A 72089-nucleotide genomic window follows, 5' to 3' on the forward strand; every position below is an offset into this window, starting at 1 on the left:
GGATGTTAGACCTGGCGTCCTTGGCATGTTTTCCCCTGTCTTTTTCTCTCTGCTTCCTGTATTTTGTACTGTGTGTTGTACATTGTTTTTGCTGCACATAGTTTTCTGGGCACTTCACCACTGCTGACCAGTGCTAAAGTGCAAGTGCTTCCTGTGTAAAGTGTGATTGTGATTGGTTATCCCTGATTGGCATCTTTTATTTACTAGTATATCCCTGGTAGAGGGCACTAGAGGTACCCAGGACCTGTGAATCAAATGCCACTAGTGGGCCTACAGAACTGATTGTGCTACCCACATAAGTAGCACTGTAATGTGTCTCTCTCCGACCAGCCACTATAGTGTCTGTGTGTGTGCAGTTTTGCCCTGTCAATTTGACCTGGCAAGTGTAGCCACTTGCCAGGTGTTAGAAATGGGGTCTTTGGTTGGCAGTCAGATTACCCCCTGTCCAAGCAAGGACCCTCACTCTAGTCAGGGTAAAAGACAATCACCTTCAGATAACCCCCGCTCACCCCCCTGGTAGCTTGGCACGAGCAGACAGGCTTAACTTCTGAGTGCTAGGTGCAAAGTATTTGTACCAAAACACACAGTAATTCAATGAAAACACTACAAAATGACACAACACAGGTTTAGAAAAATAGAAAATGTATATCTAAACAAAACAAGACCAAAACGGGAAAAATCTACCATACACAAATCATGTTATTAGTTAAACTGCAAAGAGTCTTTGTGTTCTTCTAAACACAACACTAAGGTGGTTAGCATAAAAATGTACCTGGGTCACCTCAAAATAACCCGCACGGGTGAGTGTGCATCGAAAAAGGTAAGCGGTGCGTCAATTTCTCACCCACAAGTGAGGTCGTGTCGTGTGTTGTTTCTCCTTCTCCGGTCTGATCGGCATGCGTTGTTTCTTTCCCCACAGGAGAGAGATGCGTAGATCCGGACAAAGCACCTTGGGTCCAGGCAGGCTTGCATTGTTTTCCTGCACCCAGCCATGTTGCGTCATTGCAGCCTCCGTCAGCAATGCCGAGGTAGGAGACTGCACTGTGTGAGGGCAGGCACAGCCCTTTCAGGTGTGAGTGACCACTCCTCCCCTCCCTCCTAGCACAGATGGCTCATCAGGGTATGCAGGCTACACCCCAGCGCCCTTTGTGTCATTGTCTAGAGAGAAGTGCAAACAGTGCAACTGTCAAACTGACCCAGACACGGAATCCACAAACAGGTAGAGTCACAGAATGGTTTAAGCAAGAAGATGCTCACTTTCTAAAAGTGACCTTTTCAAACACACAATCTTAAAATCAACTTTACTAAAAGATGTATTTTTAAATTGTGAGCTCAGAGACCACAAACTCCACGTCTATCTGCTCCCAAAGGGATTGTACACTTTAATCATATTTAAAGGCAGCCCCCATGTTAACTTATGAGAGGGATAGGCCTTGCAACAGTGAAAACTGAATTAAGCAGTATTTCACTGTTAGGATACATAAAACAGCTTAGTAAATTTCCTACCTTAAACATAACTGCACATTGCCCACGGGGCTACCGAGGGTCTACCTTAAGGGTGTTTTACATGTAAGAAAAGGGAAGGTTTAGGCCTGGCTCGTGGGTACACTTGCCAAGTCGAATTGGCAGTTTTAAAACTGTGTACACAGACACTGCAGTGGCAGGTCTGGGCCATTTTTACAGAGCTACTATTGTGGATGGCACAAACAGTGCTGCAGGCCCACTAGTAGCATTTGATTTACAGGCCCTGGGCACCTCTAGTGCACTGTACTAGGTACTTACCAGTAAATAAAATATGCCAACCATGGATGAACCAATTACATACACATTTTGTAGAGGAGCACTTGCACGTTAGTACTGGTTAGCAGTGGTAAAGTGCCCAGAGTAACAAAAACAGCAAAAACAGAGTCCAGCACACATCAGCAACCTGGGAAACAGAGGCAAGAAGTTAAGGGAGACCATGCCAAGGATGAAAAGTCTAACACCAGGCCCAAACCTTTCCTTTTACTACATGCAAATCCCCCCTAAGGTAGGCCCTAGTTAGCCACATGGGCAGAGTGTAGTGCATTTAAAAAGTAGGACATGTGCTGGTGTGTTTTACATGTCCTGATAGTGAAATACTGCCAAATTCAGTTTTGACTATTTCACGGCCTATCTCTCCCATAGGTTAACTCACAATTTAAAAATACATCTTTTGGTAGAGTTGATTTTTAGATTGTCTGTTTGAAAATGCCAGCATTTTCTTGCTTTAGCATTCTGATCCTCTGCTTTGCTGTGGAATCCACATCTAGGCAGACTGACAGTTGGAATGTGTGTGTTTCTGTCAGTGAAACAAAGGGAGCTGAGGAGTGTCCTGCAGATCATGATGAGTCTCCTGGGCTAGAGTGTGGAGGGAGAAGCGTACATTTAAACCTGAAAGGGCTGTGCCTTTCCTTACGCAATGCAGTCTCCAACCCCCTGGTGTGTGTCTGGGGGCAGGCCTGGGCAAGGTAGGATCTTGTGAACAACAGAGACTTTCCTTTGAAGTTTGCCTACTTCAAAGGCAGAAATGAGTATAAGTAGTGGACCCAAAGCACCAGTCTTTTAGAATACTTCTGGATCAAGAAGAACCTCTGCTAAGGAGAAGAGCTGGAGAAGGTGTACTGCCCCTTTGCCTGTGACTGTGCTTTGGTGGGTTGTCCTACAGCTGCTGCTTCTGCCCTAAAGAAGACAAAGGGGGTGATTCCAACCCTGGCGGTCGGTGTTAAAGCGGTGGCCAACCCGCCAAAAGGCTGGCGGTCCAAAAAATGGAATTCTGACCCTGGCGGGAACCGCCAACACAGCCCGCCACCTTAACACTCCGACCGCCACGGCGGGACACACAAACAGCGCGGCGGTCACCGCCAACAGGCAGGCGGCAGACAATGTACCGCCCACACTATCACAACTCACCAATCCGCCACCTTTTCCGGGGCGGGAGCCCCGCCGATAAAAACACGGCGGAAACAGACTACGAACGGGAAAACGCTCACCTATACACACTCCAAGAGGACGGAGAACAGCATGGAACCCGAATTAAACATCCTACCAGCTATTGTCTACCTGCTCATCTACCACGAGTACGAACGCCGGCGCAGACGACAACGGTGAGTACTGCACCTACGACACAGGGGAGGGGGGAGGAGGAAAGCTTACGGGCACACACACATATGCGACCCCCCCCCCCCAACTATCTACACACCAATGCAGAGCACCAAGTCACAGTGACACCACCCAAACCCCCCGGAATAATGCAAAGACATAATTAAAGTGAGAAACAAAATTTATGTATAAAATAGGTTCTTTGAAGTCATAGTAAAATAGCAATATGAATTGTAAAAAATCAAGTAAGAACATTGCAAAACCGATAAACATAGGCAATAAGTCCTGCACAGTCACTTAAATTTCCACTGTCCGTGGGCCAAAGTGTATCAACACATGGGCAAAGCCCACACAGGAGACCTGAGTCCGTTGGAGAGAACACTGCTGGGGCATCAGATGACAAAACTACAGGCACCTCAGGGGGAAGCGAAGGGGGGGCACCTCAGCCACATGAGTCCACGACGGCAGATCCACGAAGGGTCCACCATGCCCACTGTGCCATCCTGGGGAGTGCAAAGCCACAGTCTCACAAGTCTCTACAGTGGGTGGTCTGCCCACTGTGCCATCCTGGGGAGTGCAAAGCCACAGTCTCACAAGTCTCTACAGTGGGTGGTCTGCCCACTGTGCCATCCTGGGGAGTGCAGAGACACAGGCCATCAGGTGGATTACAGACTTCACAGGTAATGGAGGAGGCAGGGTGCCCCGAATGCAGCATGAACACTAGCTCGACACAGAACCGGCACTGTCAATGGGCCAGCGGTGCTTGACAGGAAGGGCCCAGCGGAGCGGTGCTTGACAGGAAGGGCCCAGCGGAGCGGTGCTTGCCAGGAAGGGCCCAGCGGAGTGGTGCTTGAGACGGCGGGGCCCAGCGGAGCGGTGCTTGACAGGAAGGGCCCAGCGGAGCGGTGCTTGACAGGAAGGGCCCAGCGGAGCGGTGCTTGAGACGGCGGGGCCCAGCGGATCGGTGCTTGAGACGGCGGGGCCCAGCGGAGCGGTGCTTGACAGGAAGGGCCCAGCGGAGCGGTGCTTGAGACGGCGGGGCCCAGCGGAGCGGTGCTTGACAGGAAGGGCCCAGCGGAGCGGTGCTTGAGACGGCGGGGCCCAGCGGAGCGGTGCTTAAGACGGCGGGGCCCAGCGGAGCGTGCTTGACAGGAAGGGCCCAGCGGAGCGGTGCTTGAGACGGCGGGGCCCAGCGGAGCGGTGCTTGAGACGGCGGGGCCCAGTAGAGTGGTGCTTGACAGGAAGGGCCCAGCGGAGCGGTGCCTGAGACGGCGGGGCCCAGCGGAGCGGTGCTTGAGACGGCGGGGCCCAGCGGAGCGGTGCTTGACAGGAAGGGCCCAGCGGAGCGGTGCTTGACAGGAAGGGCCCAGCAGAGCGGTGCTTGAGACGGCGGGCCCTCTTCAGCGGTGCCTTTCTGCACGGCGGGGCCCTCTTCAGTGGTGCCTTTCTGCACGGCGGGGCCCTATTCAGCGGTGCCTTTCTGCACGGCGGGGCCCTCTTCAGCGGTGCCTTTCTGCACGGCGGGGCCCTATTCAGCGGTGCCTTTCTTCACGGCGGGGCTCTCTTCAGCGGTGCTTGTCGAGTCATTCAAGGGAGCCAGACCTGGCCAGGACTCCCTGCTTAGTCGCCCTCCGACCGTGCAGTTGCTGGACCCTTCTGTGACGGAGTCCTGGGCCCGTGGGTGTCCTCCCTCACACCCGGGATGGGGCTTGTGGGGCCCTCCTGGTCCGCGCCCCTGCTGGCTGACTTCTCCGCCCTGCTGCCCTTGCCCTCCTTCGATGAGGCTCTCTGGCCCTTGCCTCACCTGGATGTTGTGGCAGGTGACGAACCAGGACTTTGCTCCTTGGGGGCAGCCGTGTCAGTCTTCTCGCGGCGGCCCTTGATTTTATGGGTCCTCTTTCCAGGGGGGGGCTGGCTGTCCCCTTGCTGCTGGCCGATGTATCAGTGCTGGGAAAGGGTGGACTCCAAAACCCGTGCACAATGGTGACACTTGAAGCAGGGCTGGTGGTGGATGAGGTGCTCTTGGGACTCTTAGCAGATGGAGGGGGTGGGTCAGGTGGGGCAAAGAGGTTAAGTTTGGAGAGGTAAAGTTTTTTAGGACCAATGTAAAGGGTAGGTGTAGTGGGTATGGGAGTGGAGGAAGAGGATGTGGTTGTAGGAGAGTCAGGTGTGCTGTCTTAGAGTGCAGGTGCTTGTGACGTAGGCTGTCGTGAGGTGGTTGGCTGTTGGGTGGGTGGCTGCCTGCGTTTATGTGTCTCGGAAGAGGGGGTGACAGACACAGTGGGAGAGGACACAGGGGACGTGTAAATAGCAGTAGGGGTGGTGACTGCACGTGTGCGGACTGTACTGGAGGGTGTGCTGGTGATGGAAGTACTGGCTGATGGTGGTGTGCATGCAGGTGTGAGTGGAGACGTCACAGGGAGGGATGAGGGAGACGAGGAGGAGGGGGACACAGAGGTGGTAGTGACTGTTGGCATGTCTGCATCTGGGTGTTGCTTGGGTGAATGCTTGTGTGATCTGTGGTGCTTAAGTCTGGATGAGCTGCCCTTGGGTGTTGAGGTGTGTGCAGGCTGGTCTGATGGTGTGGATGGGATAGGCTGAGGAACAGGAGACAGAGACAGGGTGGAGGCAGTTAGAAGAGGGAAGCTGGAAACAGGGACAATGACTGCGGTCAGTGCTGAGGCCAGAGCATTGAACGATTGTTGATGGGCAGCCTGACCCGAATGAATGCCCTCCAGGTATGCATTGCTCCGATGCACCTCCCTCTCTACCCCCTAGATGGCATTCAAAAGGGTAGACTGCCCAACAATGATGGTCTGTAGGAGGTCAATGACCTCCTCACTGAGGGCAGCAGGGGTAACAGGGGCAGGGCCTGAGGTGCCTGGGGCGAAGGCGATGCCCGCCTTCTTGGGCGAGCGGGCACGGAGCGAAGGCTGAGGGGCTGCTGGGAGGGCGGAGCTGGTGCGCTGGGTGGCGGCTGTACCTGTAGAGGCGGGGGGCCCGGATGTTGCCGCCACCGCTAGGGAGCTCCCTTCCAAGGACGTGTCGGTGTCGCTGGTGTCACCACGGGTCCCGTTGTGGTGCTCCCCTCGCCCTCCATATCACTGGTGACCTCGGTGTCTGTACCATGGCCTACCGGGGCCTTGTGAGTTGCAGCTCCTTCGTGCTCTGAAGCCAATTCTCCTCCGCCTGATGATGCTAATGCACACATGCACAAGAAGATAAAGAAAAAGGGTGGGGGGAGAAATAAAAACAGGTTGAGTGCATGCATTGTCAACACCGTTGGCAGAGAGGACAGACACAGGAGCCTCATGCACTACGCCGCGCAATCAGGGTACACTACTCAGTACTTGTGACTAGGCCAACAGGTCTATGGACAACAAATGCGCACATGGGTGATGCTGGACCATCGATTGCTGTACTTGGCACCCTACAGAGGTGGGGGGCGGGGGCACAGGGCCATGCCTAAAGGAGGGGACTACACTACAGAAAGCGCCCTGGCCTAATGTCACCCACAGCCCTCCTCCCCCACCCAGACGCCTCCACTGCGTGTAAAGATAGCAGAATGTGCTGGTACTCACCCCCTTGTGTCTGCTGTGATGTCCTCACGCGCCCATCCAAATCGGGGTAGGCCACCGCCACGATCCGGGACATCAGGGGGGTCAAGGTACGACTGGCACCCCTCCTACGTTGGAAGGCCATCCCCAGCAGTGACTCGGCGGTCTTCCGGGTCCCGCGGCGGATGTCCTCCCACCTCTTTCAGCAGTGGGTGCCCCGTCTGTTGTGGACCCCCAGGGCCCGGACTTCCTTGGCGATGGCACGCCAAATGTCGACTTTCTGATGGGCGCTGACCTATTTGACATGTACAGGGTGGAATAAGAAATATCATAATTTTTCTGCATGTTAGATGTGATTGCCCCCCCCTCCCCAACCTTGCCATGTGGCACATGCTCTCATCTGTCGTGCCTTGCACTACTCATTCTCTCCCCACCCCACCATCTTACATCCACCATACACAACCCAGGCATAGCCCATTCAACGTGCACCCAGTGTACTTACCTGTTGGTCTGGAGGACAGTAGACTAGCGCATCCTGGGGGAGGACCCCATCCACAAGTTTCTCCAACTCTTCAGAAGTGAAGGCAGAGGCCCTTTCCCCAGTCGCAGCAGCCATTGTCTCTTCCAGACCGAGGTCACAGCAGCACTTGCAGTATAGGTCCTCTCCTGTGGATGATCAGGTCTCGAGTGATTAATCAGATAGAAAATGGCGGTCACGCCCGCGGCGGTGCGTGCCGCCGCGGTGCGTACCGCGACTGCCGGCGCACCTCGTCATTGGCTGCTGAAACTCATAGGGTTCAATGTTAACCAATGCGGCTTCGCACAGCGGTCTTCGACCGCCTACCCCCACGGTGTGCCACGCCAGCGCATTGACCTCACATCCCACTGTCACACTTCTCAGGTCAGGCAGCCGCCATTTCAAGGGCCCACATGGCTTAATTTTTACTGCGTTACACAGGCCTAAGCCTTGCATTGCCACTCATACAAGCCATTCAATGCATAGCGATTCATGTACTGTGCAAGCTGTGGTTACGTACCTGTGGGTTGCTTGACTCTGTACTCCATGTTGTCCTTCCTAGGCACCGTCCGCTGGGACTTGCGGGGGGAAGGAGGAATCCTCCCGTGTACCGACCGCTGGTGGACCTGTCGACAATGGAAGAACGACATATTATACTTCGATACCGACTTGACCGAGCCACTATACATGAACTGTGTGCCCAGCTGGAGCCAGCCCTGATGTCCCCCATCTGCCAACCCACAGGAATTCCCCCTCTGGTGCAGGTTCTGTCAGTCCTCCATTTTTTGGCAAGTGGGTCTTTTCAGACAACAGTGGCCATGTCATCAGGGATGTCTCAGCCTATGTTTTCTAAGATTTTGTCCAGAGTGTTGTCTGCCCTGATGAAATACATGCGGAGCTACATTGTTTTCCCTGAGGAGGGTGATTTGACCACTGTGAAGGGTGATTTCTATGCCCTTGGACATATCCCCAACATCATTGGTGCCATTGATGGGACCCATGTGGCTTTAGTACCCCCAAAAGACAATGAGCAGGTGTACAGAAACAGAAAAAATGACCATTCGTTGAATGTGCAGGTGGTCTGTTTGGCTGACCAGTACATCTCCCATGTAAATGCCAAGTTCCCTGGGTCAGTGCATGACGCGTATGTTATGCGAAATAGCAGCATCCCTTATGTGATGGAACAGCTACAGAGACAACGTGTGTGGCCAATAGGTGACTCTGGTTACCCCAACCTGCCTTGGCTATTGACCCCAGTGAGGAATCCCCGGACCAGGGCAGAGGAACGGTACAATGAGGCCCATGGGCGAACTAGGAGGATCATAGAAAGGACCTTCGGGGTCCTGAAGGCCAGGTTCAGGTGCCTGCATATGACAGGTGGATCCCTAATGTACTCACCAAAGAAGGTGTGCCAGATCATCGTGGTCTGCTGTATGCTTCACAATCTTGCATTGCGACGCCAGGTGCCTTTCCTGCAGGAGGATGCTCCAGATGGTGGTGTTGTAGCAGCTGTGGAGCCTGTGGAGAGTGAAGAGGAGGAAGACGACGGGGACGACACGGACAACAGGGACACAGTTATACAACAGTACTTTCAGGAGCACACAGGTAAGAATCACCCACGCCATTTTACATTTACCTCAGACCTCCTGCATCTCTACTTTCTGTGTTTCCCCCCAGTTCCTTTTAACAGATTTTTGACTTTCCCTTCCCTTTTCAGAGCTGTATGACCCACTGCGTGACTTCTGCTTTGTTTGCCCATGGACAAAAGCTCATTGACATTGGTATGTTGTCATCACAATGTAACTGAACATTATTGAACCGTTATGTGTAATACATTTGTTAAGAATACAAGCAGACTCCAGATTTTTGAAGTGCAATTAGTGATTTATTTTTAGTGCTACATATAGGTCCATGATAGTAAAACGGTGATGGGTGGGGGTGGAGTAATGTCCATGGCAGAGTCCAGTTCTCAGTTTCACAGGTGCATTGTCCATATGCCTGTGGAAGGATGGAGCAGGGGCTGTTTAAGGTTGGACAGGGTGACAATGTGGAACAGTGGGATGACATCAGGGGGTATCTTATTCTGGCGGGGGTCTTGGCATCCTACTCTGTCTTCTTTTGTGATCTCAGGTTCCTCTTGCGGGGTGGTTGTTCTTCAGCAGGAGGTGGGGTTCTGGTGGCCTGTCATTGTGTGGGGGCCTCCTGTCCACTAGCGCCGGCGGAGGTGGTAGGCTGTTCCTGGTCCAGGCTAGTGACAGGGGCCCTTTGGGGTGCCACATGGTCCCGCAATGTGGTGACTATCTGGTTGAGGGCCAGAGCTATGGTTCCCATTGCGGAACCGATGTTCCTGAGTTCGTCTCTGAACCCCATGTAACGTTCCTCCTGCTGTGCCTGGATCTCCTGGAACCTGGCCAGTACCGTCGCCATCGTCTCCTGGGAGTGGTGGTATGCTCCCATGATGGTGGTGAGGGCCTCTTGGAGAGTGGGTTCCCTGGGCCTGTCCTCCCCCCCCTGTCGCACTGCAGCCCTCCCAGTTCCCCTGTTTCCCCGGGCCTCTGTCCCCTGGACGGTGTGCCCACTACCACTGCCCCCAGGTCCCTGTTGTTGTTGGGGTGGTGGGTCAGCCTGGATGCCCTGTAGTGGCGGACACACCGCTGATTGATGCGTCCAGGAGACAGAGGCATGGGCCCGCTGGGTGGGAGCTGTGCTGATATTCCCAGAGGGGGTTAGGTCTGCTGTGGCCTGTGTCTGTGTGTGGGGAACCGACTGTCCAGAGGTCCCCGATGGTCCGGGCTGGTCATCAGGTTCTAGGTCGACAGAGCTGCTGTCATCACTGGGGGCCTGTTTTGGGGGTGGGATGGACAAATCTGGACCCTCTGGACCTTCCTGGCCGGTGTATTGGCGTTCGGGCCCTTCAGGGGTAAAAGAGTATGGTTATTGCTTCTGTGTGTGCCATGGCGTGCGATTTGTGGGTGGCCTTGTCCCCCAGTGCTGGCATTCCCTTGTGGGAGGAGATGTGAGGGTGGTTTGTGGGGGGGGGATGGGTATGTGCAGTGGTCATGCATAGGTGATGGGTGTCCATGGTTTGTGTTGGCATTCAGGGTTTGGTGTTGGGTTGGGTGGGTTGTGCTGGTGAGACATTGGCAGGGAGGATGTGTGCTGGGGGGTTGGTGGTGAGGGTGGGGGTGTGGGTTGGCATGCTGGTGGTTGGGGGGGGTGAAGTAGTTGAGATTAGACTTACCAGAGTCCATTCCTCCGGCTACTCCAGTGAGGCCGTCAGGATGCAGGATGTTCAAGACCTCTTGCTCCCATGCTGTGAATTCGGGTGGAGTGGGTGGGGGTCCGCCGCCAGTCTTCTGCACAGCGATGTTGTGTCTTGACACCATCGAGCGCACCTTCCCCCGTAGGTCGTTCCAGCGCTTTCGGATGTCTTCCCGATTTCTGGGATGCTGTCCCACAGCGTTGACCCTGTCGACGATCCTTTGCCATAGCTCCGCCTTCCTGGCTATTGTGGTGTGCTGCACCTGTGTGCCGAAGAGCTGGGGCTCTACCCTTATTATTTCCTCCACCATGACCCTGAGTTCTTGGTCCGAGAACCTGGGGTGTCTTTGGGGTGCCATGGGGTGGTGTGGATGAGGTGTGGGGTGCTGTTTGTGGTGATGTGAGTGGTGGTGTGTGGTGATGTGTGCGTAGATGTAGTGTGGGTGATGATGTTGGGTTCCTGTGTGTGTTGTGGTTTGCGTTCCCTGTGCTCTCTCTCTGTGTATTGCGCCTTGTCTCTGAATTTCGATTTGTGGGGGTTTGTGGGTGATGTGGGTGTGTGTTTTATATGATGATGGGTGTGTGGGAGTGGTTTGTGGATGTGTATCAGGTGTGTGTATTTTGAATTGTCCAATGTGGCTGTGTTTTGTATGTGTGTGTGTATTTTGACCGCGGCGGTGTGTACCGCCAATAGAATACCACGGTTGAAAGACCGCCGCGTGGATTCGTGGGTCGTAATGGCATGGGCGTGTTTGTGTTGGCGTGACGGTGGAGGTTTGGTCATCTCCAGTTTATCGCTGCCCGCTGATGAGGCGGCCTTCCGTGGATGTCGGGTTTTTGGCGGTTTGCCAGTTGGAGGTCAGAATGACCGTGGCGGTTTACCGCGGCCGCGGCGGTATAATGGCGGACTTCTGACCGGCGGTAAGGGCCTTTTACTGCAGAGGTCAGAATGACCCCCAAAGACTGGACTTTGCTGTATATCCTGCTTGTGAAAATTCTCCAAGGGCGTGTACTGAGCTTGCCCCCGGTTCTAAAGTCTCAGTAAAGACAAGCTACTATCAATTAGAGACCTGACCTGCTGTTTGTGTTGCTTCTTTGGTGTTCCATGTAGTGAGAAATAAATGTCACTTAATAGGCTGGTGTTATATGAAATAGCTGCACTACAATGTAACTGCGATGTAAACAGGCAGACGAGTACCAGCCTCTTCAAAAAGGATTTAAATGCATAGACACACTAGGTGCTGTGCAATCCCAGACTCAGTGCTGCACCTGGTTAAAACGTTGAGGGCTACCAGTGCAAAGGTACATGCATTTTCCCATCTAGCATTACTCATCCTACTTCAAGAAACATACAGTTGCCCAGTAGCAGTATGCATACATTGTTGAAAAGTCATATAAACAGCCTGCCCCAAAGATACTGCCACACACAACTTCCCCAACTGTATTATACACAGGAGTGCAGACCTTTTTCTGATACATACAGTATATCAAAATACCCACTTTTTTCTATAGACATTTACAAACTCAGCACAGTTACATGAATCCCCTCCCCCCTCCAGCAGCAGCAGCTGCACATCTTTAAAAATAAAACAATAATAAATGATGTATGTTATTGTTTTAGTTTTAGGGATGGGGCCATGGGAAGATTAAAGCCATGTAGGGACAGTGTGCATGTATGTTTGGCTGGCCATCTTGGGCCAGCCAAACACACCTGCGAACAGGACTCTCTCCAATGCGACACTGTGTTGCTGGGTGGAGAGAGCATGCAGAGACTTCCACTCTGCCTCAGAGCACCCAGCCAGAGTGCTCCAGCCAATCATAATACTGCTCTGAGCAGCATCAGGATTGGCCACAGGGCAGGATGGGAGCCTGTGCCTGCAGTGCAGCAAAATGCGGCGGTGTGGTCAAGGTAAGTATTTTTTTAAAAATGTTTTTGTTTTTGTTTTGTTCCCCCTGCCCTGCCCTGCCACTTTGCCCTGTTGCCAGCCATGACTGATGAACACACCTCCTCATTTTCCCAACTACAGTACACACACTGCCTCCTACAGGCGTGCCAAACCTTTCCTCTATTACGAGAAGTACAGTGTATCCTGAAGCAGAACACTCACTATCACCTGTAGAGCCATACAAACTAGATGCAGTTACATGACGCAATCCACACTCCTCCTCTCCCTCCCATCTCTATCAGCTATCTTTACAATACCTAACCTTAGATAGCGGAGCTGAGGTAGCAATCCTCCAACCTATCACTTCTAAGTCAGACGCAACAGCCCTCAGTAACCTCCACGCTCAGCTGTGTCTCCAGCAGTTTTTACAGATCTGCACAGCGTGTGCATTATTCCATAGGTCCTAAGTACTTCTATATTGGGTGGCACCAGCCACCACTTCTGGCAACAGACCCATGCCTCTACCACATCTTCAACCCAGAGAGGCCCAATATAGGCACGCACTCAAAACTGTTGTCAGCACTTCTATCACTAAAGCCACCTTCCCGGGCACATGGAAGCACGCCAAAGTCACCCCTCCTCCTCCAGAAACCACCCTCAAAATCTGAAATTCTCAGCAACTACTGACCAATCTCCCTGCTCCCCTTTCTTGCCAAAGTCATAGGAAAGACAATCATCCATCAGCTCTCCCACTACCTGGAACACTATGAACTTATGGGCAGCTTGCAAATAGGCTTCCACAGCAACCACAGCAAAAAGACTGCACTCATCACAGCAGCAGACATAATTTTCACTATAATAGTCCAAGGCCAGACTGCTGCTCTGATCCTCCTGGACTTTTTAACCTCCTTCGACACAGTCTCCCACCAGACAGTCATCTCCTGGCTCCAAGAAACTGGAATACTAGAAACAGCTCTCAAGTGGATAGCCTCCATCCTGACCATAAGAAATCAATAGATCAAGCTTCCTCTGTTCACCTCAGAACCCAAGGACTTCATCTGAGGAATCCCACAAGTCTTCAGTCAGTCTCACTCTCTTCAATGTGTACATGACTGCTCTAGCAAGCATCATTCGGACCCATGGACTCAACATCATGTCTTACGTCGACAACACCAAACTCATCCTACCCTTCTCAAAAGACACAAACACTACCGAACATAACTGTGTCTTTTCTGTGGTCCTGGCAGCTAGGCTCCTCTGCTGCTGAAATAGTGTTCACACAGAAAGCATCCCTTGTGGCTCTTCTCTCCTGCCACCTGGACACGGCTCACACAATGACCAACCCTAGCTGCTCTTCTACCCAGCTGCTGGGGTCCAGCTAGGGCAGTTGCCTTCTTTCTGGGCACATTGCACCTCTGTTATAATCCTTGCCGGACAGCTCCCTTCCCTTGCCACTGTGATACTGCATACACTATAAGTGCACATTTAGGATCATTTTTATGAGCCCCTTTGCATTGCTCTTCCACCACGCAATGAAGTACAAGAGTGACACAAATGAAAAATGCATTGGTGCTAGGCAGCCCATTGTGCTACAGCGTAGGGGAATGGACAGAAATGCGCTGTACAGCCTTAAATAAGACACATTCCTGCTCTTTCCCTGTCACACAGTGCAGCACAGTAGATTACGTGCTGTGCTGCCCTGTGTGGCGTGGCCATAAATATTGCCCTTAGTGACTTTGTTCAGGTTCACACAAACATTGGCAATGCAAATGGGTACGGCTTGTAAATCACAAAGGGAGTCTGATCTGTTGCTTTTGCCAATGTTGGTTATTTTTGTTTCAGGGGTCCTCTCCGAATTCTATCTCTACATTTTTTGCAGCATACAGTAAACAAGACCATTTGTTAACCTTTTCTTCCTAAGGTTTATTGAGCACAAAGCGAGTTTGACTTTGCTAACTGTGTTGCAGTGTTATCTGTTTGTGCCACTTACATTTTCATCAGGGATTTGGACTGTATAGTAGGGATGCTGCAGGAAGACAATCTTGTGTACGCTAAGTAAGGGATGGTATTAGGAAAGGTTCTCCAACAGAGAAGGCAGGGCCGCCATGATGTACATGAACAATTGAGGGGCACATTATAATGGGTCTTACCCAAATTTTCTCCTCAGAGTCACATCAATGGTATAGAAACAGTAGGGAAACAGGACATAATAACTATTCACACGTATTCACCCAAAATAAAGAAAGACAAAACACCTTCATTTTATATTTTCGTTGACATGGTTTGGTGAAAATCTTTTTTTTCTTTTATAGTTTTTACTCAATTCAGTTGCTGGCACATCTGATATTAAAAAAAGAATTGCATTTTTTTTAGATGAAAAAATATACATATGTTTGCTTGGGTGGTCTCTGAAAGTGGTGTGAGCAAGGAAGCGAAACTAGAAATCCCTTATGAAAGTCTTCACTTTTACTACAATAGACTAGAATGATGTTTTGAAAAATTCTTAGTCTCTCTAGTAGAAAGGTGCATTAATTTAAAATACATCAGCCAAACAGTGATATCAGAATATTGCTTAGTGGTTATCTGGGGATACCAGAACAACCCTATTTGAACTTGGGCACAAGCACTGTGCTTAAACATGGATCTCAATGGGGATACATTATTCTTGTTACTAAAACAAATTGCTAGGAGAGCCAGTGGCTATTGAGATGCAATTTATTATGTAACATCCTTAATATGGACTTTTCACACTATTGCCTATGCATTCCTGCTCGTTTTTCGCACCATAAGCAGTACTGTTGGATAACTCATTCTCCAGTTTATTCACATCATTTCACCATATTGTGCATACAAATATATTAATCGCCTGTAGGAGTCCTTGTATTTCGTTTTTTAGAAAATTGTGAAGGGATCCAATTTTGTGTAATGTCGAAGGTACCATTGAGGGTCTGTCCACCAGTATTTTAAAAAAATGCTAATATTGCTTTATAGTCATATCTCTTGGTAATCGTTTAGTTCTTCCTTTTTCTGGATGGAACCTCTCTTGCTCATACTTTTGACATATTTAGGCCAAATCATTCTGGCCACCTCTGGTCAAAATACCTTGAAATGCACATTCATCAATAGTGAGCTCTCTGCAGTTGCTATCCAAAGGTGTTTCATTGTAACTGCTTGGGCTCATAACGTGGACTTTGTATCGTTTAATACATGGGATATGAAGCATTCACTAACGGTGCTCATTTCCCCCCACCTCAGAGATATTCTGGCACCACTCTTCTGCTTTAAATATCTGTCAATGCCAGTGGCAGCTAGCTCTTATTTTCAATGGGAGTCAGGAGGGGGTGTTCATTAATAATAAAATAAAAAATAAAAAAACTGCACTTACCTTAGGACAGTCATCCTCCTCTCGTCGTCTCTCCTCTCCTGGGTCCAACGCGCAATGGGACCCAGGAAACTGTACTAGCCAGTCCTGGTGCTGCTTTTATGCTGATAACCGGAATGAAAGAAGCATCAGGATTTGTGGGCGTGACCTCACTCCGTGATTACAAGAGTGCTGGAGGCATGTGCACAGGTCAGGATGGCCGTCGCAAGACGGGTGGCCAAGGGGACATGTGCACTTTAAACAAGTGCACAGCTTCTTGCTGCCACTCAGCAGCAATTGCCCCTGACACTCGGTTCAGGATGGGGTGCTCAAAAATAAAATGGTAATAAACAACGTTTATTACTATTTTATATGACCCTTTTCTGGGGGCATTTTTATAAGCAATGCGACATTCTCCACTCTCATGGAGGGACTGCCCCTAGTCAATGCTCATGACGTCCTATTTATTCAGCGTGTAGCAAGGTTCCTAAATAAGCCAATAAGTTATCAAAGAGTAGTACTTATGTCCTAAAGATGACCAAGAGTGCAAAGGTAATCCTATGAAAAGACTATATTGTGTATGTTGCAAACATAAATTATATCTTAGTAGCCAATGGCAGCGCTAGTCTTGAGTAAAAAGAATAATTTGTCCCTATTAAGAACCTTATTTAAAAATGAATACTGCTTCTCAGGATTTTCAGATATCACTAAATTGCAAGTAATCTTACGTTTTTAGGCTTGCTTTAAGCTTTGTTGTATGGCTATTGGTTACAATGCAACAGTGGAATTCTGGATCCGCCTGATCATTTATCGTATAATATTCTCCATATTTATGTTCCTGCAGCCTGTTGAAATTAACTGATTGTTTAGTGGGAGGTTGGTAATTTGTGTTTTTAGCTAGCGCTTCACAGAGCGCTTTTGCCAGCTATAGGCATAGTGAATAATGAATTTGAATTAAACTTTCAGAAACAGTCAAATGTTCAAGCAACTTGACGTCCAACAGCTAAATTGTAAAGCTTGAAGACGCATTGACAAAGCAATGCATTTTTGTACCTGGTAATAGTTTTGATTGCACTGAAAAAATGACTTATTTCAAATTCAGTCTTTGTCCAGCCGGTTCCTTCTTTTGTGGGAAAGCACATGAAGAGGTGTTTAGAGGAGATTAATTAGACTGGTGCATAATATCAAACTAAGGTATATGCACATTGCACTTGAAATTGTAGCTTTTGTTGCTGGATATTCATAATCACAAATAAATACTCCTTCCCTGCTGGCATATTCACTCCACTAGAGAATATCAAAGCACTGCTCCCAGGATTTTCACCATTAGAGCAGGTGAAACTTGATGACTGTCTCCTTAGTTCTGTTCCTTTGCCTTTTCCTCCCTCTCCTCGTTCTATGTGTACACTTCTTTGGCTACACAATGATCTTTGAAGGTAAATGGGATAGGGTGGGTTATAGAAAAAAGGCAGCAAGGTATAGATAATGATATAGTGAAAGTGGTAGGTGAGGTAGTGTATGATGTTAAAGTTGAAGGAGCCAGAAAGAAAGATACAGATAGAAAGAGTAAGATGTAGTGTCAGAAAGAGGGTTTCAATCCGAGAAGGAGATGTCCTTGTGAATTTAATTATCAAAATGGGGTTAGATCAAAACACAATTCTGAGATAATCACTGCTTAACGTTGTTAGCAGTGATATAAGAGAAATGCATGTTAAAATCAAGCAGTACCAAGAACTTTAAGAAAACAACACAATAAATTTCCCAAACTGATTTAGTGTAATGTGGAAAAAGACACCAAATAATGTTTTGTAGTGGGAACAGAAGCTATGAATGTTTAAAATGTAAGGCAAATCACTTACAAAACACAGACCCATATTTATATTTTTTTTAGCGTCGCATTTGCGCCGCTTTTTGACACAAAATCGGTGCAAACGTACAAAATACAATTGTATTGTGTAAGTTTGCGACGATTTTGCACCAAAAAGCGGTGCAAATGTGGCGCTAAAAAAGTATAAATATGGGCCATAGCGTGCCAGTCGAAGTTGCAGTTCACAGTTGTAAGCTGACCACAATGGAGTGGGTAACTCAAATATCAAAAGAGAGCTAACCTACATACAAGAAAGGGTAGACTCACCATCTGGAGGTCAGAACTCCTCTTTCAAACAAACTCTCATCCACATATTTCTGTGTGGCATGTTCCATCAATGAGTCCTCATCTGTCATGTTTTTATTGTATTGGGGAGCTCAAACCCTCTTGTGGGGAAAGCACTTTGTTGCTATCTGCAGATTCAGCCAAGAGGACTGGAGGAAGATATATTAAAAATGCCTAAGGCTGCTCATTATTTAAGTCTTAATATTAATCTAAAGAGCACCTTTGGCACCAATAATAACAGGAATGGGACATATACGGAAACCTTAATGCCCCTCCCACTAGGTCAACATATTTCAGCTGGTAATGTAGTAGCCAGAAATGTCATCCAGCTTCCTTTAGGACCATGTGAGCCCTGCAATGATCAATGATATATACATATACTGCCTTGATTCACATGGCTGTCAATTGGTGTTAAACACCCATACCATGCACTGACTTATGCTGTACCCTAATATCTCAGCTGTTGATATCCCGTCTAATTTAGGACTTCAAATTTTCTTTGAAATTTATTAAGGGGGCCCTCTTAGCCCCTTAGGATGTCAGTGGCAGAATACTCCCTGTGTCACACTTTCCTGATTGAAGTAGCACAACCTAGAACCTTGTCTGGTCTAATGATTCCTAAATGTTCATGAGGGAGTGGGCTCAGGTAGGCTAAGTAGGCTGCACAAGACAAAGTTTTTACCTTGATATTTTGGATCGGTTTAGACTTTGGTGGATGGTTCTCTGTCCATTGGGGTGGAAGAGAACATTACCTCACAAATTGATGGCTGAGATGGTGCCAACGTTTGTGGACAATAGTGAGTACTTTATGGGTGATTCTTTAATTGATCTGTTGCCAGTACAAGGATATCAACATCAGGTTGCGCTTCTCCCTTCTTGAGCTACTTGGGAGAAGTCTAGCTGCAGCATTATGAAAAACTGTAGGTGGTAAGACTTTTTCTCAGTGCAGCCAGGTAGATGGCATTGGTGAAGGCCAGCCTATATTGTATTCAGGAATTTACTACCTGTATAAGGCAATTCTTGTCAACAGAAGAAGTAGTTTCCTTAGGATCTCGAGTTGTCCATAACAAATACCTGACACTTTTGTCACTTCAGCCTTATGTGTGAGATATTGGTCCACAGTAAATACTGAAATTGCAGTTGGTTTCTAGTAATATAAAAAGGGGTTGCATAATCATAGGCCAGGCCGTATTAAGGAGGGATGGTGGGGTGTTTAGGGTGAGCAATTCCCTAGTTTTGGATAGATTACGCTTTAAAAAGTGTGTGGACATCCATCAACTTGTTATAATCAGTTGGTCAGGTAGGTGGTATTTTATTCCATGTAGAGGTTGTTCTTCGTATTCAACAGTCCAAATATAATTTGGCTGCCATTGGTGCACATGTAGGAATGGACACCTAGATGCCGAAGCATAATAGCCAATGGCTGCATGGACAGGTTGAACTACAATGGGCTACAATAGGGACAGGAAAGAAACATGTGGGCAATTATGGGGCAAGGAAAGTGGTCTGCTGGTGGTTAGGGATAAATGAGTGTAGGAAGCTTGCTCTATATATAGAGCACTCTAACGAAGTATACTGTACAGAGAGGTCATTGAATCTCTAATTGGTATTGTAGAGCCAAAGGCAGATGTGACTAATGCTCTATTTTGAGGTGGTGTGGGTGGGCAGTTAGTCCTGTTTCCTAATGAAAGCTATAGCCCCTTCTTAAGTTTTGTTCCTGACTTGGCACCCTTCCCCCTGCACCTTATTTGTTGATGGTAATTAATTAACATAGGAAATCAGATTAACATCTTATCACACAATGGCCAATGTTTTTAAAGTTAATTCTGTAGTTTATTTCCGGTGCAATGCACAGAATGACAATGAGAGATCGTACAATCACCTTATCACAATGCATCAACATTGCTCAGACTAATGTGCAGAAGGCAAAGCATGTTCCCACAGCCCTGCCTGGTCGTTTGCGAAGTTCTGGAGGTTCTCTTTAATCCTGATCGCTCTCTCTCTGGGTGTGCTGTCCAGACAAAAATGAATCACAACTATGGTTTGTTCGCGTTCTTAAAATCGCTCTTTTTTGTTATTTTAATATATGGCAAATATGAAGGAGCGGTTGAAACTTGTAGGCAGTTGTAGCTATGGAAACAGTACACACTCCTATGACGGCAACTTCCCCGCTGCTGGTGAAAATTGTCACCGTCCCGTCGCATCATAGTTCCTATCTGTCCGCAATATAAATCTGTAAAACACGCCTTCACAATTTTGTTTGGCACAAAAAACACTTTTGAGCAGAAATGTGCTTTTTGGGAAAGCCCCTGCGCAATAATTTCTGAATGTCAGCTATAGTTCACAGATGTTCATTGGCTAATGGGAGCCCCATCTACATGTAACCTTTGCATTGAATACAATACAACAAAAGACCTAGCGCCACCGGACTGTCACTTTTTTCTCACGCTCGTATGGGCCTGTGCATTGCGCCATATCTACAAGGCAGTGCTAAGCCACTTTTTGTGGCTTAACGCCGCCTTGTAAATGTGGGCCCTTCCGACGCAGTTTTCTGCATCAGAGGGGCGTGCAGTGGGTGTTGCAGTGGGTGTTTCACTGCAACACCCATTGCTTTTGACGCTGCCCCAGGTTAACAAGAATACGTAAATCTGTGGCAGCGCCAAAAACTAATGCCACCCCAGCAGTGGCGTTAGCATGGCTCAATGAGGATAAATACTTTTAGTTCTCCTTGTTTTTGCTTTTTCTATGTTTGCAGCATTCGGCAGCACACATAGGAAGAGCAAAACTCCATGAATGATTGTTTATGTGCAGAAATAGACACCTTCCTGTACATAAACAATCATTCCCTTCAATAGAAACACCCCTGCACTATGGTGCAAGGGTGCCTGCGTTGGTGCTGGCAGCTAAAAGAAACACATGGGTGCACCATATTTGTGTAAATACGGCACATCCCTGTGTTTCAGAAGTGACGTCGCTCGGTGCTCCCAATTTTGGCGAGCTCCACGCTTCGCCCCTTCTGTGTAAATATGCCCCTCAGGTTGGTTGCATGACACTACTAAAATAACGTCAATATCCACCTGCGATATTACGGATCACCTACAATGACCTACCCCTAAATTATAAGGTAAAATAATATATATTACTATTCTTAACTCCACCCATGCCTACCTTGGGCGGTAAGTGTAAAAGGAATAAGGAATAGTGAATATTCCTTTGCCGTACAATGTAGTAGTAAGTTAATATTCTGGATGTGATATTATTGCCATTCAGTATTTCGCATCCAATATAGCTACACCCAACTTTAGTCCTTTAACATTTTACTACTCCAAAGCAGAAGCTCTACTAAATTGAACTGTGTTAAACACCAGTACCTTCATTAGCACAACAAAGACATTGACATGCACATTTTATGTTCAAGTAATGAATTCCTGAGCTTAACAATAAAATTCTGGTACAAAAAAAACTTAATTGAGGCAAAGTGGCCATTTAGTCATCCATATATACATACATATATATATATATATATATATATATATATATATATATATTCATTAGGGGGCCTAATCCATTCATAAAATTATTGCTTGGCAGCTGTCAATGAGCTGCAGCCGCAAGCCACAGAATATGATTTTACACTTACTGGAGGTTGCCAAATAATTTCCAGCCCAGAAGGAAACTCTCTGAAGCACGCTGATGCCTCACTGTGCTCATCATGGTGAAGTGTCCTTTAACAAGCGAGCTGCTAGTTTTAAATGCACACCTTACAAATGCATGTTGTTCCTAAATGTGTGAAAAATAATTCTTCAATCCGCAGTCTAAACTATCAGCTATGAAAAGTTCAAAGTGCAAAGTGAGAGACCAGCTGATGAGCTTTGACTTGCACTCCGTGAGTCAAATAATTCTGCATTGCTGCTATTCAGACTAGCTCGGACGAGTACACCGTTTAATGGTGTAAAAACTGCAAGCTTTTGTTTCACAAAATTTTGCGAATTTTCATAAAATTCATTTGCGTATCTTGCCTGAGAATTGACTGCAAAGGTTTCTTCTTATTCGTGTCCTGCAAGATACCATCAAGACTCGAGGCTAAATTGGCTTCGAAAATACATCTTCTGTTCTATTCAGTGTCTTTTAAGACATTTTCTGCTCGGAGAAGTCCTAATAGAAAACATTTTAAAATTTCACACATCTGAAATTTGCAACATGTTGTTAATTTCATGTAACAGAACATTAGCATATGTCGTGAATTACACAGTCGTTTTAAAATTTTCACATTGGCCTTCATGTGGAGTCTTTCCGTATTCTAAGGCAGTAGTAGGTAGAAATGTTACAGTTCATTTTAAAATCCTCACCCCTCAGCCCTTGGTTACTGAATTAGACCCGTAGTTAGTGCACTGACAGACACCAGGGATAGGCACGTTTTTAAGGAGTAGTCATGCAGACTAAGGAATTCAGTGATGCAGAGTAGGAGCCATGAGTAACGAAAATAAAGATGGAGCTACTTTGGACATGCCCCTTTAAGTCAAAGGCAGCCCCCATCTCTCGACGCGTTCAACAATCACAGAGACTTTTCTCTTTTTTTTTTTTTTTTTTTTTCACTCGTCACTGTGCGTGCTGAGGCTTCAGGCAGCGGTGGCTACCTTGAACCCATGTCAAAGCTGAAGTAGTAAAAAATACAGACTAGAAACAGCCACCAAAATGCAGAGTGGAAAAAAGTGTTCATGAGGTCTAAAGCAATAACACGATTTTTCTTTGTAGCTTCCATAAACTAATGTGCAGCCAGCTACTGGGATTGGTTAATGGAAGAGTTTGGTGAAAGGTTGCATTTAATATGTAATAAGTTGTCTGTATTCTAGACGAACAATATATTGTAAGTATATTGTCTTGAGTTTGGCTAAAACTCTTTCTTTTGCCCTGTGGGGCATCCAAGTGCATGTGGGATAACCAAGTGCATGACTGGTGCAAGTTTATTAGGGAATCTAAATGAAAGACATTTTGCGATCTGTCTTCCATGATAATGGGGCTGTGGGTTTTGCTTCTAGGAACAATCTGGTATATTCTATGCTGGTAGCACCCTAGGCAGTTGCCAAGTATTGGCATAATGTTGCATCAGCCCTATCTAGGTGTGCAATACTCAGAATCCACTAGGCTCTGGATCTACTTTGTGGAGATAGATCAGCGTACCTACTAACTGTATCGACCTGGCAACTCCTGATTGACCTCTGGAAACACATAGGGGCATATTTACAAGAAAGTGGCACATCATAGGTTATGTGCCACTTTTCTTTTGCCCCCCGAGCACCTAACGACACCATGGTAGTGCTGTATTTATGTTACAGCACACCATGGCGGTTGTTAGGCTAACAGCATCAGAATATTTTATGCTATTGTGGTGCCTTGCTGCACTAGCGTCAAAATATTTGGAGGCCCATAGGTTACTATGAGTGCGTCATTTTAATGCCTGCTTTGATCGGGCGTTAAAAATTATGTCAAAAGTGGTGCGGTGAAATTTTGTAAATTTCACTGTTCCATTTTTGCAGGCCTCCTATCGATGGAACGCCCCCTTCATATATTATTCCAGGCGCAGGCATAATGTGATGCAAGGGATTACAAAGTGGTGCAATGCATGCGTTAAGTCACTTTGTAAAGATGGCATGGTGGCAATGCCTCCTTGATACCACATTAGCATAAAAGAATTATGCTAATGTGGTGCAAGAAGGCACCAAGGGTTTGTAAATATGACCCATATTTCTGTGTTTTGGATTTTATGATTGACTGCCATTTTGTAAAATCAGGGAGTGCAAAATAAAGTGATCCTCCCCCAAGCTTGCAGAAAGTCAAACTGAACAGGTAATGATAGGAGAAATAAGTCACCCGTTTTCAAGTGAACTATTTTTAGAAGTTTTCACTAATTATGTGCTTGCAATCTATTTTTTTAACCAAAATTTGCAATGGCATCTTATTTGTAGACGTTCCTTGGTCACTAAAGTTGACTGGTTAACAATGCAGAGAGGAGCTTACAGTTTAGATGTAGCCTCTGCTCTGCAGGCAACAAAATAGCTATGGCAGAGCAGACACGTAGGGCGACCACTTCGATCCAGGGCATCACGGACACAGCCCTGAACTCTTCACTCATAAATCATTGATTACATGTATTCCAATGGATCTAGTGCAATGGACGCAATTTAGGACTTCAACACACAGAGTGCATTAAAATATCAATTAAAAATATCACAGAAAATCCCAGTACAATGTCTCTAGTGACCTGAAGGAGTTGGTGGGTATATAGACATAATAGGTCATCAGCCAATGAAAGGCATCTACATACAATTTATACAAAGTTCAATGGCAAATGAAACTCAGCAGACTCAGCAGAATATGTAACACATCATTTTTGTTGAACCCCCTAACACTTACACTTCTCATTGGATGTTGGGCCCTAGTGATGGGACTCACCGACTGTCACATGTGTTCTCCACATAGTTTTTTAGCGGACATATAGTTTTCCTCATTTTCACACACACTGTGTCTAAAGGAACAGCAATGCAGTACGGGAGCAGCAACATCCACAAATGTACAGCTGAGTTCAGGGTAATAGCAAACAATGCATTGTTACTGAACGTTGTTTTCAAGGAACGCCCTGGTAAGTTGTATCTTTCACACAAGAGCAATGAAACACACTTAAGGCTTCTTGTTTCTAAGTCTTTTTAAGGTGGGGGTTGCAGCTAAGCAGGCACAATGATGTAACATCAGTCAAGGCTCCATAACATTCAACCATTGCCTTACAGAAGGACCAACGGTGTGTTAAAATAATTTGGTTATATGGTTGTAGGAGGCAGTTGCTTAAAAACACCAATTTGCTTCCCTCCTGCTATTTTGGTGCACTTTGAAAGTAAATGTGCATTGCCCTGATAAAATGCAATTTCACATGTTTTCTCAGTTCTGTGCATTTGCCTAGCAGCCCACACAGTGCAGTTATGATGCTGCTAACCTTCAGAAATGGCTTTTTTGACCTTGTAAACTTTCCTGATTGCCTAAAGCGTTACAATGCGATACAGCAAAAACATATTACTGTTGCAACAACAGAGGCAAGCAGGACCAATGAGCATTCCAACTTAAAAGTCACTTTTAGTGAAGGTAGCTCAGCATCGCTCTTGCTCATCACCCTCTATTTTTGGTGTCAGTTGAAATGTGACATTCAACTCAGACTTGTGTCTCATGTACATCCATTGGCAATCTCATACTAAGTGACTGAATGCAATATAGATAATACTGAATATGTGGCATACTAGCACTTTTTTCTCAGCTCACATGGGAATACCATTCAGCATTAAATACTCTTGGCAAAGCAGCATATGATCTCTGTGAATGTCTTGCGCATCTCCAAGCTGCGGAAAGCATAGATGAGGGGGTCAATGACAGAGTTGCACATGATCAGCACCAAGTAGGTGTTGAAATAGGAGGTGTATCGAGCACAGTAAAAGTTGGACGGGCATGAAATGATGAGGATGAGATGGAGGAAGAAGGGCGCCCAGCAGACTATGAAGACCCCCAAGAGAATGGTGATGGTGATGGCCCCCTTCATGCACGTCCTCTGTTGCACCTCCCCGTCTACAGGCAGCGCTGCAATTCGCTTCACGTGGAGACGTGCAAACAAGAACATGTGGACATAGAGGGTGGCCATGAGCACAAGCATGGTGAAAAACATAGTGATGAGGCACACAATGACTGTGGTGCTCTCGGAATAGACAATAAATACCACTCCGCAGACTATGCAAGAGACCCAAATGATGGCAATGAGGACAAAGGCTTTCCTCACTGTCATGATGCTATGATAGCGTAAAGCATAGAAAATGGTGATGTACCTGTCAATGGCAATGACCAAAAGATTGCAAATGGAGGCAATGAGCGAAATGCAAATCATGGTGTCGAACACATTGTCCATCTTTTGGAGGTGCTCGTCGTTGATCACCAGATATCCGTTGATTACCACTGCAATCATGATTGTCTCCAGAGAGTTTGACACACTCACAAGCAAATCCGCAACCGCAAGGCTGCACAGGAAAAAGTACATAGGGGAATGGAGGTTTTTGTTCTTTAAGATTGCAAGGATAACAAGGATGTTTTCTAGCAAGCTGATGATGCCCAATGCCAGAAAGATCTCAGTTTTATTGACTCCTTTCTCCGGGAAATCGATGATGCTTCGGTTGCCAGTGAGGGTGGTCTCGTTGACGTCTGCAGTGTCATTGAGGAGAATAGTTGGCAATGTAAAGATGAATTGTGTAGCATTCATTTTATGCTGGCTTAGTCAGATTAACCTACAACTCTATGGCAACACAGGTGCAAATCCCTTCCAAGGGGGGACCAAGGCTTTCCCAATAAATCTCTGCTGAACCTGCTCGTGCTGATTTTGCATCGGGGAAGCTAGAAGCTTGCTCAAGCGGTCTTCATTGAAAATGAAGTGCCTCAGACATCCGCACAAGTTGATCTTTTTAGAACAAGAGTCGGCAGCAGGACCCTCGCACTTTTCATCTTCTCAGTTGTTTTTCTGTACCTCCTCTCACTTGTCTTGAAGCATCAGTCGAGGAACATTGCTGCTCACAGTCCCACTCAAGTTCTGCGTGCTGGTGGAGTCGTGGTGGCAGACCATGCAGAACATCTTGCGGTGTTCCAGTCGCAGAAAGAAATGAAAACACTGTGCCATTTATAGAAAAGAGCAGGAGGTACAGAGGCTCCTCCTCAGCCCTCCGCACAACAAGCTGGCCACTTACCGAGCAGCCACCTCTTTGAGTGGCAGAGAAACCTCGTCTCGAGCAACAGGTGCGTCAATTCCACATTTAAATGCCTATGCAGCGGCTTCGAAAATGATTTGCTGCCCTCTGCAGATAAGATGGCAAATGTGCTAGCGCGCGATTCCAAGATATTCTCTTTTAGATTTCTCAAATGGTTGGTGATTGCCAGACTTTTTAAACTCATTATCTGACGCAGTATATATCTGTGTCAGGCGATGGCTTGATTAACGTTGCCGTAAAATTGTGTTTTTTTTTTTGTCGATCTGATCAGAAATCGAAAAAGCAGTAACTGACTCAGTCATTTAGGCATTTATGTTGGGGCTTTCATTTGTCACTGTGGAGAGTTAGAGACTACTTATCGAAGCAGATTTCGATGCACGGTTAAAGAATTGATACTGTGATTTTTATCCTTCGGCAGCCTAATACGTTCTTTGTGCATGCTCGATAGTGTCCTCCTGTGCACACAGAGCACAATCAAGCTGCTATGCTGGAAGAACTATTTTCGAACGGAGGGGCACTGATTATATGCGGTGACCCTATATGGAGACAATGCTGTTAGGTGGATGATGTTGTGTCATGAGCCCTAGGCCCACATACAAGATAAGGGAACACAGAGACGCCGCATATATGGCTATTAGAACTGGCCTCGAGCACGTGCATGCATTCAGGCTCTTTTAATGGCAGGGTCATCTGACCCGGTACGCCTGTTTTGGATGGGTGTGGGGTGGATTTAAAGGTCTTCCCTCGAGGACTGGCTGGGAGTAGCTGCATAACACCAGAATGTGTCCAGAAGGACACTACATTCCTCTTAAACTATACTAAAAATAAAAATAAGTTCAACCTGGGGTATAAAATAAAAGAACACTAGTCACTGACTTAGGATCAGATTTAAGAAAAGTGCAGCACACTTTTCTTGTGCCCCCTAACGCTCCCTAACGCCAGCATGTGTGCACCGTGTGTAAGATACGGAGCACCATGGTGGTAGTTAGGGATTTAGTGGCAACATTTTTTACGCTAGTTCTGAGCTTTGCAGGATTAGCGTTAACAATTTTGACGCTAATCAGGCATAGCCCATTGAGTTCCATTATGAATAATGGTGTGCCTTCTTTTAATGCTTGCTCTGAGCAGGCATTAAAAGTGGGGGAAAAATGATGCAAAGAAATCTCTTAGATTTCTTTATGACATTTTTTTGGCCCCCTTAATGGGAGAACGCCCCCTTACGTACATTATGTATGGCATGCATGATGTAGCGCAAAGGGTTTCATAGTGGCGCAATGTATGCATTGCACCACTTTGTAAATCTGGTGCTACGTTTTTGGCCACTTACCACCACATTAGCATAAAAAAATGAAATTATGCTAATGTGTTGCTATATGGTGCAAGGGACTCTTAAATGTGCCCCTCGGTCTCTCAGCCTCGAGAGGCAGTCCAGAAGACAACAGTGGACAAGTAGACAGGTGCAGCTGGGAGCACCCAGGCTTCTCTGCATACATCCATGGTTTAACCAGATATACAGGGCACGAACATGGTGTAGATGGAGTCCAGATCATTTGACAGTCCTTTGAATTTGGTCAAAGTCCATTCATGCAATGTTGATCGGTCTTACTTCCTCTCCCGGAGTTGGTGTCAACATTTCGAACGTGGTGCATCAGGAGCACTGGCGGAGTTCGCTGTAGAGGTTTCTCAGAGGGTATGAAGCCCCCATGGACTAAAAATTCTGCAGAGACTGGGAGGACATTAACAATGCTTGGACATCTTCTGCTGAGGCTCTGATGTCTCTTGGTACTTTGTTGGTGGAGCAGTGTCTAGACCATCTCTCATGCAGGGATTTTCTTGATGGGTTGTCACAGGACCACATGAACTGTGCAGGGATGCGTGTGTGCCATGCAGGGCCCGCTGTAGGATTGCTGACAGAACCCATGGCCAAGTAGTTCATGCAACCTTTAGGGTAGATGACACATGGTCAGTTGTACTTGCCAACAGGACCCAGGTGCAGGTGTGGCTAGCAGATAGGCCCATATTTATACTTTTTTGTGCCACGTTTGCGCCATTTTTTGACACAAAAGGGGCGTAAACTTACAACATATAATTGTATATTGTAAGTTTGCGTTGCTTTAGTGTCAAAAAATGACACAAATGTGGCGCAAATTTTATTTAAATATGGGCCATAGTCTCTGGATAAGTGGCCCTTCATGATGTCAGGATTGCATCCATGGTGTCTTAGTGGTTTGCAGGTGTTGGAAATGGCCTTTCGGCAGGGTCACCCCCAAACTTTTTGCATTCCTCCTCTTTTTCTGACCTCATTTTTGCTGGCTTTAGGACTCTGCGTACTTTACCACTGCTAATCAGTGCCAAAGTGCAGATGCTCTCTCCTTAAATCATGGTGACATTGGCTCATACCCAATCGGCTCATTTAATTTACTTGTAAGTCCCTAGTCAAGTGCACTACATGTGCTGAGGGCCTGTCAATTAAATGCTACTAGTGGGCTGCAACACTGGTTGTGCCACCCACATAAGTAGCCCCCTAACCATGTCTCAAGTCTGCCTCTGCAGTGCCTGTGTGTGCAGTTTCACTGCCCCTTCTACTTGGCATTTAAAAGTACTTGCCAAGCCGTAAACTCCCCTTTTTCTACTTATAAGACACCCCTAAGGTAGGCCCTAGGTAGCCCATAGGGCAGTGTGCTATGTAGGTAAAACGCAGGACATGAATATGTGTGTTCTATATGCCCTGGTAGTGTTAAACAACTAAAATCGCTTTTACACTGCTGTGAGGCCTGCTCCTTTCATATGATAGCATTAGAGCTACCCTCATACACTGTTTGAGTGGTAGATCCTGATCTGAAAGGAGCAGCCAGGTCATATTTAGTATGGCCAGAATGGTGATACAAAATCCTGCTTAATGGTGAAGCTGGATTTTATATTAATATTTATGAAATGCTTCTTTTAGAAAGTGAGCATTTCTCTACCCTTAAATCATTCTGTGCCTTCCAATCCACGTCTAGTTAGGTTTAGTTGACAGCTCCCTTGTCCATTCACTCAGGCAACACCAAACACAGGATGCTCAATCACACTTGCATACATCAGCATATTGAATGGGTCTTTCTGGGCTGGGAGGGTGGAGGGCCTGCCACTAACGTGTCAAAGGACAGCAGCCTGCCATCACACAAAGGACTTACCACACCCCCTACTGGGATCCTGGCAAACAGGATGGAACTGAAAGGGGACCATGTGCACTTCTAAGCCACTTTTTGAAGTCTCCCCCCACTTCAAAGGCACATTTGGGTATTTAAGCAGGGTCTCTGACCCAACCGATTTAGACACTTCAGAGGTAGACACTCTACTTCATCAGACACTTCTTGACAAGACACTCTTGTCACAGACACTTCCTCAAGAAGAGAACCTGAACCAGAACCTGTAACCTGCCAAGAAGAACTGCCTGGCTGCCCAAAGGACTCACCTGACTGCTTTCTGTGAAGGACTGCTGCCTTGCTGTTGCCCTGCTGCCTTGCTTCTCTCTGGTTGTGCTGAGAAGTGCTCTCCAAGGGCTTGGATAGAATTGGCCTCCTGTTACCTTAAGTCTCAGGACCAAAAATACTTCATCTCTGCAAGAAGACCTCATTGTGCGGCCAAAATTGACGCACAGCCTGCCAGAAATGAGGCACAACCTGCATTGCAGTGAAAATTCACCGCACGCCGAACTAGAACGACACAGCCCGACTTCGCAATGAGAAGATCGATGCAGCACCGGAAATTTGACGCACGCCACACTGGATCGACACACAGCCTGCCGTGCGGTAGAAATTTCCAAACAACACCCACCGGATTGACGCGACCCCTGTGACTTCGTCCTGTCAGCGCTGCATTTCAACGCATCGTCCCCGGGGTGTCTGAAAATCCTGCAACCTGAAGAGGATCCAAGACTGAGCACCGTAAATCAACACAAAGCCTACCCTACGTGAAAAATAAATGACGCATCGCAGTGTGCTGCCCAAGAAATTGATGCACACGTCCCTGTTTCCCTCGCATCTCCTCCTCTGCGGTTCTTTGTGAAGATTTTGAATGCAAACCAGGTACTTTGTGCTTGCAAGAGGCATGTACTGCTGTCACTTTATATAATTTTTACAGTGATATTCCAAAATATACTTATTACATTTTAATAGTGACCTGCATTTATCAGATAAATACTTTATATTTTTCTAAACACTGTGTGGTGTATTTTTATGGTGTTCTACTGTGTTATTGCATGATTTATTGCACAAATTCTTTACACATTACCTTCTAAGGTAAGCCTGACTGCTCAGTGCCAAGCTAAAAGAGTGTGGGCACAGGATAATTTGGATTGTGTGTGACTTACCCTGACTAGAGTGAGGGTCCTTGCTTGGACGGGGATAACCTGACTGCCAACCAAAGACCCCATTTCTAACAGCAGGGGTAAGGCTCCACTTTGGTGGTGAGATGCTTCTTCAGAAGTTGCATTGATGCACATGGCAATTATGGCGTTGTTGCCACTTGATAACCTGTACGACAGGCAGCAATGACTTGCATGTACTAAGGGTGACTGGAAGGACTTATCAGCCATGTGGCTCGTTGCATAGTTGGTGCATTTCTTCTCCTTCAGCATGTGCAGTTGATAGCAGTAATCACATCTGTTGCAAGCAGCCAATGAGAGATGCTTGAATGGTCTCACTGTGAAGCATGGAGCAGGTCTGGGGTCATGCATGGAGGTGGCTTTCTTTCAGTACTCCCGCTGAGCTTTCTCCAGTGATGTAGCTGCACCCCAGGGGATGGCTTGTGTTGGTGGGAGCACTCTTAGGTAGGGGTACCAGTCCTCGGTCTTGTCCCCTTGTTCATTTCTCCTGCACACCTGTGGTTGTTAGATTCTTCACTCTGACCGGATTGTTAAACACCTTTCTCTCCTCTTCTTTCCAATTCTTCTCATGGCAATATGACACTGTGCCATGCTCTCTTCTTTTTCTGGCCTGGTCTGGTCAGACCCACTTCTCTCTTCTCCTTTCTTTTAGTTCTTCCTTGCTATGATGTGGAATCCAGCCGCATGTCACATGTGTTCTCCGCACATGATGTGCAGTGGTTTCAGGCCATGTGTCATCATTTTTCTTTGCATTTACCTCTTGCAGGTCCTGTCCTATTCATCTAACTTGCATTTGGGGTGTGCGATGCTCCTTTTGCCTGTAATGGCCACTGGGTACTCTGTCTTAAGGCAGTGTGGGAAAGGACGCTCCCTGAACAGTCTCTGGCCCACTGCTGGACAGGACTAGTGCAGTTACGGTGAATATGATCTCCTTCCTACATTCAGGCCACAAGGGGCCCCTCCTCCAGGATCCCCAAGGTGCACTTCTTGGTGGATGGCGGGTAACCTCCCTTCAACCTCCTTTTCGCTCGGGGTGATAGCCTCTTTCATACAAACGTGCATTGTCTATTCACCTTCTTGGCATTGTCTCTGATTTATAAGTTATGGGCTGCCAGCAGGCAGAGAGCTTGCTGGGCTTTTCCTTCAAGTCCCTGGTATTTACTTGATATGTGGAGGCTATACGAGTCTTGCATTACTGTTCACTCTCTGGTGCGACAATGGAGTTCACATTGACTGGGCAAGGGTTCAGTGCTTTGCTGGCTTATCTAATATTCAAGACTCCAGACACATACAGGTGGTAGGGATTTCTGCTGCTCAATGTGCTGGTGTGGTACCATTACCCACCAGTGGGAGCATTAGCACTACTGGATATCTGAGAGTTCATGACATGGGTAGCAAGACTGTTGCAGGAAACAGTCTTCACCCTTCTCCACGTGTCAGCACACAGTCATGGACCGGTGCATCACACTCATGGGTAGTCTCTCTTTTGTTTGCTGCCTCAGGCCACTCTCGTGGTGTGCATCTGGTTTAGTTCTCTGGGCAAGGTCACAGGGCATTGCCGCTTCCTATCACAGCTGGCTCAGTTGGTGGCTGGGGAATTGCTGGGAAGGACCAGTTCTCTCTTTTCTTTCCATAATCCTTGGGCACACCTTCTGTCCTGTTGTTTCTGGTGCAGCGCTTGTGGTGCACACTTTGTGCAGCCCGTTCGGCTCCTTTCTCATACTGGGGAACAGAGCACTGAAGATATGGTACAGTTGCCACGGGAGCTGCTAGGTATTCTCACTCTGTCTTGCGGAGGTGGTATGCAGCCTCCATGGGCGCACAATACTTACTGCTCCCATCTCGGCTTCCTCTGCTCAACAGTTCTGCCAGCGACATTCTCATTCACCACCCCTTGGCCCTACCACAGCACACTTATCCCCCTGATCCACTGAGTAAGGACAGGCCGGGTGAGTTGAAAATGTTTATGATAGTGCTGCAGCCCCAACCGATAGAGCAACTTCGATGTGGTGCTGCAGCCCCATTATTGTTTCCCTGGTGGAAGGTATATGTAAGTGCAGTGAGGCTGCCTTCATTTATTCTTTGTGGCTGGCTGCTTGCACTTCTCATAAGTATTTGTTGCACCGCATCTTTATGAATCTTATGCTCCAAGTCAAAGTGGCCGATTGCGGTGCAGCAAATGACCGCTAGGTGACACTGCAGCCCTTCTTCTCATGCCGCAGCAGTTTTCAGGATTGTGGGCCACATTAGGGCTGGAGATGCCAGTGCGGGGCTTGAGTCATCAATGGTGTGGCCCCTGTCCTCTCCAGGTCAATCAGCAGGTAGCCAACAAACGGCACAGACCGCTCCTCTGACCTTTGGAGCGTTGTTGGGGGTGTGCACAGTTGGCGCTTTCAGCACTTGGCTTGCATTTTCACTTTACTTACCGGCCAGCGACGGCTGGTGCTGCAATGTTGCCATGGGGGGCAAACAGTCCCTTCTCCTCCCCGTGAAGGTGGTGGCAGACGGTCACCTGGGGGTGCACAGTGCACACCCTGGCTCTGCAAGTTACTTCTCCTGCGCTGGTTAGCTGAGTCCAGTGCAGGGCTTCCTTCAGGGTTGGTTTGGCCCCAAACACTTGGTCATGTACTTTTCACATGAGAGCGGGCTGAATGCAACTGTTGGCAGCAAGGTCGCATGGCAGGACATCTCTTGCCCTTGTCTGGTACACCTCATGTGGTGTTTGCAGGTAGGTGGCAGGCGCTCTGCAAAGGGGTTTCCATATGTGCCTCCTGTCCAATGAAACCTCACCTCCTTCTTGACAGTACTGCAGGAATTCACGTAGGCACATTGAGAATTTCTCTTATATCAGCAGGCTGCCAGTATCCCCAGAGGCACATGACTTTCAGGCACACTGCCCAGACATCAGGCTTACTGCCTGGGTGAAGGTCATCAGCGCAGACTCCACTAGTTCCAACACACGCCAAATGAATCTCTCAGCAGTCTGGTGCTTACGGATGTGGCACCTCGTCACCAGCCCGGTTGCTATTCTTGCGTCACCAGTTAATCAGGTAGGGACATCTTCTGCCATGGGCCCTGCTATACTTTGAGGGGTGTCCGGTGTCTGTTTTCTTATCAGCGCTGACTCCTCACTACTAGGCTGTCCGCCAATTCATGCTGTCTCTCTCTTCAGGCAGACAAATACAGCAGACTGATGGAGATAAACAGTCTCTTCCCTTTCTCCTCTTTTATGGTGAGGAGATGGTTCCCCTTTTCTAGGGGTGATGTGCCTGCTTCCCCGGGTCGGTTACTGCGGCGATGCAGCTTGAGGCAGCACAGCATGTGGGGTCAGACCTCTCGTCGCCATTGTTCTGTAGGCCAGCCCTAAAGGAGTGGATGGGAGTAGCTGCATAACAAACACTCGAATGTGTTCGGCCAGAAATTACAGATGAGTGAGCGCATCTAGTGGCTTTTGCTTAGGGTTTTGGGAAGCACTGAAGATTCCTCTCATTAGCTTCGTGTAATTGCTGTCAAGTGTGTGATTGCTAATCATAGGTTTCAAAGTTCTGTATGAGGGAATTATAATTCCAAATTTCTGATTTTTGTATTTTAACTTGCAGGAAAAAAGATCCGTCCAGTTGCAAGGAAAACACTTTTAAAGTTGAAAACAGAACCTTTATTTTCATGTCTGCCCACGAGTCGAAACGTTCAAAAGGTTGGGACACAGGATCAGGGCCATGTGAGTCCTCAAAAACATATTTGAAAGTATGCCAATAAAAAAAAATCCATCAAAGGACACAAAATAAAAGCCATAAAGGTTTATTCAAATTCAACAGTATATATGGAAGTCAAAAGTAGTTTCATATTTAGTAACAATAATACATAAAATCAATTGCGAGAGGTAATATTCTATGGTTACAGTGAAAAGCATTTAAAGTGGAATATCCTCCTCTCCCTCCCAGAAACAAGATTGGAAGCAAACTTCCAGTCTTCCTCCCATGGTGGCAGAAAGACCGTATTGCCCCCTTTTAGGGTGGAGGCATGGTCCTGTGCCAATGAGGGGGGCCACCACCCTTTGTTTATTTAGTAAATAAATCTCTGGTGTCTAGAAATCTTTCTAGCATCCTGGAAGAGGCAGACTGGAGTCAGACCCACCTCCCAGGTAGGGCAGAAAGACTGTACGGCTCTCTTTTGTCGTTAGGGGGGGGGGGTCCCAATGCTATGATGGGCCTCCACCACACCTTTGCTTTTTTGAAGAATTTTCCTGGGGTCTTGTGGACTTTCTGCCATCCATCATGGAAGCTGATAGACTTGAAATACTGGTAGGTTTTAGAGGTGTGGATAGGGCCTTGCCCAAGGGGACACTTCCCCTAAGACAAAATGCCTGGTGTCCAGTAGAAGTGCCAGTTGATCCACTGTGAGTGCTTTGCCAGGTAAAATGATAATGTTGGAAAGCTGAATTTGTCAGCATTCCATAGATACCTCACCTTTTGCACAATTCCCAGGAAGCATGGATAACAGGGCTGTTTGCTGGCGAGTCCGTGTCACGGGGAAACCAGGAAGCTGTTTCGTGGATGCTGGTCCAGCAAATTAAGTAATTGTGTCATTGATGCTCTTGCGTCACCTGCAGGTCCATCACAACCCTGGACTGGAGCAGGAGATTCTCCTTCTCAACCCAGAAGGACACACATCTGCAGCTGCTCTAGTGGCAGACTTTAAGATGTGACATGCACTACATGCTGCAGAGGGCCACAGGACTCTCCCAAGAGTTGTATTGGTGGCAGCCATTGTGAATTCATGGAGTACGAGCTCCTCTTGTTTCTGAGTGTTCCATGCTAGGCAATCAAGATTCTAACCTATTGCCAGTGGTAGGGAAGTGAATGTATATTGTCTGAATCAAAAGTCCAGTACTAATCCGTGTACGTTATGCTACAGTGGATGAACTTGTTACACTGATGACAGATTTAATTAGCAAACCAGTAAAGGTAGTTATCTACCTAGAAATACGTATTGCAGTTTAGATTATTTATTACATCTATTAAAAAGGTTTCATTTGTATTTCAGCTCTACAGTGTAACATATTTTCATTCAACCTTACAGTCATTTAGCAGAGATGTCCGGTAGGTGAATTATAGGTCATATATGCAATAGTGAATTGGAATGGAAATGACGCACTATGCGTTATTTATTAGTGTAGATATCAACATTTCTAATTATTCATCCCACTTATGTTATTTTAGGTTTTTAGAGGCCCTGAAGCAATCAGAGGTTGCTGGAAAGTCTCACTGATGATTACTGGTGATTACTGCGGCACCAGTCTTAAAGCACTCCATTTTGATACAGGTTATGATAGATTCCCCTTTGAGTGGCAGACTTAAGTTGGCAAGGAAAAAGGGGGTACAGACTCTGATACAAACATGACACACTAAATAACACATAACACCCTGAATGTCCAGTCAGAGCTATCACTTACAGAAAAATAGAAGTGTTTTACATGTGAGTGAAATAGGACCGTTCACATGAACAGAGACTAAGGAAATCATGAGTTTCTAGCAACCACTGAACGATAAGAATAATGTGAAATGTGTTTGTTGTTTGTGTATCGCTGGTTGTGTGTGTTTTTGACTTATGCTTTGGGCAACCGATGATTCTCGCAGGTCTGCGCAATGAATAATGTAAGAGTCGGTCTGTTATTTGTAGACAAATCGTATTTCAACATTCCACCTGTTTGATCACTTGTCTATATTACGAATGTAAATAGTGGTATTTTGTGTTTACTAATAACTATAGAAAAATGCAATAAACGGGTGAAATTGGGAGAAACAATTGTTTTTATATTTCATGTCCTGTTATTCTTCTATATACACCAAGATTCTGATTGTAAATCTGTTGGTAGATACGTCAGTAATTCGGCGAAAAAATAGCTTTTCCGACAGCTGATACCGAAAGCGAGTAGTGATTACCAATCATTAAAGATACAAGGAGGTCTTTGTTGAACAGTAACTTTGGGATAAGCAATGTTGTTGCCATCAATTATTTATGTGCCCCTGCCATGGCAATCATTAGCTGCCGGAGACATTTGTATATATTACTGAGATGTGTGCAGTACTGCTGTCACAACTAAAGGCCCGATTTCTAACTTGGCAGTAAGCATACTCTGCCACAATGTTGATGCAGTAGGCTCACTGCCAAGGTAATGGTTCGACACTTGATTCAGATGCTGGAGGACCATACGTTTGACTGCAGTGGTGACCAATCCATCACCGTCATAGATTAACTTCTCCAACAGCCTGATAAACATTGGGATTAGAATTACATTTCCTAATACCAATTATGATGATTGGGCAAACAGCCTTTTTATGAGCGGGCACAAAGTGCTCGTCCATTCTGTAATCTCTCTTTGGGCTTCAACCATGCCCATGCCAGTCAGTCACTTACATTGGTTCATGGGTGTAGTGTTACCGTGGGCCAGTCACTCCCCTGTGGACCCAAGGGGGGTTACAGGTGTTCCCCCCTCTGACCCTGCGCGAGTTGGAAAGCGCTGGTGATGACGGAGTGGAAGTTGGGAGGCGAGAAAGGGGATCTTTGTCGTGAAGAGCGGTCGAAGGAATAAAGCGGAGAAGTTACACTCACCGCACTGTGTCCACATTATTATTTCTAAATCGCTTGTGTGACAGGACAGTGGGCTTACCTTTTAAAATCCACTTGCTTTCATTTGTGAAAGACACGCGTACGTCATGCCTTTTCCGGTGTTTAGCCCACCTACACAGCACCGGTACAGTACCAAAAGCATATGAGGCCCGATATTTTCAGCCTGGAGTCCGGACTACTTTATCTGTTTATTTTACACGCAGCGCGATGGCGCTGCATTTTACATAGCGCCATCGCGCTGCATTTTTTTTGTGCTTCACAACGCTAATAGCTCTAACTCGAACAAATGCGAGAACATTGCATTGGAAATGCTCGTTTCTACTGCCTGACACCACAAGCAAACCCTGGCGGTTATGAATTCGGCTGGCAGTCCCTCCATCAAGGGGACAGAGAATGTACTTCAAAATACAATATAAATCAATAATTTTAATAAAGTATTCCAGACAGGTTCTTCCTGTTTGAAATGAAGGCCACTTTATTTGTGCCCGTGTTAAATCTCCTCAGACTGCCTGACCCGTCAATAAAGAAAACCTGTGTTTTTCTATCCTCCTTGGAAATATTTTACTAAAAGTTTCACCACTTGATTCATGAATTAAAAAAACCTGCCAGTCAATTGAAGGTTCTCTTCACTGAGGGATTTGAAAACACCACAACAGTAACACCTTATTCCGCTTAATCTGTGTCATGAGGGGCTATTAATAAAAAATGTATTCTAATAAATCTGTGTCACTCTTTTACCTGGGTAATACTGTACAGGGTTCTTCCTAAATGCTTTAAGTTTATGAGTTCATAGACGTTACCAATGTTTGGTAAAGTTTCGATAGGTCTTTAATTGACCGTGAGAAACACTTTCAAAGGCACTATATTTTCAATTAAGCAAAATCCAGACTGATTGATTTCACTCAGGGCTATTGCCGGGTACGTGACCACACCGCGGAATCACTACGTTCTCATCCTTTTTTTCAATTCACTTTAAGGACTCAGTGACAGCGGCTCTTGCCCTAAAAAACATACTTAATGATTTTTATTTGTATTTTTTATTGCTAGGGACCATTTCTAAAAGTTGAATTCTACACAAATTTGTACTGGGCTTGCAGAGGCTGGAATGCGAAACAGAGATGTAAAGTCCTGAATTGGATCTACTTTAGCCGAAGCACCAGTTTATCAGTAGCAGCCATATGGCCAAATAGCAGGACTGACATCAGCACGCATTTGATCATACCAAAATATCAAGCTAGTTAGTTGTCAGGGTGCACTGTATGAGTATCCCACCCAGAGACCAATAGTTTCTGCAAGTTAATGAATGACCTATAGCAGCACAGATGGAAAATGGTGAACAGAGATCACCTCTCTGTTTACAAATTGTTCTGTCTAAAGTTCATGTGTTAACTTGGAGAAATTCCAAGTAATATGTTTGAACTTTAGAAAACGTGCATGCAGAAAAACAGGCGCTCTGTTCTGAGCCGGCACTGTTCGTCATAATATCTCCACATGAGCTTAATAAAATCAACTTTACAATAAGCAACTTGGGTCTATATTGATAACACAGCAAATGCCAGACCTTATACGATCAAGAAAAATAGCTTTAGGAAGCACTACTGAGTATGGGTTTGAAAAATTTGTTAACTTGTGTAATTATGGGAAATTTAGTGAAAAGCAACAAATGGCATTTGGTACAGTATTTGAGTGTGTCCTCGCTTCCACTTTTAACATGAGGATGCATTTTGTGCCATTAAATAGTGAAAAAAAACAGAAAACCACCACACACAATAGCTGCTCACACTCTGGTCGCATTGTTCTGCCACGTTTGCAGTACATTTTTACCTCGAATGGTGCATAATTACAGGATGTGGCATTATAGCACAATTTCACACAGCAAGAGTTACAAAAAAATACTGAAATGATGTTAATTGCGCTGGCATAATGCAAATTTCTCCTATCAGCTACCGAGATACGCTGCGGGTTTACCCAAATGTTGACTGCCTTGAGTACAGGTTTTGTCTGGACAGAAATTGTCTGCTTCCGCTGAAGAAAGTTGCTCCTATCACAGTTTTTGGCTCCTTGGAAAGCTTTTGTGCAATACAGCTGGACTAAGTTGGTTATAATGACAAACTATTGCTCAAACCTGAAGGACTTATCTATTTATTATGAAATATTAAGTCAAATGCAGCAGGCCTGACTTAAATTTTGGGAAAAGCATATGCAAAAGTCAATAGGCCTTCATGATTGGATTGCCCTTACACTGTGTTAAGGCTTTCAGATTACCATAGTAGACAAGGGTTTGGATGTTGGTTAGTCCCTGTGAAACTCTAGGATAGAAGATATAGAAATGGAGAACCCTTGGTATACTGTTTTAGAAGAGTTGTATACTGTTTTTGCCAAGTAAAATTGTATGCATATTTGTAATTTCATGACTCCCTAGAGAGTGGCTTTGTATCTAACTGTTGAATCCCTTGAGTATAGTTTTTGACTCAGCCAAAGTTGTGTGCTTCTGCTGAATAAGACTGCTTATATGTCACTTTGTGCCTTGTGGAAAACAAAGCCTGACAATTGATCATGGTGACAAGTCACTGAACAAGGTTATATGTCAGACCTATTTATTTTGAAATATTATGAAACATGCAGTAGGTCTGACTTATTTATTGTGAAATTCATATTATAAGCCAATAGGCCTGCAAGGTAGGATTGTAATAGCTTGTTGACAGGCATTTTGTTACAGGAAGGTTCACTGATTTCCATAGAAGGCTGTGCTGATTACAGACAGTGGCATAACAAAGTCTCCCACAGCTCCCGCAGTGCAGGGGGAGGGAGCCAAGCTCCAGGGGGCCCCCTCAGCATAGTATACTGTGCACGGGTGGTAGGCCGTTTCTACCATTGGTTCTATTGATCTGTGAAAAGCGGCATTTTGCTTGCGCATATGTGCACTCCTCATAAGAAAGGGTGTGTGTCAGGGTCTGGGCTGGTGGCCAGTCCTTTAGTTTTCCATTTTCCTTTTATAATTCTCCTTTACTTCTTTCAGAGTCCTTCAGGTCTGTCAACATCCCTACAAGGCCACTCATTTGTTGCTGATGTCATCTGTTGTTTCGCAATCATGTGTCTATAATTTTAAACTGGATGGCTATATTGGAATGGTATTATCCATAGTGCATTATTGTGTTACCTCTCCACGGTAGACACCAATCTTTGAAGAATTGTCTCCCCGCCTAGCTCAGTGCTAAAGTGATACACCATATTTTTTAGGAACAGAAGATTTTTACTGAGCGGCTATCTTGGAATGGTATTGTGAATAATGTATAATTTTCTTATTGATCCAAGAAAGCCTACATAATGCTTTTTAAAGTTGCAGTTTGATTGAAACTTTAAAACAACAATACACTATATAAAGGACCGTGGCCACTTGCTACTATGTTTAATTTTATTTAAATAATGAGAGCACATGCCCACCAGTGGTGGCATGTTTTCTTTTTTATACTTTTTTTTTTTTTTTAGTTTGTGAAACTCTGTAAAGTTGGATGTTCTCACTACCACGACAATCCGATAGAAACAGAACTCCGGGTGAAGAAATTTAATATTTCTTTGCCTCAACACTTTAAAATATTCTGACCATCTTAAAAACACTTCCAGCTGGGTGCATTCGAGTGTACCTTCAACATCAGCGCCAAAGCTAATCCCCGGGAAATGGGATTTGCAGAGATGCTCATGCATTTCATTTTGCCCAAGCAGGAGTTGTTAACCTTACAACTCTCTTCTCATTTCTGGCTGGTAATACTGGAGGATTTAGCCAGGCCACGTTTCTCCTTCCCTCCTTCCCTCAGGAGAACACATACAACCGACTCCATTACCTCCTATAGAACAGAAGGATAAAGTAGCGATTTTCGAGTGGAGAAAAACAACAAACCACGTCGAAAGGAGACTATTATCTCTGTCTCCTTATGTGTCTAAGTCCATTGTCTCAGACCGTGTGTTTGATGTCAAAGTCTAACAAATATAAACTCGAGTATTTGAGAACTCTGTTCTTACTGGAGAGGTCATTGTCATGTCTGTTATACACATGCTTTGTAGCACACAATACCCAATAGATGCAGTCACTTCTCGTCAGGAGGGGGCATGTTATCTTCTATTACTCTTTTATTGTTAAAACACAAAGATAATATAAAAGCCTGGTGGCAGCAGCTGGAGGAGCATTGAAAGTTTCTGTCGCACACACAACAAGAACAACACAGCTACCAAACATGATAACGCATTGGAGGAGTACTGCAACCTCCTGCACTCACTGACAAAAACAGTTAAGGCATCAGTGCACTTTGCCTTCTGCACAGAACTCTCGAGTGGGTCCTTGATATACTTATTTGATTGCATAGGTAGATGGGAGAGTGGCTCTGCCGCTTTCATTTAGTTGTCATTCCGCTCCGCACACTTGCTGTCTTCTCTTTCGTGCTGCTTTCCCTCCTGGAGCGTTTAGTGATGGTTCTGTCATATGCTGAAAGGCTGTTGCTCTGCTCCTTCTAGACCTACTGTAATAATGATTATAATTATGTCATGTAATCTTGTTGCCCTCACTTCATGTAGATCCTACTGCTGCCATTCTCTGCCAGACCTTACTGCTGCAACCGCTATCAGTGCATCAAACTCCTGCTGCTATCACATCCTGCCATCCCACCTGTCAATCTGAGTTCTGCTGTGATTCCTGCTGTGTTCTTCTCCCGCATTCTTGCTGCCCTCACTGATTCCTGCTGTCAATATCTTGCTCTTCTAAAGCACCCCCAGTCACAGATCTGGTTTTAATCCATCGTTCTTTTGCTCACCATGCCACCCCAGTTTAGACCCAGCCATATGCAAATCAGTCTTGACCCTGTTCCTCATGGGAACAGTCCAGCCTGAACTGCCAGGGCAGGTCCTCCTGGACCGGAAACAAGCATCCTGGGACCGGTTTCAGGGTTTCACTCTTCCTGAGCCAGGCTAGCCTGAATCCAGTGGCATAGTGAGCCCAGGACCGACGTCTCGGCATACCCGGCGCACTTATGGCAGCAAAAGCAATGCAAAACACAAATGATGGACGGAATGCGGAACCAATCAAACATTCACCCTCAGTCACAAATCTGGGTTTAATCCATCGTTCTTTTGCTCACCATGCCACCCCGGTTTAGACCCACACTTATGCAAATCAGTCTTGACCCTGTTCCTCATGAGGACAGTCCACCCAAAACTGCCAGGCCAGGTCCTCCCTGGACCGGAAACAAGCATCCTGGGACCGGTTTCAGGGTTTCACCCTTCATAAGCCAGGCTAGCTTGAATCCAGTGGCATAGTGAGCCCGGGATCCACATCTGGTCATACCCGGCGCACTTACGGTGACAAAAGCAATGCAAAACACAAATGATGGACGAAATGCAGAACCACTCAAACATTCACCCCCAGTCACAAATCTGGGTTTAATCCATTGTTCTTTTGCTCACCATGCCACCCCAGTTTAGACGCAGCCAAATGTAAATCAGTCTTGACCCTGTTCCTCATGGGAACAGTCCAGCCCGAACGGCCAAGCCAGGTCCTCCCTGGACCGGAAACAAGCATCCCGGGACTGGTTTCAGGGTTTCACCCATCATCAGCCAGACTATCTTGAAACCCATGGCATAATGAGCCCGGGAGTAACCGGCACACTTATGGGGGCAAAAGCAATACAAAATACAAATGATGGACAGAATGCAGACCCAATCAAACATTCACCCCCATGGGGAACAGGGCCAAGACTGATTTGCATATGTCTGGGTACAAACTGGAATGGCATGGTGAGCAAAAAAAATAATGGATTAAACCCAGATCTATGACTAGGGGTGAATGTTTGACTTGTTCTGCTTTCCGTCCATCAACTGTTATTTTTGCATTTGTCACCCCAAGTGGGAAGGGTATGCCCAGACGTGGGTCCCATGCTCACTATGCCACCAGATTCAAGCTAGCCTGGCTGAAGAGGGGTGATACCCTGAAACCGGTCCCAGGATGCTTGTTTCTGGTCCAGGGAGGACCTGGACTGGCAGTTCGGGCTGGAATGTTCCCATGGGGAACAGGGTCAAGAATGATTTGCATATGGCTGGGTCCAAACTGGAATGGCATGGTGAGCAAAAGAACTGATGGGTTAAGCCCAGATCTATGACTAGGGGTGAATGTATGATTTGTTCTGCATTCCATTCATCAACTGTTTGCTTACCGTCATGCCGACTGCCGTCAACATAACGAGGTGGCAGCAGATATCCACCAAGCATATTATGACACACATATCAACCCGTCACTAAATGGCAACACACACAAGTCCACCAGCCCAAAGGTCAGTGATAAACTGGCGGTATCCAAATCCACACCGTTACGCCAATAGAACTACGCCCACAGCATTATGACCTACGAATCACCGCAGCGGACATTCAATGGCTGTAAATCATTGGTGGTACATACCGCCACGCTCAAAATACACACACTCAAACAAAACTACACCACATTGGACAATTCAAACTGCACACACCTGACACTCATACACACACCACACCCACACACCGACACCACTATAAAACACACACCCACACTACCCACAACCCTTTACAACTAGAAAGAATTGCCACCAGAGAGAGACAGCAAGAGCACACACACAACCAGAGCCACATAACATCATCAGCTATACACCATCCACGCACCTTACATCACACACCCCAACACATCACCCCACACACCCTCACCCACACCACTCATACTACACCCATGGCACCACAACGTCACCCCAGATTCTCTAAGGAGGAGCTGAGGGTCATGGTGGAAGAAATCATCAGAGTAGAGCTACAGCCATTTGCAGCACAGGTGCAGCAGACATCCATTGCTAGGAAGATGGAGCTATGGCGGAGAATCGTGGACAGGGTCAACGCCGTGGGACAGCACCGCAGAACAAGGTATGACATCAGGAAGAGGTGAAATGACCTACGGGGGAAGGTATGTTCCACAGCAGCAAGACACCAAAAAGCTGTACAGAGGACTGGCAGTGGACCCCCACATCCTTCCCCACAACTAACAACATGGGAGAAGCAAGTGTTGGCAATCATGCATCCTGAGGGCCTGGAAGGAGTAAGTGGAGGACTGGACTCTGGTAAGTCACATCTCTATTACTATCACCCCCTCTACCTGCATGCCATCACAAAATCCCACCCTCACTCCCATCACTTCATCACCTCCCACATACCCAACCATCACAACCCACTCATCCCAATACCAAGCCCTACATGTAACACCAGTGCATGGACACCACTCACAGACCTGCATGGACACTTATCACCACTGCATGCACACTGGAGAGCATCACCTAGGCCACCAAATAGCTACTCACTCAAGGGCAAATCTGCCAGGGCAACAACAACCATAGAGGGCAACACACCCATGCACAAAATGTCACACGCAGAAACAATAACACTGCATTTACATCCCCACAGGTCCCCCAGCCAATGTTACGAGAGAAGAGGTGCCAGCAACATCCAGTCCCCCCACAGAAGAGGTCCACAGTGATGATAGCAGCTCGGATCGCCTGGATCACCAACCTGGCCCATCTGGGATCTCCAGACAGTCGGTTACCCAGGCACAGTCTCACACCACCACAGAGCCTCCCCCTCAGGAAACACCACCACAGCATCCACCCAGTGGGCCCATACCTCTGTCCCCAGGACACGTCAATCAGCAGTGTGTCCACCACTAAAGGGACCACAGGCCACCCTACAAACACAGGACAATCAGGGACCTGGGGTCAGTGGCAGTGGGCACATGGTTCAGGGGACAGAGGCACAGGACAACAGGGAAGCTGGGAGGACTACTGTGCGACAGGGTGAGGACAGGCCCAGGGAACCTACTCTCCAAGAGGCACTCACTGTGATCCTGGGAGCATACCACCATTCCCAGGAGACGATGGGCCAGATACTGAACAAGTTGCAGGAGAAAATGCGGCTGCAGGAGGGACAGTACCTGGGAATCACGGAGGACTTGAAGGAAATCAACACCACCCTGCTCTCCATTGCAGGGGTGCTAGCAGACATGGCCAACACTATGAAGGAGGCAGTGGCACCCCATCAGGCCTCTGCCACTAGCCAAACTGATGAACAGCCCTCCACCTCCGCTGCCACTAGAGGACAGGAGGCCCCGCCACAGGAACAACAGGCCACCAGCACCCCTCCCTCTGCAGAAGGTGAAACACACCACAAACGTTCCCTGTGATCGAGGCAGAAGCCAGAGACTATTGGCAAGACCCCGCCAGGAAATGAGACTCTCCTGATTGTCACCCTTGTGTCCTACTCTATCACCCTGTCCATCTTGAACTGCCATTGCTCCCCTTCCTATGCCGCCTTGGACAATCCACCTGTGATACAAATAGACTGGACTCCAACCTGGACAAGGGGGTGAGTACAGTGACCCAATATACAACTTGCGCCTGTTGGGGTGGTATCCCGGTGGGGATGTGGGCCAGTGGGTGCCCCTAGGCCAGGCCTGACATTGCGGAGTAGGTCCTATGTTGGGCAGGGTTCTGATGTAAAATACCTACAACCAAACAAGTAGTCATCCACTACTGGGCAGGGGTCTGTGGGCATGCTGCAATTGGTGTTAGGTATCCTTATCCATGGGCTGGTAACTAGCATTGTGACTGGTAGTGCATTGTCTAGTGCGTAGGGCTCCTCCCTGTGTGTGTGTGTGTGTGTGTGTGTGCGGTGTACACCAACGATGGTGTTTTTGCCGCCATTGACCAAATGTTGTCCTTTGTCTCCCCCCCTTTTTGTTTTTGTAACCCTGTCCTTAAGTGCTTTAGCATCATCTGGCGGAGGTGCTGAGGCACTGGCGACGGAGGTAGTTGCATCCCACAGGGTCCAGGAGGCCACATCCACCGACCGTGAGGGCACCAGTGGAGTGAGCACCACAGCGGAGACAGAAGGGGACAGTTCAGACATGGATTCCTCCTCCGATAGAAGCTCCCTGGTGGTGGCAGACACCTCTGTGCCCACTCCAGCTACAGGTACATCTGCCACCCCCGTATCTGCACCACCCTCCCAGCAGCTCCTCAGCGTGTTTTCTGTACCCGCTCACCCTGGAGGGTTGGCATCTCCTTCACCACTCAACCCCAACCTATCGCAAGCACACAGTCAGAGGAGCAGGCACCCAGGACAACACATACAAGTAGACATGGCAAACACAAGCACCACACTTCATCCCACAGGCACTTACACAAACACCATCCAGATGCAGATACACCAACATCCACTGCCTCCACTGTGGCCCCCTCCTCCTTGTCATCCACCTCCCTCCCAGTTGCATCTAAACTCACGCCTGCATGAACTACATCCTCATCCACTACACCCATCACCATCACACCTATCAGCACACACCTCTCACTGGCAGTCACTACACTCACTTCCATGCACACGTCCCCTGTGTTCTCTCCCACTGTGTCTGTGCCCCCTCCTCTCAAAGTACACAAACGCAAGCACTCAGACACCCAACAGCCAGCCACCTCACAATAGCATCCAGCCCATGCACCTGGACCCAAGCACAGCAGACAGACACCTCCTACAACCACTCCCTCTACCTCCACTCCCAAACCATTTCCCTCTTCAAGCACCAATGTCCCTAAGAAGCTTTTCCTCTCCACCTTTGACCTCTTCACGACCCCCCCATCCATCACGTCAGGCCAGGGTGGTCAGAACCCAGCCCAGCACCTCAGCCACCCAGTCCTGGGGCACAGTAACATCTACAGCTAAACCAGGTGGGAGAGGATCCCGGGCACCAGGCAGCCACACTGATAGGGTGCCTGCACCAAGTGCTGCAAGGAAGGGCAAGAAGGCACTGCCAGCTGCTGCAAAGAAGGGCATGGAGGCACCCCCAGCTGGTAAAAGGAAGGGCAAGGAGCAATCCCCATCTGCTCAAAGGAAGGGCAAGGAGCAGTCTCCAGCTGCTGCCAAAAGGAGCAAGGAGCCATCCCCAGCTGCTGCAGGAGGGGCAAGGGGCCTGCACCAGCAGGCAAAAAGGACAAGAGGGCTGGTGCTGGGACTGAGCCGGAGCCCCCACCACCAACCATGGTGGTTCAGTAGTCCGAGGCTGCAGGGGACGGGCTGGAGCCTCCCCCACCACTGCTAGCACTGCCACCAGCACCACTGCCAGCAGCCCCAGTGGGCAGCCGTTTGAGGCTGCAGCGGAAAGGCTGGAGCCTCCCCCACCACTGACAGCACTGACACCAGAACCAGTGCCAGCAGCAGCAGCCCCAGTGGGCAGCCATCTGAGACTGCAGGGGAAGGACTGGAGGCTCCCCCACCACTGCCAGCACCGCCACCAGCAGTACTGCCAGCAGAAGCAGCCCCAGTGGGCAGCCATCTGAGGCTGCAGGGAAAAGGCTGGAGCCTCCCCCACCACTGCCAGCACCGACACCTGCACCGCCACTGCCACCACTAAGCAGCTGTCACCACCGGCGGACAGTATGCAGTCCTGCATCCATGTGCTGTTGAGCGGTCTGGCCTTTGCAAATCCTGTGGGTCTGATACCCAGTTGAGAGACTGTGACCTTGCACTACCCAAGGGAGAATAACTAAGGGGTTCCCTGATACGATGAGCGTAGCTCAGACAGGGAAATAACTAATGTAGGAAAAAACTACTAGACGAGCTACAACAATGGACCTGAAGAGATAATAGTCTTCAGGTATGAATCACTATGGATACGGATAATTACAACATGATATGCTGAAAACTAACAATAACACATGATTAAATAGGACGGCTGAACATGGATAAAAAATAATAAATAATAAAAGTGGATGTTCCGTCACAAAGATGTATAACTTTATTAAATAACCTTACAAAAAGTTAAAAAACATGAAAGACAAAAATAAAATGTTAATCAATGAACAACGGAATACCTATCTCAGACATACCGCACTCATACTAAATGTGATCAAACAAAGTAAAAGATACACAAGTGAAGGACTACACAGAATGTGTAAAATTTACATAATAATACAAAGACACTTTGTCGTTGGGGTCTGGTTCATACCAGTTGTCTGTTATTTTTTTTTTTCATTAGTACTATGTTTACTGTAGTCATGATTTAACATTATGAATTTTTTCTGCTAACGTCCGAAGTCACCTTGGAAATCATATCTTCAACCATACACTTTTTGCATTAAATATTTATACTTAGCATCTTCGTATATAGCACATAGAGTAAGCACCATAAGCTGTTGGGTTGTCAATACGGGATCCATACTATCATTCTCCTTCTCCACTTGATAGTCGGTGTGACCTCTCCTGTCATCTGCTTTGACTCAGCATGGAATCCATTAAAACGTTTGGATTCAGTGAAGTGGATCTAGCTAAGCTATTGGATCAGCCCAGATCAGGAACAGGGACATCAATTTCTATGAACCAGCCTAAAGAAGGATGGTACAAACTATTAGAATTAAAGAAAAAAGCTAAACGTACAGAACTACATGCTGATTACATCTTAGAGTACCTTAGAGCAGGGATTATTCCAGCGGGCCTAAGTGTAAGAAACATCTCTTTTCGTAGAGATCAGACAATTTTTAGAAAAGTGGCATCTAATCTCCAACCACTGCTCGCGGGATTGGATGATCCTCATAGTGGAGACTGTGAGAGAACTGATGGAGGTCCTCATGAAAGAAATTCAAACTCTAGAGGATGAACTGAAAACACAAGACTCGTTACAGGAAGCAAAGAAACAAATAGAGGCCATTAATCAAGATCTTGAATCCTTCAATTTATATCTAGTTAAGAGAAAGACAGACAAATTAAGGAAGTGTTGAAGTAAGCCTCAGCAAGGCCTACTAGTGCAAGGGGTTCACCTTTCTCTGCACAAAGTCCTCAGACCATGTAGGAAGAAGTTGGCACAGAAACTGAAATAAAAGACAAAGTTTATTAACCTCATGAGGTGGTACTACAGTTCAAACAGCACCCTTCGGTAATGTTTGAACTAGCACACTGAACTGAGAGAGCATGGTCCTTTTATACCCACGCACGGGCTAAAAGGAGGTGGTACAATAATAGAAGCAAGACTTCTATACATATAAGGTCATGTGGAAATGCACAGTCGACAGGTAGGAGGAGCTGACAGTTTTCAAGGACTAACAGCTGCAGACCTTACTGAGCATGTGCGAAAGTGGGAGATGCTAAATATAACTTGTCACTAGGCAGATTTTCAAGAGTAGTTAACAGAAAGGTAGGACAGAGCACATGGCAGCATGTGGCAAAGAAAATGGCTGCCATGAATACAAAATGGATTCCGCAAAATGTTCACAATAGTTACTAAATACAAGATGTCTTCTGCTAATTCTTAATCTAACCGCTGCTAAACTACAACAGGCAACCCTTTCAGCATTAGCTGAAGACATTAGTCTTTCTGGGATAATCTAAATATTCATCTTGTATATTTATGCTCATCATTTCAGCTATTTCCTTATCTAACATGTGTTGTGCTTTCATTTCTGTAATATTTCTTTTGGTAGGCATACAAGCAGTAATACACATGGAGCAGAACATTGGACCACACTGAATACAGATACAGCATGTGAAAAATATTGCAATCATTACACACACCTGACCTTCCAACAGGTAGTTGGTAATATCCATAGTTACCACAAACAAAATATGCATTATGTGAAGCTGTAAAACTACTATTATTTACACCCTTAATAGTTAAAATCAAGGTACAATCGCTTATCCCCACTGGAATTCGCCCAATGCTACGTATACATAAATCTGCTTTAGTTTTTGTAACAGAAATCACAAATTGTTCTTTCTTGTCAGAGTCTCTTATATTTTTGAAGACATATGGTATTAAAACATTTTACGGTTGATACTCTTCCCATCCCCATTTAGTTCTTTTGGCTTGGGGATACCCATCTTTGTCTTGGTAGCATACTTTATTAAGGCGAAAAAGAAGTTCGCCCTCTGTACGTTTTCCAGATGCAAACAAAAGCGTATACCAAGCTTGACAAGAACCATTGTGTGAAAAAGGAAGAGGAATGAAAGGTGTTCCTCCTTTCTTTTGATGCGCAGGTATCATTCCACATACCCAACAGTTAGTAGTATTTGTAGCATTATGAGTATAATGCAACATCTGAATGAAGGTATTATTGAAGTACGATTGACGGTGCTTCTGCTCCTGATAGGGAAGTGTAAAGTAATAGTGATCCTCTGGTACTGGAGTAGTGGCAACAAAAAACTCACGAGCAGGAGACTTCTTTTCAACAGACCAGGTGATTATTGCTATAACCACCAAAACAACAACAAACCCCATAGTACTAATGATCAGTTTGTTATTCATTTTAGCAACAGTGATAATCGACCCTTTCAGAAATGAATTAAAAACAATCGTTGGAGCTCTTATCCCTGGGCAGCCGCTGATTTCTTCACCACGGGCCAAGACGGCTGTCACTACTCTAATGCATGGCTGTTCCCCCCCCCTTGCCACATTGGCTCTCTGTTTCACTAACCCAGGGCAGTAGCTCAACCAGTTTTTTTAAAAACATTTTCAGATTCTTTCCTCGGTCTCAAATTATATCGCAACACTCCAGAAGTCGTATGGTCCGGGAAGACCTCTGCAGATTCGTCAGGTGATATAGCACGGCCTTTCTCCGTAGTCAAAATCTCTCGATGATCAGTCAGCACAGCAGGTTCCACAAAAGTAGGTAGCACTCTCTTGCAGTGAGTACTATGGACACAATTCTTTTGTTTCGTCACTCGAACTGCTGTCCTTGTCGCAAGGAGCACCTGTTCTGGGCCTCACCACCTTGGTTCCAAGCTGCTTGATCTTTCAAAGGACTTAATCATAACCTGGTCACCAGGTCGGAGTTCATGGCCTTCACCTGTAGATCTGTCAGGAAGTGCTTCTCGAACCTGTTGATGAATAGAAACCAACTTGTCGGTTAACTGTGCCAAATAATCATTCATCAGGACACAAGGTACATCATATACAGAATTTGGCTTAGGAACTCCCCAAATGTTTATTGGCCTTCCAAACACTATATCTTAGGGAGTAAGGCCAATTCAAGAGTATGGCACTGATCTAATAGACAATAATGCCAATGGTAATGCATCCGTCCAAGTTAAGGATGTGGAAGCCTGTATCTTCGCTAACTTCAGCTTCAAAGTAGCATTATACCTTTCCACCAACCCTGCTGATTGTGGGTGGAAAACCGCATGGAACTTCTGTTTGATCCCTAATCTTTTCAGGACATACTTCCCCAACAAAATGAGGTCCGTTATCATTCCATAAAAGTCTGCAAACACCAAACCTAGGGAAAAACTCTTTCAAAAGTACCTTCGCTGTGGTAATGGCAGTATTATCCTTTGTGGGGTATGCCTCTATCCATTTACTGAAGGCACATACCACCAGCAAGACATACTTTAAATTGTTGCAGTGTTCAAGCTGAACATAATCCATTTGTAGAACTTCAAAAGGTGCAGATGGTGTAGCAAACCCTCCTGCAGGAGTACGTGTCCCTTTTCCAGGATTGTATTGTAAACAGATCAAACAAGACTGTACTACTCTCTTAGCTGTACTGGAAATTTCTGGATACTCTCAAACTTGCATAAGCAACTTTGTTATTGTTGAAGCTCTAACATGTGCCAGCCCATGTGCCATCTGAACCATAGGTTGTACAAAAGCTATAGGCAATTTCCATTTATCCATCTGCTTATTCCGCCAACAGCCCTCATCATCCAGTTCTCCATCTTCAGACCATTGCTCACGTTCTTTCACAGAAGCAGATTTCGGTATATCTAATACGTCTTGTCTAGCATTATGCCAACGTTCAGCTTGTGAGTTCACTACATACATAGAAGTAGCACTTCACTGCATCGCATATTCACGTGCTACGTGGCCCGCAAGGGCATCACCTTGCCCTATTTTATCGGTCACGTTCTTATGTGCACTACATTTCACAATAGCTATTTTCTTTGGATATGTCAATGCAGTCAAGAGGTTATGCACTAATTCTCCGTGCATTATCTGCATCCCGTGGGATGTGAGAAAGCCTCTCTCCTTCCAAAGCAAACCAAAATCATGAGCCATTCCAAAAGCATAGCAGCTGTCTGTATAAATGTTCACACATAAGTCAGTACTAAGCTCACATGCTCGTGTCAAAGCTATTAGTTCAGCTCGCAGTCTCACATTCATCTGTCCATGGGAGGGGCATTGGAGTATCTTTAGTCAAAAGTGCTAGCAAAGGTTTGACAATGTGTGAAAACCCTAATATCCATTGCCTACAAAAAGAAGTAAGACCAAGGAATGCATGAACATCTTTCTGAGTAGAGAGTACTGGTGTGTCTAAAATTGCTTGAATACGATCTGATGTGAGTGCACGGCCCTCCTTAGACAAAAGGTGACCTAAATAGGTTACCCTTGGTCTACAATATTGCAATTTCTTTCATGACACTTTATGATGGTGTGAAGCAAGAAAAGAAAGTAAGGACAAAGTGCACTTTTCACATTTCTCAGGGGTATCAGCCGTCAACAAAATATCATCGACATATTGTATGAGAGCCACACCTTCAGGCAAAACAAAAGAATCAAGTTGTCCAAAGTCATAGTACAAGAACTAATTGCTCCCTCAACTTCCTCATAAAAGGCGGCTGTATTTTTCCGCGGGTCAGGTAATGCTGTTTTAAGTGCCATTACATCTGCCCTATTCCAAGGAGTATACACCCAATTATAAATAAAATAACCCTTAGCATCAACAGAAGTTTTATCATCACTTGTACCCGATCCTTTAGGAGGAACATACAAAGGCGCGGCCTCCTGCATTGGTTTCGCGTGAACTATCATAATCTTATCTGTTCCGAAGATGGAAGCTTGCACCCCATCGGTCTGAGATGTCTGTGAAACTACGTCCACAGCCCTTTTCTCCTCTTGGAAGCGGACTGCCGTAACACATAATTTCACCAAACGCCGGATTGCATCAGCCACCTGGGAGAAAACAAAAAGACCATCACGCATTTGCTTATGATCAGCTGCTACATCATCGGGCTCTAACTCATCAGAATATTTCCAATATAGTTCAATAACTTCTGTGCCAAATGCCTCAGTAAAATATAGCTGTTCCTTTTCCGTCCACCCTTTCATGTTATCTAAAAATTCAGAAGCAGAGACAACGCTACAAATTGTTTTACGAGCAATAGATGTAAGCTCAGACGCACGGCCAGCAGGCAACATAGAGCGACCATCTCACATCTTCGTTGCTCCGAACTGGAGGCCTTAACTAACTCATGAGGGGCAGAAGGAACGACATACGGAGGTGGAGGGCGATCTAGTAACAAAAAATCATTGTGCGGTTTATTAAGGATAGCATAGAGAGGTTGCCTAACGGTGTATTGGCCAGTTACCTGTAATTTAATGCTTTCACATATACATTCTTCCGTTGCTCTTTCTCAAGCAAGGCTTGCTCATGCTTCACTCGTCCACGCACTTCTTTCTCCCACATTCGTACACAGTCAAACATATCTTGCCTAGACTTTCGCTTACACATACATTGTTCCACATACTCAATCTTTCGCAAATCAAATGACCCATGCATAGGCCAACGTAACTCAAGATCCGCACAAGTGTATTTATTCCATAATGTGCTGTACATTATAGAAGAAAGACCATGTTTAACATACATATCTCTATTGGGCGTCCCCTCTGGGGGTGCCGGTTGCGATTCTTCCAGTCTCAAATTGGTACCATTACAAAAGCAACACATCCTACGAAGTGCGCTAAAAACAGGCATGCCAAAAATAGTGCAGAATATGCAATATTACAATCAAAGTAGCACTTAAGGTGCCGTTCAAATAAAAATTAAATTGGAAACAATTCTCCTCATTACCTGCCTATATAAATTGCAATTTATATATCAATTCAAAGGACACAAATTGACTAGTCACCCAAAACACGAGAGCCACAGTAAGTAGTGCTAAACTGCATTACCAAACAAAGGCATCAAAACCCACAGCAAGTGCTGTAAAACGGCTCTTACCAATCACAGGGTGTCCAGGTTCCAACTGCCAAGTTCTAAAATCGACCAAATGGTCACTGCATGACGAATGAACAAAAAGGATCTCAGTCGAGGACCGGCGCCACCTGGATGGTCAAATCAGAAGGAAGGGAAAAACGCCGTGGTTGCCAAGACTCGGGTCTCCTCAGGCATTGATCGTCCGCAGTGAGATCTCAATCCTTCATTGTGACCAATCCATTGGGCATCCGAGTCACAGATGAGTCCCTGTTCGGGTGCCAATTTGTTGAAGTAAGCCTCAGCAAGGCCTACTAGTGCAAGGGATTCACCTTTCTCTGCACAAAGTCCTCAGACCATGTAGGAAGAAGTTGGCACAGAAACTGAAATAAAAGACAAAGTTTATTAACCTCATGAGGTGGTACTACAGTTCAAACAGCACCCTTCGGTAATGTTTGAAGTAGCACACTGAACTGAGAGAGCATGGTCCTTTTATACCCACGCAGGGGCTAAAAGGAGGTGGTACAATTATAGAAGCAAGACTTCTATACATATAAGGTCATGTGGAAATGCACAGTCGACAGGTAGGAGGAGCTGACAGTTTTCAAGGACTAACAGCTGCAGACCTACTGAGCATGTGCGAAAGTGGGAGATGCTAAATATAACTTGTCACTAGGCAGATTTTCAAGAGTAGTTAACAGAAAGGTAGGACAGAGCACATGGTGAGCACATGGCAGCATGTGGCAAAGAAAACGGCTGCCATGAATACAAAATGGATTCCGCGAAATGTTCACAATAGTTATTAAATACAAGATGTCTTCTGCTAATGCTTAATCTAATCGCTGCTAAACTACAACAGGAGGATATCAGGTGGTTTACCAAAGAACGAGCATATCCGTATCTATCTATTAAATATTATTCAAACCAACAACAAAATATGCCAGAACAAGATCAACAGTTCTGGACTAACAAAAAAATTGTCACCTTTTCCGATACCTCCGAGTCTGAAGGAGAAGGAAACTCCAATCAGTTCGATCAATATAGTGCAAGGTCAGGCCCCAATGAAGGCCCCAGCCGTTCTAATAATTTTTTGTCCAGGGGAGGAAGACCCCGAACGAGATACAGGAATTATCAGAGAGGCAGATTTCAGAATGTAGACAATCCACCGCATATTCTACAAACACGGAGACAACAATATGGGAGGGATTAAAAGCAGTACCCGTTTTTAACCTGAGATCTACTCCCATAGACACAGATACTGAATCCCTACTTAAGAAAGGGCTGTCATTTATTCCCACCACCTTTATCAATAGATTTGACCTCCTTTCTGACCTCCATGCCTTCTTTCGGAGAATCAGACTCACCAAATTCTTCGAAGATAAAACCAATATTAGAGAGTTGAACCTATCAGGATTAAAACCGGTCACCACGTTTACCCCCTATTTAGACATGGTAGGCCCCGAAGTCAAAATCTTTGAAAATATTGTATCTGATAAGATCCAGTCTCTGTTGAAATTTATCCCTAAACCTTATTTTAATCTAAGCAAAGGAGAACAACAGGCTCTTCAAAAGCTACAAAAGGACAAGCACATTACAGTTAAACCGTGCGATAAAGGAGGGGGCATTGTGTTACTAGACACTGAAGTGTATGAATTAAAGATTCAGATCATGCTCAATGAACCTGATTACTATAAAAAAAACAGGGAGTACCTGGCAGGAACGAGTGAAAAGAGAGATAACACAAATAAGCAATGAGGCTCTAGGTAAGGGGATCATTTGTCAACAAGAATTTCAATATTTGAACCCCCAGAAGACTAGGATCCCTGTATTCTATGGAGTAACCAAGATACATAAAAACAAAGTAGATCCTCCGATGCAACCCATAGTTTCCACCGTGGGGGCTTTGACAGAAGCTTTTTCTAAATACGTAGAGACATTTTTGAACCCTAGGGTAGCTCAACTCCCGGCATATATTCGAGACACCAGCCATATCATCGCTAAGTTGGAAGGTATCCCTTTTAATTCGACTACTCAGATACTAGTCACAAAGGACATCGAAGCACTATATACTAATATACCTCAGAAGGAAGCTTGGCATGCAGTCGCCCGTCTATTCGAAAAAGAAGGCATGACACAACACTCTGCCTTCATTTTACAGTGTTTAGATATCGTTTTACGAGAAAATGTATTTTAATTCGACGGACAGTTGTACCAACAAAAGAAAGGAGTCAGCCTCTCTCCTTCGAGGAAATCCACATCTATGATGAGGTGGCGCCATTCTTTGAGAATATCCACTTCTGGTCACAATATATAGATGACATCTTCTTTATCTGGACAAGTGAAGAAGAATTTCTTCTAGAATTCAGCCAGTGGATCAATCTATGTGATCCCAACCTTAAATTTACCATTCATACTAGCTGAGACAACGTATAATTCTTAGACATCTGGATTGGCCATAATGGTCTTCAACATGAGATGTCGCTATTCACTAAACTGACAGCTAGAAACACCATACTTCATTTTGACAGTTTTCACCCCATTAGTCAAAAACAAGGGATACCCTTCATTCAGTTTCTACGTGTCCGTAGAAACTGTTCTAGTTTGCACGACTTTGAATATCATGCCCACATCCTACAGCAAAAATGTCTTCTGCGAGGATACCCCAGAAAACTGGTCAGAGACTCCTATAAAAGAGCGAAGTACTATAATAGGACCAGTATGAGAAACAGAATAAAAAATCTAAATCTCTGATGGTTTGCGTAATCCAACATTCCAATTTGAACGAAAAAATCAGAAAGATAATTCTTTCCAATTGGAACATTCTTAACAGCATCCCCATTCAGGCTCCATTGGAACGCCCTCTTCTAGCTTTCAGGAAGAATCAAAATATTTCCAACAAACTAGTGAGAGCTTCTCTACCCAAAAACGAGAACTTCTCTCAGAAATCTATATGTGGGAACCAACCAATCAATTGCAACAATAAATGTGGCAATTGTAAAGCCTGCCCCAGAGCGATAGTGGGAGACTCCTCCCAAGGAAACGCAGTAACTACAAACTTACTGATATGACCAACTGTAGAACAGCCAATTGTATTTCCTTGATTTGTTGCCCCTGTCCCTTACTGTATGTTGGCGAAACAGGGAGAGAAGTAAAAATAAGAATATTAGAACATATGTCCAACATTCGCAATGACAAAGAGAGTGCCCCATTAGTCCAACATTGGAAACAACATAGACATAAGGTCGATGATCTCTCTCGGACCGTTTTGGAAAGAAAGAAGAAATCTGGACAGATTGAGGATAATAAAATCAGGAAGAAACGGGAAGTCTTTTGGATTTTCACTCTGGATAGTTGCGAAAAGGGACTGAATGAATACATTCCTTGGGAAATGCCATTATGTAATCGATGTAATTTATTTCTCAGTTACTCACAGTGAGTTATGATGCTCTCGCATGTAATTATTTTTGAGCAGTCACCCTATGAGACATCTTTCTTTCCTTCTTTTTGCTTTTTTCTCTTTTTTTCTTTTTTATGAGGATATCAGAATAATTACTTGGATGACATCTATAGCAGTCTGTATATAAACTAGCAGCAATATTCTCTAACATTTACCCTTCAATCCTGTAATACTGATAAAAATGTTATTTAGCTTAATCTGAATGCCATCAATCTGACTAGCCCCCTTCTTACTCAATAAAAACCCTCTTATTCAGTTAGCAATATGGTGTTCTGTTTGTTTTAATATGGCGATCCTTTGCCCCCCATTGGTCCCTTTTATATGTGTAGCTCTATCCATTAGGTCTATTAACATGGCTCATTAAACATCGTTATCCATTCATAAGACATTATCCTTAGTTCTTATGCCTGCCATTGACATATAGTCGACCTGTGGTAATCCTTTTCCATTAACTTATCACCATTCGTCCGTTCCACTCAGTTTAGGTCCGCTTATTTAGAATATTCCAACATGGCAGCCACCGTGGACCGCCATACTACATCTTCCGTGTGCGGTCTAGAACCACCAGGAATTCATCAATTAGACCTCAGATAAAACCGAATGCGGCTGGCGGCCGCCGACACTAATTAGCGCACGCTGAGCCAGCGAGCACACAAGTAAGCAGTCTAGGAAAGACTCTTGTATTTCTTCCTATATATATTTTTCCAGCCCATATTAGAATGGGATTTCTTTGATGTTCCAGCAAACCATTTAAGTAATTTCTCTTCATTCTGTTCAGTTCTCCCACCATAAACACATACTTTGGAATTGCTATTGAACTCAACTTGAGCCCCAGGATTCTTAAAGACTATAGAACGGAACCTGCAAGTCCGTTCCATCTTGTCGATCTTCAGGTGATTACCAGCCCTTACAGATATAGGGGGTCATTCTGACCCCGGTTGGCGGGAGCACCGCCAACAGGCTGGCGGTGCCCCGCAGGGCATTCTGACCGCGGCGGTTTGGCCGCGGTCAGATGCGGAAAACCGGCGGTCTCCCGCCGGTTTTCCGCTGCCCAAATGAATCCTCCATGGCGGCGCAGCGAGCTGCGCCGCCATGGAGGATTCTGACACCCCATACCGCCATCCTGTTCCTGGCGGTTCGCCCGCCAGGAACAGGATGGCGGTATGGGGTGTCGTGGGGCCCCCGTAAGAGGGCCCCTCTTTGTATTTCAGTGTCTGCTTTGCAGACACTGAAATACGCGATGGGTGCCACTGCACCCGTCGCACCTTCCCACTCCGCCGGCTCAATTCTGAGCCGGCGTCCTCGTGGGAAGGGTGTTTTGCACTGGGCTGGCGGGCGGCCTTTTGGCGGTCGCCCGCCAGCCCAGTGCAAAACCCAAAATACCCTCAGCGGTCTTTCGACCGTGGAGCGGTATTTTGGAGGGGGAAGTCTGGCGGGCGGCCTCCGCCGCCCGCCAGACTCAGAATCACCCCCATAATTTTTTTTTGCATACATCGACTAATTCTTTAATCTGCTATTAGTCACAACAGTGCATAGCTATATTGCCACTGTGCCCCCTAGCCGTTTTTTTACTGACTGGATTATATATTTTTTGTCCATCAGCCTGCCTATCTCCATTGACAACAACAGGCATCCCTATGCCTTACTATGAGAATGGAACAGCTATATGTCAGTCGTATTGTATAGACTGATACAACAGGTAATATAAGCAAGAATGTAAACACTAGTTCACCATAACTAATTTCACAACACACCTGGATGCACGTCTTTATAGAACTGGGATAAGCAGTAGAAGCAGCACTACATAAGGCACCCTTAAATATGAGTAGACCAATTACCTGACGCTCTCGTGCTACTCCAAACTAATTATCCTAATCACCTTGTCAGTTTTTATCCTTCACTTCTTCATTTCTGACCTTGCTACTAATCCCACAATTGAACGTTTATCTTGACCTCTACAGTATTTTCTCTAACAGAGCAATATGTTCTTTTTCCGTATGATTGGTCCATTACTTATCTACAATTGGTTGATGGTATTACAAAGTAAGGACCAATTATAGGTCTATAAACACCACTTTCAAATAAACATCTCTTTTTTCTCTGCTCTATAGAAACCATAATTGGTGACTTTCAAGACACTAGCAGTATATTTCTATATAACTATATTTCTCTTTATTAGATATCATGACTACATTATCCATGTATATCCAGAACCTATCATAAAACAGACCAAGATGCTCGGCTGCTAAAATTAGATTGGATTGTACTATTGGGAATGGCCCTGATGAAGGTGACCTTTATCACCGAGGAATACCGAAACGCGCATAGGCCTTTTGTCCCCACTGTACCTCTCTGACAGAGCAACGTCACCACTGTTCTCTTTTTAGTATAGATTGTCTTTCTATCAGAACCTTAACTATTTTTGTATTTCCTTCGAATAGTTTCTTCTTTGTATTGATTTGTTATTATTGCTTTTTCAAGTATCTTTGTATTATTATGTAAATTTTACACATTCTGTGTAGTCCTTCACTTGTATATCTTTTTCTGTGTTTGATCCCATTTAGTATGAGTGTGGTATGTCTGAGATAGGTATTCCGTTGTTCATTGATTGACATTTTATTTTTGTCTTTCATGTTTTTTAACTTTTTGTAAGGTTTTTAAATAAAATTATATATCTTTGTGACAGAACATCCACTTTTGTTATTTATTATTTTGTATCCATGTTCAGCCGTCCTGTTTAATCATGTGTTATTGTTAGTTTTCAGCATCATGTTGTAATTATCAGTATCCATAGTGATTAATACCTAAAGACTATTATCTCTTCAGGTCCATTGCTGTAGCTCGTCTAGTAGTTTTTTCCTACACTTGCACTACCCAAGACCTGCTTCACATGGCACGATGACCCCTCCAGAACCAGTGGAGAAGCCATCCACTCACCCCATCTTTCCCAGGAAGAAGCACACTGGGCACAATGCCCTTCCAGAACCAGTGGAGAAGCCATCCACTCACTCCATCCTTACCAGGAAGAAGCACACTGGGCACAATGCCCCCTCCAGAACCAGTGGAAGTAGTCACACACTAGAGAGACTGTGGACTTGCACGCCCCAGGACCAAGCACAGGGCATGTTGCCCCCTCCAGAGCATGTGGGCAAGTCACCCACTTGAGCGACTGTGGCCTTGCACTCCCGAGGACCAAGCATAGGGCATGTTGCCCCCTCCAGAGCATGTGGGCAAGTCACCAACTTGAGAGACTGTGGCCTTGCATGCCCCAGGACAGATTGATGGCCATGTTGCCCCCTCCAGGACCAGTGGTGTTGTATCATCTTCTGGCTGAGGTGCACCCCCATTCCCCGTCCCCCTAAGGTGCCTGTCTATTTTCAGCCTGATGCCCCTGAAGTGTTCTCTCTGTGTTGTTGTAGGAGTGAGGTTGGGCCTTGGACTTTGTGATGTGGCTCTGTGGCCCACGAACATTGAGGACTGGGCAGTATCTCTTGCATTGTAAGTATGTATATACTTTTTGATTTGGATGCACAAATTTCACCTATATTTATCTTATTACAGCCCTTTTACACTATAGTAGTTGTCCTTGCATTATTCCTGAGGGGCACGGGGTGAATATGTAATGTTAGTGCATCTGCTTGTGTGTATGGTGTTGGGGGAGGGGGTGTTGCGTGTGTGTTACTCTCTTTTTCCTCCCCCCTCCCCTGTGTGCTACGCAGCAGTACTCACGTGGTCATCTTTGCCGGCGTTGGTGTTCGTAATGGAGCAGAAGGTAGAAGAGCATGGGGAAGACATGCAACCGGGCTCCATGGAGTCGTGGTTCTTCCTTGACTGTCCAGAGGTGAGTCATTTCCCTTCTGTGCAGTGTTTCCGCCAGGCTTTTGATGTTGTTGGTACCGCCCTGGAAATGTGGTGGATAGGTGTGTCATATTACTGTGGGCAGAACATTGTCTTCCGCTTGGCTCTTGACGGTTACCGCTGTGGTGCCTGTTGATTTCGCCCTGGTAGTCGGTGTGTTAAAGTGTCTGTCTGTCTGAGCAGTTTCTGCCATGGTCATAATTTCATATTTATTACCGCTGACCTGTTGGCGGTATTACCCCCACTTTATCACTGACCACCAGGGTTGTAATGAGTGCCTAAGTCCTCTATAGTCCACACAAAACTGCATTTCTCTCTTTCCTTCTTTGCAATGAGGTTTGGGGACAAGCACTGCTGTCCTGGCCCAGGGGCTATCAGAGGGCTCAATAACTCCTAGGTCTAAAATTTTCTTCACCTCAGATTTAATACAGTCTCTGCCATGCTCAGGCTGCCTATAAATCTTACTCTTGACAGGCAAGCTGTCTCCAGTATCAATTGTATGTTCACACGACGTAGTTGTACCAGGTATGAGGGAAAATAGGTCAGAAAATCAGCCTAGGAGGTTTTTGTAGTCCTCCCTCTGCTCTACTGTGAGGCAGTCTGCAAACACCACTCCTTCCACTAAGCCATCAGCTTGAGTGTTGGAGGAAGATGTCAGGGAAAGGGTCACTCTCTTCCTCCTGACCCTCATCTGTGGCCATGAGTAGGGTTAACTCTCCCCTATCATAGTAAGGTTTTAGGCGGTTGCCATGAAGTACCCTAAGGGGACTTCTGGCAGTGCCCAGGTTTACCAGGTAGGTGACCTCACCTTTCTTCTCCACAATGAGATGGGGTCATACACCATTTGTCCTGGAGTGCTCTTGGGACCACATGCTCCAATACCCACACCTTCTGTCCTGTGTGGTACTCAGACAGGACAGCCTTCTGGTTATGCCATTGCTTTCAGCTGGCCTGAACGTTTTTAGTGGCCTTTTTCATGTACTGAGCCATTCTGGTTCTTAGACCAAGTACATAGTCCACAATGTCTTGTTTAGGGGGCTTCAATGGTTGCTTCCACCCCGCTTTCACAAGAGCAAGGGGACCTCTTACAGGGTATCCAAAGAAGAGTTCAAAGGGCCTGAAGCCCACTCCTTTCTGGTGTACCTCCCTATAAGCAAAAAGGAGGCATGGCAACAGGACATCCCATCTTCACCTGAGTTTTTCAGAGAGTCCCATGAGCATGCCTTTGAGAGTTTTATTAAACCTCTCAACCAATCCATTTGTTTGTGGATAATAGGGGGTGGTGAATTTGTATGTTACACCACACTCCTTCCACATAGCTTTGAGCTATGCAGACATGAAGTTACTTCCTCTATCTGATACAATTTCTTTAGGGAAGCCCACCATGGGAAATATTTCCAGGAGGGCTTTTGCCACTGCAGGCGCTATAGTGGTCCTGAAGGGGATAGCTTCTGGATACCTTGTGGCATTGTCCACTATCTCAAGGATGAATCTATTGCCAGAAACTGTTGCCAGAAACTATTGCCAACAATATCAACCCCTTCCCTATCAAACGGCACCCAACCACTGGCAGTGGGATTAAGAAGGCCTTTGGGGTGCCACCAGTCTTGCCACTGGCTTGGCAGGTCACACAGGAGCGACAAAACTCCTTAGTGTCCTCTGACATATGAGTCCAGTAAAAATGAGGAACAAGCCTGTCCCATGTTTTCCTTTTCCCCAAATGCCCAGCCAAAGGAATATCATGTGCCCCAGTTAGGAGGAATTCCCTATACTGTAAAGAGATGACCAGTCTCCTGGTGGCACCAGGTTTAGGGTCCCTTGCCTAAGTACAGAGGAGCTTATTCTCCCAGAAAACTTTGTGGGCATCATTTATATCCACATTTTGCTGTTTGAAAGCTTGCTGTCTGAGAACCTCTATTGTGGGACAGGTCTGCTGTGCCACACTCGGTTCCTCCCTGGCAGGGCCCCCTGCACCCAAGAGACCATCTGTGTCAGCTTCAAGCTCCTCTGGTGTAGGTTCTGCACAGGGATTTGACTCCTCCTCATCAAAAGGGGAATCATCTGGCAAGGGATAGATAGTGGACAAGGATTTGCCCTTCCTACCCCTAGTTTTTAGAGGCACTTGGTCCATTATTCCAGGATCCAATTTTCCATGACCTCTTTGCTTCTTGGCCTGAGTCCTGGTGAGAGCAAAGATATGCCCTGGAATGCCCAGCATTGCTGCATGGGCCTCAAAATTCCACTTCACCCCGAGCTGAATTCTCCAAATCATTTCCTAAGAGACACTCTAGAGGCAAGTCAGTGGATACCACAACTGTCTTTGGATCAGTAACCCCCCCAGGCAAGATTTACAACAGCCATGGTGTGGCTAACAGTGTTGTTATGGGTGTCTGTCATTTGGTACTGATGACCAAGTAGGTGTTGCTGAGGGGCAACCAGTTTCCTCCATCACCATAGTAACACTGGCACCTGTGTCCCTGTAGGCCTCAACCTGAACCCCATTTATTAGGGGTAGTTGCTTGTACTTATCCACATTAAGGGGATAAGCAACTAAGGTGGCAAGTTCAATGCCACCATCAGAGACTAAAATAGCCTCAGTGGTCTCCCTAACTAGACCAACCTCCACTACATTACCAAAAATGAGCCCAGCTACACCTTTTGATTAGCTATTGGTATTGTTTTTCCCACCACCACTGTTATAACTAGGGGCACTAGTGGAAGCAGTGGGTTTGTGGTGGTGGGAGGCTTGGTGTTTCTCTTGGGACAAGTATAGTCCCTTGCCCAATGGCCTTTATTTTTTCATAAAAAACACCATGACTTTTACTGCTGATTTGAAGAGGATTTGGACCTGCCTCCCCCAGAGGATTTTTGTGGGTCTGATGAAGATTCTGAAGATGTTTTATCTCTGTCCCCACCCTTGTCATGAGACTTACTGTCCTTCTTCTTGATGTCCTTGTCGCCCCCTGTATGAGCTTTTCTGCTCACCCTTGTTCTGACCCTTCTGTCTGCCTTCTTTCCCAATTCTTAGGGAGAAGTCAGAACTGAGTCCAGAACACACTGGTGCAACAAATCAGAGACACAATTGTTCAAAATATGCTCTCTCAGAATTAATTTATACAGGCTTTCATAGGCTTACTGCCATTTAACCAACGTTCTAGTGCCTTAGCTGAACAGTCTACAAGGTCTATCCAATCCTGTGAAGACTCTTTTCTGGTCTCTCTGAACTTGATTCTATATTGTTCAGTGGTTAAGCCTAGACCATTCAAGAGTGCTCTTTTGAGAATGTGATAGTTGTCTAAGTCATCCTCCCTGACAATAAGGAGTCTGTCTCTCCCCTTGCCTGTGAAAGGCAACCACAGGATAGCAGCCAGCTGTGCTTTAGAGACCCTCTGAACTTTACAGGCCCTCTGAAGTGCAGCAAACCACTTATAAATGTCATCCACATCCTTGTAAGGGGGAACAGCCTTGTGCAGATTCCTGGAATCAAATGTAGGTTTCCCAACACTGGAGTTCCTAAAATTACTGCTGCTGCCACCACGGGGAACTACCCCTAACCCCTGCCTTTCCCTTTCCACAGCCAGGGATCCCCTATCTAAGGCCAACTGTTGCTGCTGTAGCCTCAGTCTGGCCTCTTGTAACTTCAGCTTTCTGAGTTCCCTATCTAGGGACTGGTCATCAGGGTTGGAGGTGTGTGACACCTCTGAGACAGAAGTGACATGGAAATTGGAAGAGGCAGAGCTTTCCCTAACTTGAGGAACCCTAGTTTTGTAACCTCTAGGTGTGAAGGGAGCCCTACTTGTATGTGATGCCTTCCCACTACCAGCTACACTAGCGGGTTTGTTGATCGAAAGATTGGTTGAGGGACCCTCCCCAAGATCTTCAGAATGCTCTCCTGAGCCTGCCTAGTTGGAATCTTCCTATACCTCCCCCTGTGACTGTACCTGACCAGTGGTATGTCCCTGGTTATCCTGCAGGAGGACATTTAAGAGAAATTCCTTATTGGGGTTCTTCCCAATTCCTCAAATTCTTTCTACGCGGAGACACCTCAAACTTTTGAAAATCAAACTTTCATAAGTTGTCTTTACAACTCTGGGGGCAGCCTCTACACCAGACATAGGGGGTCATTCTGACCCCGGTGGTCAGAGACCACCGGGGCCAGGGTCGGCGGGAGCACCACCGACAGGTCGGCGGTGCCCCGCAGGGCATTCTGACCGCGGCGGTTCGGCCGCGGTCAGATGCGGAAAACCGGCGGTCTCCCGCCGGTTTTCCGCTGCCCGTGTGAATCCTCCATGGCGGCGGAGCGCGCTCCGCCGCCATGGGGATTCTGACACCCCCTACCGCCATCCTGTTCCTGGCGGGTCTCCCGCCAGGAACAGGATGGCGGTAGGGGGTGCCGCGGGGCCCCTGGGGGCCCCTGCAGTGCCCATGCCAATGGCATGGGCACTGCAGGGGCCCCGGTAAGAGGGCCCCACTATGTATTTCAGTGTCTGCTATGCAGACACTGAAATACGCGACGGGTGCCACTGCACCCGTCGCACATACCCACTTCGCCGGCTCCATTCGGAGCCGGCTTCCTCGTGGGGAGGGGTTTCCCGCTGGGCTGGCGGGCGGCCTTCTGGCAGTCGCCCGCCAGCCCAGCGGGAAAGCCTGAATGGCCTCCGCGGTCTTTCGACCGCGGAGCGGCCATATGGCGGTTCCCGCGAGGCGGGCGGCTACCGCCGCCCGCCTCAATCAGAATCAGGCCCATAGTGACAGAAAGAGGTTAGGGAAAAGAGTAAAAACAGTAGTAAACTACTGGGCCTACCTTTTTAGAGGAAAGAAAAAACATCTTTTCAGAAACTTTGGAAATTTTTAGAAAGTTTTAAAGAACTTTTTAGAAAGTGAAAAATGAATTCTAGGTACAATTTTGTATAGCTCTAAGTATTAGAGAATACTTTTCTTGTGAAAAGCTCTAGTAACAAGCATTTCTTTTGCCACCAAGAAGGAGATCAGACAAACCTTTCTTCGGGACTGCCGTTGCAGCCTGAGTGACAGTGCACACACTATTCACAGCCATTTTCACTGCACTTAAGTAACTTAGAAGTCACCTATATGTCTAACCTTCATTTACTGAAAGCTAGGTGCAAAGTTACTAAGTGTGAGGGCACCCTGCACTGGCAAAGGTGACCCCACGCTCTCCCTGGCCAATTCCCCTGACTTTGTGAGTGCGGGAACACGATTACACATGTGCACCACATATAGGTCAATACCTATATGTAGCTTTACAATGGTAACTCCAAACATGGCCATGTAACATGTCTAAGATCATTGAATGCCAAATCTGGTATTGGGAAGCCAATTCCATGCATCCTGGGGGCTCCACCGTGGACCCCCAGTACTGCCAAATCAGCTCTCTGAGGCGTGCACTGCAGCTACAGCTGTTGCTACCCCACACACAGGGTTCTGCACTCCTGGGTTCTGGGCATCCCAGTCCTAGGAAGGCAGAACAAAGCATTTCCTCTAAGAGCAGGGTGTTACACCCTCTCCCTTTGGAAACAGGTGTTTCAGGGTGGGGAAGGGTAGCCCCCCCAGCCTCTGGAAATGCTTTGAATGGCACAGATGGTGCCGTCCTTGCATAAACCATTCTACACCGGTTCAGGGACTCCTTCTCCCCTGCTCTGGCGGGAAACTGGACAAAGGAAATGGGAGTAACCAGTCCCCTGTCCATCACCACCCCAGGGGTGGTGTCCAGAGCTCCATCAGTGTGTCCCAGACTCAATCATCTTGCTTTGCAAGGTGTGGGTGCACTACGGAGGGCTCTGAGTGGCCAGTGTCAGCAGGTGACATCTGAGACCGCTCCTGATAGGTCCATACCTGATAAGGTAGCCAATCTCCCTCTCAGGGCTATTTAGGGTCTCTCCTGTGGGTTCTCTTCAGATTCTGCATGCACGTTTCCTTCAGGAATCCTCTGCAACAACTTCAGACTCTTCTGACCTCTGATTAACCGCAGCCTGCTCCAAGAAATGCTGTAACTGCAACAAAGTGTCTACAAGAGACACTTTTCTTCAGCAACCTCAGCTCCAAGTCAGCAACTGCAACAGTTTCCATGGCGTGCATGCTCTGGGGATTCCCTGTCTTCATCCTGCACCAGAAATGATTGGTACACTGGGACTCCTCTCACGGCAACAAGAGTGCTTCTAAGGACACAGAGGGTGGACATCATCAACAGAGACTGTCCTGACAGAGACTGCTGATTAAATCTGGAGGAGGTAAGACCTTGCCTTCACTGATAACAACAGTACCCCTGTGTATTGTGTCTTCTTAGCCTCCTGAGGCCTCTGTGCCCTCTTAGCAAAATGCCTTCATGCACAGCCTGGCCCAGGTCCACAGCACTCCACCCTGCAATGCTCAACTCGCTGAGTTGTTCTCCGGCAGCGTAGGACCTTCTTTTGTTGTGCGGCATCAACTGCATTTTGCACCTCATTTGAACCTGGATCCTGCGGCTTCTGTAGATGATGGCTAGCATCCTGAGGACTCTCTAAAGTGCTGAGAGGCTCTTCTTCCTTTTCACACAGAGTTGAGGCCCCCAGGTCCCTCCTGGGTCCATCCATCTCCATTTTGAGGAAAAACTCACTTTTGTCGTAGCCAAGGCTTGTTAGCACCTTCCATCATGAAATCTCATCTGCAACGATCTTTACACCATGGGTCATCTTTTGCATCATACAGAAAACCGCTGACATCTTCCTAGGGTGCATTTCTGCAGTCTTCTACTAACCAGGGACTCTTCTTTTGCACCCTCTTCTGGGTTGGCAGGGGCTCCTGTCCTTCCTGGAACTTCTTTTGACTTCTGGACTTTGTCCCCTTTCCTTGCAGGTCTTCAGGTCCAATAATCCAGCAGTTGTTCTTTGCAGGCTTGTTTGGCTGCTGCAAAATCCCAAAAACGAGGTGTAGTGTGTCCTGAGGAAACTTGCAGTACTTACTCCTGCTTTTCTGGGCTCCGGGGTGGGATAATTTACTTACCTTTACTGTATTTTTACTCTCCCAGCGATTCTGCACACACTACACATGTCTAGGGGGAATTAGTGATTCACATTCCACTTTTTTAGTATATGCTTTGTGTTGCCCCTAGACCTGTTTTCTCCCATTGCATTCAATAGGATTTCCTACTGTTTGCATTGTTCTATGACTATTTACTTGTCTAATTTTGGTGTCTAGTGTAATTATTGTGTATAATACTTGCCTCAAGAAGGAGTATTGTCTCTAATATATTTTGGTGCTGTGTCACCCAAATAAATGCCTTTGGTAACACTGAATATTGTCTTTACTAGTGTATAAGTACTGTGTAACTATAAGTGGTATTGCATGAGCTTTGCATGTCTCCTAGTTCAGCCTAAGCTGCACTGCTATAGCTACCTCTTTGAGCCTAAGCTGCTAGAACACAACTACATTCACTAACAAGGGATAACTATACTTGGTGTAATCCAAGCTAGCCTGCTAGCCAGGACCCCAGTGCTCATAGTTTATGGCCTGAATGTGTATACTAACTGTGTCACTGAGGCTCTGCTGATCAGAATCTCAGTGCTTAAGCTCTCGCTGCCTTTACATTTGTCATGATAGGCTAGTGACCATTTTTACCAATTTCAATTGACATACTCGAACACCCTTATAATTCCCTAGTATATGGATCCTAGGTACCCAGGGTATTGGGGTTCCAAGAGATCCCTATGGGCTGCAGCATTTCTTTTGCCACCCATAGGGAGCTCAGACAAACCTTTACACAGGACTGCCACTGCAGCCTGAGTGAAATAATGCGCACCTTATTTCACAGCCATTTTCACTGCACTTAAGTAACTTATAAGTCACCTATATGTCTAACCTTCACTTGCTAGTGTAAGTGTGCCCCCACATCGTTCAGGGCCATTCCCCAAACTTTGTGAGTGCTGGGACACCATTACACGTGTGCACTAAATCTAGGTCAATACCTATATGTAGTTTCACAATTGTAACTCTGAATATGGCCATGTAACATGTCTAAGATCATGGAATTGTCCCCCCATTCAAAATCTGGTATTGGGGAGCCAATTCCATGCATCCCCAGGGCTCCACTATGGACCCCGGGTACTGCAAAACCAGCTCTCTGGGGTTTTCTCTGCAGCTACCACTGCTGGCACCGCACAGACAGGGTTCTGCCCTCCTGGGGTCTGGGCAGCCCAGTCCTAGGAAGGCAGAACAAAGCATTTCCACAGGGAGCAAGTTGTTACACCCTCTCTCTTTGAAAATAGGTGTTAAAGGCTGTGGAGGGGTAGCCACTTCCAGCCTCTGGAAATGCTTTGAAGGGCACAGATGGTGCAGTCCTTGCATAAGCCAGTCTACACCAGTTTAGGGAACCCCCAGTCCCTGCTCTGGCACGAAACTGGACACAGGAAAGGGAAGCGACCACTCCCCTTCCCATCACTACCCCAGGGGTGGTGCCCAGAGCTCCTTCAGTGTGTCCCAGACCTCTGCCATCTTGTTTCCAGAGGTGTGAGGGCACTCTGGATGCCTCTGAGAGGCCAGTGGCAGCAGGTGACATCAGAGACCACTCCTGATAGGTGCTTACTTGACTAGGTGGCCAATCCTCCTCTGAGGGCTATTTAGGGTCTCTCCAGTGTGCTTTTCCTCAGATAACGACTTGCAAGAATCCAGCAGGACTCCTCTGCACTTCTCTCTTTGACTTCTGCCAAGGATCGACCGCTGACTGCTCCAGGAAGCCTGCAAAACTGCAATGAAGTAGCCAGAAGACTAAGAGCGACATTGTAGTGCCTAATCCTGCTGGCTTTCTCAACTGTTTCCTGGTGGTGCAGGCTCTGGGGGCTGCCTGCCTTCACCCTGCACTGGAAGCCACGAAGAAATCTCCTGTGGTTCAACTGAATCTTCCCCCTGCTTCAACAGGCACCAAACCTCTGCTTCACCTGTACTCTGGGTCCCTTCTCATCCTGACGAACATGGCTCCCGGAACACAGGTGGTGGACCCAAGTGACCCGGCTTGTCCAGGGTCCAACTGTCTAAATTTGGAGGAAGTAAGTCCTTGCCTTGTGTCCCCTCTCTAGATAGTAATCCTGTGCAATGCATGAACTGCAGCTACAAGGGCTTCTGTGTATATTTATAGAGAAATGCTGCATGCACAGCAGAGCCTAGGTGGTCCCCAGCACCCTGTCCTGCGATGCTCAGCTCCCTGAGTTGATATCCGGAGTCGTGGAACCTCCTTCTGCAGTGTTGAGATGACTGCTGTGTTCAGTCTTCTTGAACCCATGTTCAAAGGACTTCTGCGGGTGCTTCCTGCTTGTGCATGGGCTCTCTATGTTGCTGAGCCCCTCTGTCTCTTCTCCCAAGTGGTGACATCCTGGTCCTTCCTGGGCTCGGGCAGCACCCTTTTTCTGCAATTGTGACTCTTGCAGCTAGCAAGGTTTGTTTGTGGTATTTTGCCAAGGAAACAACTCTGCATCCTCCAGCACGCCGTGGGACATCTTCCGCATGAAGAAGAACTTCCTACCTCTTTTCGTTGTTGCAAAACCTGCAGCTTCTTCCAATTGCAGGCAGCCATTTTGTACCTTCATCTGGGGTTTAATGGGCTCCTGCCCCCCCCGGACACTTTAGCGACTCTTGGACTTGATCCCCTTCCTTTGCAGGTGTTCAGGTCCAGGAATCCATCTTCAGTGCTTTGCAGTCTGTTGTGGTCCTTGCATAATCCTTTATCATGGTGTCCAAGATACCCCACCCCAAGACCCTGAAAAGTAGGAGTAATGTAAACCTACTTCCCCAGAAACACACTAAAGTCGTGATAGGAGATTTTGCAAAGACCACAACAGACTGCAAAGCTCTGAAGACGGATTCCTGGACCTGAGGACATGCAAAGGAAGGGGACCAAGTCCAAGAGTCATGATATTGTCTGGGGGGGGCAGGAGCCCACTAAACCCTGGATGAAGGTGCAAAATGGCTGCCTCTGGGTGGAAGAAGCTGAAGATTCTGCAACAACGGAAGATGCCAGGAACATCTCCTTTGCACAGAAGATGTCCCACAGTGTGCTGGAGGATGGCGAGTTGGTTCCACCGAGAAAGACTGCAAACAAGCCTTGCTAGCTGCAAGAGTCACGGTTGAAGAAAATGGGTGCTGC

General features: G+C 46.5%; 1 protein-coding gene across 1 annotated transcript; it reads right to left on the reverse strand.

The window, feature by feature from the left end:
* Positions 1 to 22454: 22454 nt before the first annotated feature.
* Positions 22455 to 26602, reverse strand: MC3R (melanocortin 3 receptor). The gene has a single exon (XM_069201972.1). The coding sequence runs from the start codon at positions 26142 to 26144 to the stop codon at positions 25182 to 25184; it is 963 nt and encodes a 320-aa protein (XP_069058073.1). The 5' UTR covers positions 26145 to 26602; the 3' UTR covers positions 22455 to 25181.
* Between the last annotated feature and the right edge of the window lie 45487 nt (positions 26603 to 72089).

The sequence above is a fragment of the Pleurodeles waltl genome, chromosome 7, assembly GCF_031143425.1.
Source record: "Pleurodeles waltl isolate 20211129_DDA chromosome 7, aPleWal1.hap1.20221129, whole genome shotgun sequence".
NCBI classification, from domain to species: domain Eukaryota; kingdom Metazoa; phylum Chordata; class Amphibia; order Caudata; family Salamandridae; genus Pleurodeles; species Pleurodeles waltl.

What these genes read in the sequence shown, in the direction of transcription:
- MC3R (XM_069201972.1), bottom strand. Translation starts at nt 26,144, where the DNA reads ATGAATGCTACACAATTCATCTTTACATTGCCAACTATTCTCCTCAAT.